General features: G+C 49.1%; 1 protein-coding gene across 1 annotated transcript; it reads right to left on the bottom strand.

Annotated features, from left to right (window-relative positions):
• Positions 1-28,063: 28,063 nt before the first annotated feature.
• On the bottom strand, positions 28,064-31,183 carry LOC308253797 (phosphofurin acidic cluster sorting protein 2-like; the record flags this gene model as incomplete). The annotated part of the gene is made up of 2 exons (XM_080679548.1): positions 30,131-31,183; positions 28,064-29,539 (listed from the first exon to the last, which is right to left on the bottom strand). Exons 1-2 carry the CDS (start codon positions 31,169-31,171, stop codon positions 28,064-28,066), a joined length of 2,517 nt encoding a protein of 838 aa, XP_080535674.1. The 5' UTR covers positions 31,172-31,183.
• Between the last annotated feature and the right edge of the window lie 40,906 nt (positions 31,184-72,089).

Genomic DNA, 72,089 nt, shown 5'->3' with positions numbered 1-72,089 from the left:
TCTCTATAATAGAAGTGTCAGAGATGAAAGAAAATTAGTAAAATGTATAAGAAAACCTTCCTCCTGTCAGTCTGGGGCACACCACGGGACCCAGAGTCAAGTCCCCGCCCACCCACATGAACCTCGAAATCATGAGAGACCCAGACCTGGCCACCCCCCTCATTGGGCTAGATCCAGACCCGGCCAGTCCCACCCTTGTCAAGCCCTGCCCGGCAGGGGGCATAGCCTCAGGTCCCCTGACCCGGTGCCAGGATGGGGTGGGGCTGATGTCCCCCAGCCCAGACCGGGGCAGGAGGCGTGCCTTGAGGTCCTCCATCAAGCCCTGCCAGGTGGGGGGGCACAACCTCAGTCCCCCGGCCCAGCACTGGATGGGGGGCCCAGCCTCAGGTCCCCCAGCCCAGCACTGGGAGGGGTCGCAGCCTCAGTTCCCCTGTCAAGCCCCGTTGGGCAGGGGCGCAGCCTGAGTTCCCCTGACCCAGCACTGGGGGTGCACCTTGAGGTCCCCTGTCAAGCACCACTGGGTGGGGGGCACGGCCTTAGGTCCCTTGTTAAGCCCAGGCAGGCAGGGGGGCGCGGCCTGAGGTCCCCTGTCAAGCCCCATTGGGCGGGGGGTGCGGTCTGAGGTCCCCCGGCCTGGTGCTGGGGAGGGGGGCATGGCCTGAAGTCTCCTGTCAAGCCCCACCTGGTGGGGGGCACGGCCTGAGGTCCCCTAGTCCAACACCAGGACGGGAAGGGCACCTTGAGGTCCCCCATCAAGCCCCGCTGGGCGGGGAGCATGGCCTCAGGTCCCCTGGCCTGGCACTGGGGCGGGGGTGTGACCTGAGGTTCCCCAGCCTGACGCCAGGGCAGGGGGCACAGCCTGAGGTTCCCTGTAAAGCCCCACGGGGGCGGGGGAGGGTGTAGCCTCAGGTCCCTGCTGATTGCTTGTTAAGGCTCCTTATGGGAACTTGGCCTCAGCTGTGGGTGCAGCCATCTTTGTGACTGAGTGATGGTCAATTAGCATATTCCCTCTTTATTATATAGGACAGTGGTCGGCAAACTCATTAATCAACAGAGCGAAATATCAACAGTAAAACGACTGAAATTTCTTTTGAGAGCCGAAAACCGACTTCTGCACATGGGCCACGAAGTTTCAATCGCACTGTATGTGCACGCCCGCATGTGGTATTTTGTGGAAGAGCCACACTCAAGGGGCCAAAGAGCCGCATGTGGCTCACAAGCCACAGTTTGCCAACCACTGAGATAGGATATGGTTTGCTTATCAAATCTTCCCCAATTCACCTGTTAATTGAGTGGGGTTTTTTTTTTCTTTTTAATGAAATCAGTGATGCTTACATATGCTTTTTCCAGAATACTTACATACATACATAGAATAAATGAACCAGATACTGAACCAAAAAGGAAAGTAATGATTTTAAAGAAAAATTCCAGGAGGAAACTAACCTTGAGACTGACCAAACGTTTGCTAATCATCTTTTCTTCATTACCTTCCACGAGAGCCTGAGAGATGGCTTCACAGGGTACCCACCTACTCAGAATGGCCCCAAACAGCCCAGACACATGCAGAGATGCCTCTAACACTTGGCTTGCTCTTACGTCTCTCTATAGATGGAGAACCAGCCCACAGTAATTTGAGAGTCCTCTTTTGGGGTACATATTCACCAAGTGGGAGAAACCTGACCCTGAGTCCCTCAAGAAAGAATTCAATCTTCTTTTGTTACCCCACCTACCTGGTCCCAATATAAAGTAGGTAATAGAGAAGTTTGGCACCATTAATTTTAAGACTATCTTGTGGCTAGGACCTGTTTTGCCATTCCCAATGGAGATGGACAGAGGTTTCATATACCTGAAAGCCTTTATTCCTCTCAGAGGTATGTGCTTTCTGAAAACTAGAAAAATGTACCCAGGGCAGAATGCTGCATCTGACAGCAGAATGTTGCATCTATATCTGTTTCCATGACTCCAAGATTATATTTCTGTATAAAAAATAGCTTTATGTGAGCTCCATAGTTTGGAGTCTATTCACATATCTGTGTATTTTAGTTATCCAGGCTGCAACTGTCATGCTTTGCAGTGGATAAATGAGAGCTATTTTTAAATCTATGTTTATGCAGGGGGAAAAAATGGCAGCGGAATAGACAGATGTGTTCCGAGCCTTGTTCCAGAGCAGAAAGAGAGAACAGCTGAGGGTCGCACAAGGAGTGTTTGTTGGCAAGTTAAGGGACAGCTAAACTCCAGGAGAAGGTGGGGAACTGCTAGATGGGGTTCCCCCAACTGGGCAGCCCCCACTGCAGCTGGGACCCCTCCCGGAGCTACTGGCTAGACGCAGAGTCTGCGCCATCTTGAAAGGTAAAGTAGAGCTTAACGGAAGCCTAAAACACAACTACGGCACCCATGGAACAGCGGTGAGCCCCAGAACACCAGTCCCCAATTGGCGCAAACATGCGGATTCAGAGGAGCTCTACACTCCACCAGAGAAAGGTCAGATTTCGCCTGGGGTAAGGTGAGGTCTCTGGTCCCAGCAGGAGAGAGGAACGCGCGTTTTGTGGCAGTTGGAGGACCAGGGAAGTCTATGCCTAGGAAAATCCGTGGCTGTTGGGGCTGGTGGGATCCGTGAATGTGGAAGGGGGTCCTCAGAGCTGCTAACAGAAGGAGTCTCTAAAAAGCAAGCCATTTTGATCTGACATGCAGGGACAGCCTAAGAATTTCAAAGGTGTGCCGGCTGCTTAGATTTGCGCGCAGACCCATTGTTCACACACTTGGGCTTTTTCCTCTTCAAATCCTTGCTTCTCATTACTAAGCCCACTACAGAGGATCACCCAGTTGGGGACACCCTGGGAGACTGCAGGGGAAAGTGTTTTTCTGGAACCTGGGGATCAGAGCAGGGAGGGACCATCAGAGAGCCAGCTCTGAGGCAGCCCACTTCCACAAACCGGTATTGAGTGCCACAGGGAAAGAAGGATGTAAATACAGGCTAGAGAGGCCAAAGAGATCTGGAAGTCAATCCAGAAACACTGCCACCCAGGGGCTGAATCACAAATTGACTCTTGTGTAATCAAAAATAAAGGAATAGGAGAAATTAAGACACACCGCCTGCTTAAAAATCAGGACTGGCTTACAACACTGAGGAGCAGTAGAATGCAGGGAAGTGCAATACTGTCCAGACTGAGAAACAGGCATGCCAAAAAGAACAATAGAGGAAGCGAATGACCTTCACTACTGCACATTTTATTTATTTTATTTTTTATTTTTATTTTTTTATTTTCATTTTTTGCATCTTTTACTCAAGAAAATATTTTCTTTTTTCCTCACTTGATGTTACCTTTTTAATTATTACATTTTTATATTCAATCAGTATCATTACTACTACTATTTTACCTTTTTTTAAAAAAAAATTATCATCTTATTTTCTCTTTATTTTACTTTGGGATTAGTGTTCTACATTATAGTTTCATTTTTCCTTTAGGATCGTTTTACTCTATCTCAGTTCTGCCTTTATGTAATCACTCTCTTCCTAACCTTTCCCCTTTTGGTGTCCTGTTTATCTTACCCCTTTCCTGCTTTAGATTTTCCCTATTCTTTCTGTTTACCCCGTTAAAATTTCACCCTACTTATATATCTAATCTCCAATCCCCTGCTCCAAGTCCATACATACCTCTCTCTTCACTGTCTTAACTATCCAAAAATTGTCTTTCTGTCCTTTTGTTGTTGTTTGCTTGAATGTTGATTGTATCGAATTTCTATGATTTTTTGTGGGATTGTTTTGCTTTTTCTTTTTTTTGTTCATTTGTTTTTTTGTTTCTTTGTTTCTGTTTGTTTTTTGCTTCTGTTTTCCCTTGCCTCACTTGATATTAGATGGTGTTGTAGTTTGTATTAATCCCCAGGTACTTGCTGCTGGCATTTGCTGGGATTAATGGTTGTTCTATTGCAGTTTTCTCCCCATATATATAGTTTGTTTCCCTTTCTCTCTTAGTCTCTTTCTTGTCTCTCTTACTTTTTTTTTCCTTTTCGCAATTCCATTTTGACACTCCTTTTTTTTTTCTTTCTTTCTTTTTCCTCTTCTTCTTTCTCCCCTATTCCCCAATTTGCCTATCTCTGGTGGTCAACTTTATTGGAGGTTATTAATATCGTGAATACATTTCTGTTCAGTGCCTTGTGTGTTGTACCTGGTTGTGTTGTATTTTGTGCCTTTAAATCAACGCAGGAGAGAGAGAACTACATAATCAGACACCCAGAGAAGAGAGACGATGGGGAGACAAAGAACAGCCCACATATGAAAGAAAAGCAAGCATCACCAGAAAAGGAAGTAAACGAAATGGAGGCAAGCAACCTTCCAGAGAAAGAATTCAGAGAAATGGTCATAAGGTGGCTGAAAGAATGGAAGACAAATTCGACAATATGAGTAAGAGCTAAGAGGAAATGAAGAAGAACCAAGAAGAAATGAAAAATGACACCGCTGCTGTAAAGAACTCAATAGAAAGCATCAAGAGTAGACTAGAAGAAGCAGAGGACCGCATAGGTGAGCTAGAAGACAAGATGGAAAAAAATACCCAAGTAGAGCAGCTTCTAGAAAAAAAATTAAAAAGCATGAGGAGAGCCTAAGGGAACTTTGGGACAACATGAAACAAAACAACATCCGCATAATAGGGGTTCCAGAAAGAAAGGAAACTGAGCAAGGAATAGAAAACCTGTTTGAAGAAATAATGACAGAAAACTTCCATGATATAGGGAAGAAAAAAACCCACACAAATCCATGGAGCACACAGAGTTGCAAGCAAAATGAACCCCAAAAGACCAATGCCAAGGCACATTATAATTAAATTGGCAAACACCAATGACAAAATAAGAATCTAAAAAGCGGCAAGAGAGAGACAGAAAGTTACATACAAAGGAACCCCCATCAGACTAGCAAATGATTTCTCAACAGAAACTCATCAGGCCAGAAGGGAATGGAAAGAAATATACAAAGTCATGCAAAGGAAGGGTCTGAATCCAAGAATACTGTACCCAGCAAGGCTATCAAACAAAATTGAAGGTGAAATCAGGAGCTTCACAGACAAAAAAAGACTAAGGGAATTTATTACCACCAAACCAGCAATGCAAAAAATGCTAAAGGGTCTGCTGTAAAAAAAAGTGAAATAGGAAGCAAAGAAGGAACACAGAAGTAAAAAATAAAAACTGCAACAAATAAGTACCTATCAATAATACCTTTAAATGTAAATGGATTAAATGCCCCAATCAAAAGACATAGGGTAACGGATTGTATAAGAAAACAAGACCCATATAACTTCTATCTACAAGAAACCCACCTCAGAAGAAAAGACTCACACAGACAGAGGGTGAAGGGATGGAAAAAGGTCTTCCAGTCAAATAGAAATGAAAAAAAAGCTGGGGTAGCAATACTTATATCTGACAAATTAGATCTGAAAGTGAAGGACATAGCAAGAGATAAGGAATGCCACTTCATAATACTAAAAGGAGCAATCCAACAAGAAGAAATAACTCTGGTAAACATATATGCACCCAATACAGGAGCACCCAAATACATAAAAAAACTCCTGGAGGATATCAAGGGAGAGATTGGCAGCAATACAATCATAGTAGGAGACTTTAATACCCCACTATCACCATTGGACAAGTCCTCTAAACAAAAATCAGCAAAGAAACATCAATCCTAAATGACTCACTAGACCAGATGGAATTGACATCTTCAGAACAGTTCACCCCAAAGCCACAGAATATACATTCTTCTCAAGTGCACATGGGTCATTTTCAAAGATAAACCATATGTTGGGACATAGGCAAAGTCTCTTCAAATTCAAGATAGAAATCATATCAAGCATCTTCTCAGACCACAGTGGCATAAAACTGGAAATCAACTACAATAAAAACAATCCAAATAAATCAAACACATGGAGGACTAAACAGCATGCTATTAAACAATGACTGGGTTACCAGAGAGATCAAGGAAGAAATAAAAAACATCATGGCAACAAATGACAATGAAAACACAAAAATCCAAAATCTATGGGACACAGCGAAAGCAGTCTTGAGAGGGAAGTTCATAGCTCTACAGCCTACTGCAAAAAACAAGTAATGATGGTAATAAATTACCTAACCCTACAACTCAAAGAGTTAGAAAAAGAGCAACAAGAAAAGCCCAGTGTAAGCAGAAGGAAGAAAATAATAAAAATCTGAGCAGAGAAAAACGACATAGAGACCAAAGAAACAATACGAAAGATCAACAAAACCAAGAGCTGGTTCTTTGAAAGGATAAACAAGATTAATAAGCCTCTAGCCAGGCTCACCAAGAAGCAAAGAGAGAGGACCCAAATAAACAAAATCAGAAATGAAAGAGGTGAAATAACAACAGATCCCACCGAAATACAAAGGACTGTTAAAAAATACTATGAATGACTCTATTCCAACAAACTAGACAACCTGGAGGAAATGGACATATTCCTAGAAAAATATAACCTTCCAAAACTCAATCAGGAAGAATCTAAACAGCTCAATATGCCAGTAACTATGGAAGAAATTGAAGCAGTCATCAAAGAGCTTCCGGCAAACAAAAGCCCAGGGCCAGACGGCTTCACAGGAGACTTTTACCAAACATTCAAGGAAGAACTAAAACCTATCCTCTTCAGACTATTCCAAAAAATTCAAGAGGAAGGAACACTTCCAAGCTCCTTCTATGAAGCCAGCATCACCCTAATACCAAAAGCAGATAAAGGCAACACAATGAAAGAGAATTACAGGCCAATATCCCTCATGAACGTAGATGGCAAAATCCTCAACAAAATTCTAGCAAATCGGATCCAGCAGTACATCAGAAAGATCATACACCATGACCAAGTAGGATTTATACCAGGGATGCAAGGATGGTACAATATCTGCAAATCAATAAACGTGATACATCACATAAACAAATTGAGAGAAAAATCACATAGTCATATCAATTGATGCAGAAAAAGCATTTGACAAAATCCAACACCCTTTCTTGATAAAAACTCTCAACAAGGTGGGAATAGAAGGATCATACCTCAGCATAATAAAAGCCATATATGATAAACCCATAGTTAACATCATACTCAATGGCAAAAACTAAAACCATTTCCCCTAAGAAAAGGAACCAGACAGGGATGCCCACTCTCACCACTCCTGTTTGACATAGTACTGGAAGTATTAGCCATTGCAATTAGACAAGAAGAAGAAATAAAAGGCATCCAAATTGGAAAAGAAGTAAAGCTGCCCTTATTTGCAGATGACATGATATTATACATAAAAAACCCAAAAGACTCCATCAAAAAACTAACAGACTTAATAAATGAATTCGGCAATGTAGCAGGATACAAAATTAATGCCAAGAAATCTATAGCATTTCTATACACCAATAGTGAACTTACAGAAAGAGAGACTAAAAAAGCAATCCCATTTACCATCGCACCAAAAAAATTAAGATACCTAGGAATAAACTTAACCAAGGAGGTAAAAGACCTATATGCGGAAAACTACAGGACACTGAAAAAAAGAGATACAGGAAGACGTAAACAGATGGAAGAACATATCCTGTTCATGGATTGGTAGAATCAACATCATTAAAATGTCCATACTACCCAGAGCAATCTATAGATTCAATGCACTCCCCATGAAAATACCAATGGCATATTTCACAGACCTAGAAAGAACTCTCCAAAAATTCATCTGGAATAAAAAAAGACCTCAAACAGCCAGAGCAATCCTGAGAAAGAAGAATAAAGTAGGAGGGATCTCAATGCCAGATTTCAAGCTGTATTACAAAGCCACTGTCCTCAAAACAGCCTGGTACTGGCACATATAGGTCAATGGAATAGAATAGAGAATCCAGATATTGACCCAAACCACTATGTGTAATTAATATTTGACAAAGGAGGCATGAACCTACAATGGAGTCAAGACAGTCTCTTCAATAAATGGTGTTGGGAAAATTGGACAGATACATGCAAAAAATGAAACTAGATCACCAAATTACACCATACACAAAAATAAACTCAAAATCCGTACAGGACTTAAACATAATACTGGAAACCATAAAAATACTAGAGGAATCCACAGGCAGCAGAATCTCAGACATATGCTGAAAGAACTTCTTCACTGATACTGCCCCTAGGGCAATGGAAGCCAAAGAGAAAATAAACAAATGGGACTACATCAAAATAAAAAGCTTTTGCACTGCAAAAGAAACCATCAACAAAACAACAAGAAACCCCACTGTATGGGAGAACATATTTGCAAATGTTATCACTGATAAATGTTTAATCTCCAACATCTACAGGCAGCTTATACAACTTAATAAAAGGAAGATAAATGATCCAATAAAAAAAAATGGGCAACAAACCTAAATAGAATCTTTTCGAAAGAAGACATAAGGAAGGCCAAGAGACACATGAAAACATGCTCAAAGTCACTAATTATCCGAGAGATGCAAATCAAAACGACAATGCGATACCATCTCACACCTGTCAGAATGGCTATCATCAACAAATCAACAAACAACAAGTGTTGGCGAGGATGTGGAGAAAAAGGAACCCTCGTGCACTGCTGGTGGGAATGCAGACCGGTGAAGCTACTGTGGAGAATAGTATGGAGTTTCCTCAAGAAACTTAAAATGGAACTCCCATTTGACTCAGTAATCCCACTCCTAGGAATATATCCTAAGAAACTAGAAACACCAACCAGAAAGGATATATGCACCCCTATGTTCATAGCAGCACAATTTACAATAGCTAAGATTTGCAAACAGCCTAGGTACCGGTCAGCAGATGACTGGATCAGAAAACTATGGTACATCTACTCAATGAAATACTATGCTGCCATAAAAAGAAGGAATTCTTACCATTTGTAGCAACCTGGATGGAATTAGAGAACATTATGCTAAGTGAAATAAGCCAGTCAATGAAAGAAAAATACCACATGATCTCACTGATTTGTGGATAATAAAAAACATTATAAACTGATGAACAAAAAGATAGATACAGAGGCAGTAAAGCATCAAACAGACTGTCAAATTACAGCGGGAAGGTTAAGGAGAGATGGGGGATATAAGAGATCAACTGAAGGGCTTATATGCATGCATATAAGAATAACCAACCGAAGCAAAACATTGGGGGGTGAGGGCATGTATGGGAGTGGGTGGGTGGGTGGGGCACTGGTAAGATATGTACACATATAATACCTTAATAAAAAAATTGCAAAAAAATAAAAATAAAAATAAATGAAATTTAAAAACGTATCTTTATAAAAGTGAATAAAATGTGCTAGGCACTAAAAAAGCATCTGATCAAAAATACAACAGCCATATCTGATTATTGAAGTACTATTGTCAATGCACAAACAGATAGTTGCTAAATATCTTTCACTTAAAATCCTCTAAAAGGCCTCATGGCACTTGGAATAAATTTTACAGCCTGAACAAGACTCTGCAGGCTCGGGACCCCATTGGCCTGCACAACTTCCTGTCTCATACTCTCCTCTTTCCTCCAGCCACACGGGCCCTATTTCATCCCTTCAACCCAGTGAGCCCTTCTCCACCTCAGGCCTTGGCACACACACCTCTCTGTCTGCAGGCTCTTTCCTCAGGACTTCATAGGACTGACTTTTTTCTCCTTTACATCTAACCCCAAAAAAACATCAACATGTGGAAAGTGTTCCCTATCTCTATATCATGAAAGTAAATAGAGTCTATTTATATTCTCTCATTTTTTATTTTTCAATCCACCTGCATTAATTTTCAAAAGGAAAAAGACACAATAAAATATATTAATCTTAAATACATTTAAAATGTCTTTGGTAAGATCTGAAATATTGATCTAAAGTTTTCCCCTCAATAATTGACCAGCTGTCCCAGTGCTATTTATTGCCAAAGGGCCCGCATAATGATCCACTCAGTCCCACGTGTGCTCAGCCCTGTTCCTGATGTCGCTGCCCAGCTCCCGTGGCCTGCTCACTCCAGCACCCATTCCGCACTGCTTGAGAAGCCTGTCTGTTTGACAGAGCAAGTCCCCTTCTTATATTCTTTTCTACTGTTTCCTGATTTCTTTGCATATTTATTTTTAGATAAAATTTAGGATAGTTTTTGTTACCCAAAATCCTTATGATTTTTACTTCAAAAAATTTCAGATTAATTCAGGAGAATATGTGCCTTTGCGATATTTTATCTTTCTATCCAGAAATTAGCAAGTCCATGCATTTATGATTAAATGGAGAAATAGAGCATTAGAAGGCCCTGGGCAATTCCTCTTAACATCTTACTGCTTTAGATTGTTTCGTTGATGTTACACTTTGTATTTCCACCTGAGGATTGTTTACATACATGTGTATTTATAATAGTAATGGGCCATGTATATTGAGTGCCCACCACATACCAACGCTTTGTGTTAAGAACTTTATTACTCAATTTTATCCTTGCAACTCATTTTTCACTTGAAAAGAACAAGCCTTAAAGAACTCAGCTAACATGCCTTAGGTTTCAATGCAAGTGGCAGTGCCATTCTTCTCACTAATTTTTTTTTTAGTTAATCCTCACCCAAAAATTAGTTTCCATTCACTTTTAGAGAGAGTGGAAGGGAAAGAGAGGGACACAGAGAGAGAAACATAGATGTGAGAAAGAGACATCGATTGGTTGCCTACTGCGCTTGCTCCTACCAGGGCCAAGGATCTAGCCTCCAATTGAGGTATGTACCCTTGACTAGAATCAAACCCAAGACCCTTCAGTCCACTGGCTGCCAACTATTAATAGCTAACAGCTCTCTTTCTCTCATTCGCTGGCTGCTCTAATTTAATTGAGAACATCAGAAGTATTTTCTAGTCACTAGTATAAAGAATCTTATTAAACTCACTGAAATCACATGTCCACATACAACCATCATCACTGTGGTCTGACCAGTTAGATGTGCTGATACCTCAACTCCAGGGCCCTGACCCACACACCCCAGAACCACCTGGATGTGGAAATTGGCAGCTGTTAGAAAGAGGGAAATGGAAGTCATGTCCACCACAGGCCATTGTCAAATAAAATATTGACTTGTGGTTTCCACTCTGACATATAAGAGCTTGGAAGTCCTTACTCTCATCCTTACAATAAAAAAAAAAAAAAAAAAAAAAAAGATGCCCGGGGCGGTTTGGCTTAGTGGATAGAGGGTCGGCCTGCAGACTAAAGAGTCCCAAGTTCGATTCTGGTCAAGGGCACATGCCCAGGTTGTGGGCTCAATCCCCAGTGTGTGTGTGGGGGGGAGCGGCATGCAAGAGGCAGCAAATCAATGATTCCCTCTCATCATTGATGTTTCTATCTCACTCACCCTCTCCCTTCCTCTCTGAAATTAATAAAAAGTATTTAAAAAGAGATGAACAATCCAAAAAACAGAAACTCTTTCAATCCATCTGAAATTAACTATGACTGTGAAATTAACCTTTGCTGTTGCAAACCACGGAGATTTAGAGCTTCTTTAGCACAATACAACCTAGCCTATCTTCCTGTTAAGATGGAAAACGTCTTTTCCCTTCAAAGTGAGAAGACAGATTTGACCACACCAAAATGTAATGCATCTATTTGGCAAATCGCATCAAATTGAGACAAATGGCAAACTAGAGAAATCATTTGCAAGTTACATGGCAAAAAGCTGATATCCATAACAGTTCAGATTACCTAACAATCCAATGGAAAAGAGGGCAAAGGGTCTCAAACTGAAATTCCAAAACAAGGACTAGGCCAAAAAATATGTAAAAGATATCCAACTGCAGTTTAAACCAGAGTGAAAAATTCAGATGAAAATATTGCTCTTTCTCACCCTGGACAGGGTGACTCATCAGTTGGTTGGGGAGTCATCCCATACACCAAAAGGTTGCAGGTTTGATTCCCGGTCAGGACACATACCTAGGTTGTAGGTTCTGAAAATGTTCTGGAACTAGAACTAGAAAGTGTTTGTGATGTTATGGAACACTTGCGAAAAATTGTGAATGTACTTGATTTGGAATTTACACTTTGAAGGTTCATAGAGCTAAAATTTATATAATTTAAGTTAAATTTATTTTTAATAGTATTTCATTAAATTTTATTCAAAATACATTTGATTTTACTCAATAGCATAAGAAAAACCAAATTCAAAGTATATGTAAGATAAACACAAACATTTTGAAAGCTGTTATTTTGCGGAGGGGAAGCCCTCTCTGCCATGGCAGCTGACACAGGCTGCCGCCCAGGACCTGGGACCACAGGCCTCCCAGGAGCTGAGGCGAGTGGCTCACAGGCTGCAGGTGGTTCCACATCTGGAAGTTCAGTGACAGCTGTGCCTGGAGCCTGCTCTGGCTCTGGAGAGGGCACCAGAGTTGACGTTTTCTCTTTAGGTGTTTCTTCATCTTGCTCTGGAGCTGCTTCTGTAGATCCAGGAAGAGAACATGTTACCACCATGACTGCCTTTTGTGTATCTTCCAAGGAAGGGAACCTCCCATCTCCATCACTGAAGTCCCAGTTCAAGCCCCCACCCCAGGAAGTCCTCCAGACTGCAGGCCATGGGCACTGACCTGAGCGGCTCTGTACTCCTGCCTAACCCCAGCCTTTGGGAGCTCTTCTCTGTGTGGCCCAGCCGCATGCCCTGCCCCTCACACACACCACCCACTCCTCCTCCTCCTGTGTCTCCGCCTCAGTGGGCTCAGGTGCTCCAGCTGTGAGGGAGATACTGGGCCTGGTCTGGCAGGTCTGGGACTGGAAAGTTGATCTCTATGGAGGCCAAAAGCATGATAAGGCTGGGAAATTATGGAGGCCGATAAAAATCTTGAGGGTACTGGTCCAGCCAGATGCCCAGGTGCAGGAGATGGCCCTGGGGAGAGAGAGAGGTGGACAGCAGGGTCGGAGGCCTGGCCTTTCATTCCACACAGCCCTCCCAGAGCACCACTCAGAGAGCCTGGGGTCCTGTGCCTGCTGCTCCTGCCCATCCAGAAGCCAGACCTACTCCTTGTCCACCTTCAACCTGGCAGTCCTGGCAGAGATGTGTCTGGTCACCCAGGAGGGGCTGGCAGAAAGCGCTCCTAACTGACAGATCTGGATCAATGAGGGAACCACTTGTCCCCGTTCTTCAGGGGAACCTGAGATGCTCTCTCAGTGTCCCTGTCCCCTCTCCCTACCCTCCCCCCCCCAAATGTCAACTCCATGAGGACAGGGAAGGCTGGTGTCCACTCTGTTCATGTCACTCATTGGCACACAGTAGGTGCTCCAGGAATAGCTGACCAATGAGCGAACAAGGAAAATCCATCTACACCTGGCTTCCCAGAGACGTCCTAACACCTCAGACTTCGGCTCCTGCACCTACATGCGGCCTAATTCACTAGCTGCCTGTGGGGTTCTTCTCCTCCATTGACATTTACCTGGTAACTCCCATGGGTAGAGAGCAACAGCCAAGCTGCCACTGAGGAGGTTCTACCAGATTAGTGAGCAAGGTCCCTGGATAGGGGTACAGGCAGGGCTGGAATTAGAACCAGAAGGCTATGAATTCTCTGAGGGGCTCACTCTGTCCACTGACCGCCCCACTCGCCCACACCACCCATATCCACATGCACAGCTCTCTGGCTTGTTCTTTTTCTAGGAGAAGCCCTCAGACCTCCACCCTCTTGCAGAAACCCCACCATGAGTAGGATACAGGGTTCTGCCAGCACCTTGAATTCACAGTCCCCATACTCCCCTCCTGGCTCTGACCCAAAACTGACTCACATTTTCTGCTGGAACAGAGGTCCACCGTCCTCTGCACAATACAGGAAGATGCAGCCACAGGTAGAGGAGGCCAGGAGGACGTCACATCGGCTTTCCTGTGGACACTACAAGCCTGTGCAGCCTACTGTGACTGAATCGTTCCAGACTAGAAGGAAGCTCGGCAGTGCAGACTTGGATCTGCTCTGTGCACTGTATATGGTCATTGCCTAGAGATGTGTCTGTACCTGGCAGGGCTTCTCATATATTTGCTGAATGAGTGAGCCCAAACCAGCCCAATCTCAGATAGCTGGGTGATCCTGGGCCCCACTGCTCACCCCTGGGGTTTCTGATCTGGCTTCACCCAGGACAGGGACCCATAATGGAAGTTCCAATCTCTTTATCTAATGAGAAAAGTGCTTAGCCCTGGGCCCTGAAGAGAATCACAAATTTGGCCAAGACTTTGTTAATGGGAAGTGAAAATGACCAATTGCTTCAAACAGAGCCCCTCCAACAGACCTCTCCACTGTCCAGACACCCAGAAGCACCCCACTGACACCGTACAATAACCCTATTGGGCCTCATTACTCTCCATGTTCCGAGGAACAGACACTCAGAGACATGCGGTGACCTGAAGATTCACAGCAAACAGGTGGCCAATGACCACTGTGCTGTGCAGGGGCAGGGACTCACCTGGTACATGGCTGGTCCCTCACCTGTTGTAGCAAATGCTCTATAATAAAACGGAAAGGTGGGGACAAATGTGGGGTCCCTGCCCAGGAAGGTGGGCACCGGTATTTGAGCCCAGGTGGTCAGTACCACACTGGTCCTTTGCTTTTTCTCATGTGTTTTGCCTCGTGAGGGGGGAGTTTATTGGACACCACGAGAGGGTGGGACTGGGGCCACTGGGCTGGTGACAGCTGGGCCCAGGGCTGGCTGACCGGCCTCCGTGTTCTGTCAGTTGCCCCCATGGGAGGGCAGCGCTGAGTCGGGCACACAGTGAGGCTGACTCCCCGGGAAGCAGAGTCCTGGCTTCCAGGAGGGGCAGGTCTTGAAGGTGAGAACCTTTCTCAATGGCGGTTTCTGGGTCCTGAGGGCCATCACCTTCAATGATTGTTCAGCTCAACACTGTCTGCCTGACCCCCCACTCACCAGAGCGTTCTGGGTAATAAGCAGAGCAGCTGGGGCTCCCTGTGGGCTCCTCCACGTTACTTTCCAGGTTGTGAGCTCATTCACACTGAAAAGGGTTCCACTTTGTGTTTCCAGAGTCTGTCTCGGTGTTAAACTGAAATGTGAACAGAAAAGCCTCTAGTCCTTCCAGGGCTTGGCCAGGGCAGGGGAAGGGCAGGGGGCGGGCAGGCTCGAAGGTGGGATTGGAGCGTCTGAAGATGCAGGTGGGCAAGTGCTTGACTTGGGAGCTTCACGTTGTTCCACTCAACGCTGTCAAAGAGGACCCGCAGTGCGTCCTGAGGGTGCTTGGCCCTGCAGATCAGGCGGCTGATGCCCTCCCGGCACTGGCTCTGGTACTCCACGTCCTTGTCCTTGGTTTTCCTGGGCAAACACATCACCTTCTTGTTGTTCTCCTTGTCCACAGTCATGGACCTGGAGGGCGTGGCTGCAGCCTCACCATTGCTGGGCAGCCTGCTGACCAGCAGAGACTGGAAGGTGCACTTGAGGGTGTTGCTGGCGGTAGCCTGGTCTTTGTTCTCAGAGTCTCTCTTTCTGTCTGTGGGCTGCGCTGCCATCCAGTAATCCACCTGTAACCCCATCAGATCAGCACCAGCCCCGAAGGATGTGAGAGGCCTCCTTGTTTGTTGCAGAACTGTATGGCCGAGTCAGGGAAAGGGGGAGAACAACAGCACGCTAGAGCCCAAGCGGGCCACATAATCTCAGTGTTCTGATGCGACCCAGAATTGTCCCACAATTCCAAGTTCCACCACCCCCACGCAGGGAATGATGGTCAAGGACTCCTCATTGTGGCTCTTCTGTTTGTAGGTGAGTGTGGCCTCCACAATGGGCAGTTGGTGGACACAATTGGCCCCTGCGATGTACTGTGTGATTCTCAACACCATGCCCAGCCTGTCGTGCACAGCCCTCTGGGCCTTCTTGTAGAACAGGTCCTGCCAGGCCAGGTCCTGGAAGAAGCTCTTGTAACAGTAATGCACGGAGCCCAGGTACCTGGCCACGGGGTGGAAACCCAGGAGGATGACCAGGAAGCGCATGTAGCCCAGCCAGGGGGGAGCAGGTTGTAGGACAGCAGCTCTAGGAAGAGCCACAGCAAAGCGCTGATGTACTGCTGTGCCCCTGCCACCACGATCTTCACAGGCTTTGGGGGCTGGGAATTGAGGTGACAGTACCTCTGAATCCACGAGATGATGGTGCTGAAGGCTGCCTGGACCTCAGCTTTGGAGCAGGTGCACCCCTGGGCAGCATGTGTTCCTGCAAGACTCAGACATAAACTGCACCTGCCAGTCGGAAGCATTGAGGAGGAGTATGTTCTGGGGCAGCTGGTGTCAGAGATGATGATGTGGTTCAGCTGGTCGTACACCGTCTCCCTGGGGAACTGCAGCTGGCTCAGTGGGTCACGGCAGTGCTTGTTGTCCAGGCTGTGGGCCCGCTTGTTCTTGGTTGTGCCACCTGCCACTCCTTCGGGAATGTGCTCCAGCCCCAGCAGCCGCCTGCTTCTCCTAGGTCCTAGGATCTGGTGGAGGGGATGAGGAGAGGCTCGGTTATGGTGATGTGCCCACTGGTTGCTTGAGGCTTGTCTTCTCTGTCACCTGGGTTGGACCTGGAGGCTCCTTCTGGCGCTGGCACTGTGGATACTCTAGCTCTCCATCTGAGAGCTGGGCTGGGACAGGTCTTCCAAGTATAGCCTGAGCCAGGGCTTCAGGGTCCTGAGGACACGCTCATGGGCCACTGTCATGGTTCCCTAGTGAGTCATACAGCAGATCCAGGTCCTCCACCTCAGGGACCTGCTCCGAAGACTCCTGCTCTGAGTCCAGGACCTCCTTCCACACTTGCACCCTGCACAGCCACGCCCCAACTTTCTTGTTGGCATCTTGTTGCCTGGTCATGAATGGCGATCTTACTACCCCTTGGCGCTTCTTTTTGGGCTCCTCAAAGTCGAAGTCCTCCTCCTCTTGGTCCTGCCCATTCCCAGAATCATGGTTGGCCTGCTGTTCCGAGAAGATTTCATACTCCATCTCCAGATAATGAACTCTAGACTTGGCCTTGAGGCCGGCCATCTGGGTGCTGTCCTCGGGGTCGATGGGCTGGCTGGACAGGGAGGAGATGCTGATCTCAGCCACATGGGCAGATGCCCCCGTGATGGTGCTATGGAGGCTCAGCATCTGGCCACCCTCGAGGGGTCGCTGCATCACCTCAAACATGTCGATGGTGCCCACGGTGAGCGTCTGGTAACCCAGGATGGTCTGGTTTTTAAGGCGCTGCTTCTGCTGCAGTATGATCTGTAAGTTGTTGCCTTCTCTCTTGAGGGAGTGAGGGTACTGCAGGGAGAAGGTCAGCGCCAGGTCGGTCTTCACATGACCACTAGGGGGCAGCAGAATCTCGTCAGACCTGAAGATGTTTTTGGAATCCTGCATTTTAACAGTGATCACCACAGCACTGAGCTCCTTCTCCAGCTCCTTGTAGATCAGCAGCTTGGTTAAGGTGAGGCTACACAGCCTGGACACGCAGGCGGGGCTGGAGCATTCCACCTCCCAGGTGGAAAACAAGTTCATGGGCACCTGTGTGTTGAGTGCGGCGGGCATGCTGTCCAGGCCCGCAGTCGCCCACATAACAGTATGATTTCTATCCTGTGTTGGGAGAGGGGGCACATTGCCATCAGAGGCAGCTCATAAACTATCTGGTGGGTTGGGGGCTGCAGCTCAGACTGAACCCCAAGCACTCAGTGATTGGTGGCAAGAGGTGGGACAGGAGTGATCGCAGGGACCACATGCTAACCTGGCAGCCTTGCAAACTAGAGACCTAAAGTGACCACAAAGGATGGTCTGAATAAGTGTTGTGTGTGGTGTTTTTTTGTTTTTTTTTTAACTAAAAGCAGCTTTTGGTGGATAGTGGTGTCCTAGGTTGTCATCTTCCTTGAAAAAAGGTCTGTCTTTATCTTAATTGAGCCTGTCTATTGTCTTTTTGCATCTATAAGAACATATTTTTGTAATGTCAAAGTCATTTTCCTTTATTCAGACCCCTCAAAGCACAGGCACTGCTCTGCTCTCTGCAGAGACCACACATCCCCTCATTGTTATTGAGTTCATCGTTGACTGTTAACATCCTACACACGCCTGAGTGAAAGAAATACGTGTCTACCAATTTACCTTTTCTCCAGTCCCAGAGATTTCCCTGCTGTGATTTCTCCTGCTTCCCTATCTATCACCAATGGATTTCATGGGACCCACACAAGTCTCCACTTTTGATTGTAATGTACAAAACAAGGTGCAAAGCTGCCATTCTCCAGAGCATTATTATCTCATTCGGTTGAGATTTTGCTTCACCGCAATTGTCTACACTTTGGCTCAAATAAACTCAGAAAAATTCTGCACAGGTTTCCATGTTTTCTACATGGACAAGAGAAAAGGTTCTCGGCAGGCAACGTAGACTTGGAGGTGAGTGATGATGAGGCACATTGGTATCTTCATCATTTCTTAGCAGAAGATGGACAGCACCTCCCTGTGTTAACAAGGTCACCCTGGGATTTCTGACAGAATATCCCATTCTAAGATGGGAACACAGAGGCTTTTCCTGGGGTGGGAGGGTCTGGGTATTAGGACAACTGGGGTGTTCAGGGCAGCACAGTTGACATGACAACAGGAGGGGATCACGTCCAGGTCCCACAGCAGTGAAAAGTTGGATCGCCAGCCCTGATAACAGGTCTCCCTCCTGGTATGTTGTGCAGCCCAGGGAGGCCCCAGCTCCTGACCTGGATGGACCACGGGGATTTGGTTCTCGGGGCTGCAAAGGGCAAAGCAACAGACTTGGTACCTTGATCCCCATGTCCTTTTGGGAAAAGCATCCCTACTAATCACGATGATGTGTAAGAGTGGGAGAAGGTGTGTAAGGATTGTCGGGACAACATGGACACGTGGAGATGGGCATTAAAAGGGAAAGTCTATAGAAAAATGCAAAAATACTCTTGACTGAGCATGACGTGAAATGGAGCAAAGTCTCCCTTCTCATATTCCTAACACTTTGTGGGCAGTGACTTTGCATCTCTTCTGAAAGGGGCTGGACAGTGAGAGTGGGTTGTGGGGAGGATACGGGCCCCAGATTCCTTTGGAAATTGGACTCTAGGAGGGACCTAGGGGAGTAGCAGGGCAGCTTCTGGAACCCAGGGCTCTCTTCAACTACATGGAATCCTGGAGTCTGGGTCAACCCAGCACCTGCACTCACCCTGCGGCCATGCTGCACACTGGAGGAGATATGGGGCACCTGTGCCTCCTGCAGGGGCATGGAGTTGAGGACCCCATGTGACGGCTCCGGTCCGTTCTCCTGTGTGGAGCTCTGTAAAGACAGTTCCCAGTCACCAGGGGAAAGCCTCAGAGCCCTAATTTGCTGGTTCTGTGACCCCTGTGACCCTCCACTCCAGACACACATACACAGTGTGATGTGCTGAGACCTCCACTGTGGAGGAAAAGGCATGACAGCGTGCGGGCCTAGGATTCCCATTGGCACAGATAAGGGACCCCTCTGGAACCACATCTCCAACTGCCTGCCCTGCCCTGGGGTGTGATCACAGCAGGACCTCTAGGTGATCCACTGCCCCAAAAGCTGTTCCTGCCCCAGGGATCTCCCTTCAGTTCCCTCGTCCCACCACATGAAGAGGAGGGGATGTGGGCTTCACAGAGATGGCGCACAGAGGTGGCCTGGCCTGAATGGGTCTGACCCAGGCCACCTTGTGTTACCTGAGGCCATATTCTAGAAAATGGCCAGATACGTCGGGGATGAGGGTTGAACCAACGTCTGCACCGTCTGGAAAAGCTCTCACTGCGGGGTCTCCGGAAGCAAGAGCACCAATCACTGGGAACACAGCAAGAGAACATCTTGCACTGGCAAATGCCTCTTGGCAAGTGAGCTGCCTGTGGGGCTGATGTGGGTGCCTGGTTACGGGGGTGCCAAGTTCTATTGGATAGTGACCTCAGTTCCTGGGATTGTCTTCCCTGAGACCCCTCATCTCATGACAGCTATGCAAATAGTCCTGTGGGCCGCTGTCTGCAGACCCCTCTTCTCCATGAAGCACCTTATCAGTACACACCCCTAGGGGTACCAACACACCCCTCTCCCCAGCCCTCTAGAAGCTCTGGGTGCAGCCAGGGTTCCAGAGTTGAGGAAACCGACCTGGGCTAAGACTTAACCCCTCATTCTTACCTCTTCTTGATCCTGGGTAAGTCATTGTGCCTGTCAGGGCCCGTCTCTCTCCTGCCTGCACAATGGGTTATACAGCAAGTGCTTCTTTATTTTTAATTTTATTTTATTGTTTAAAGTATTGCACATAGTAGTACATACATCTCCTTCTATTTCCCCATTGACCTTCCCCCAGAGCAAGTGCTTCTTAGGGATGTTCAGGCTCATGTGGGGAGTAGCTGTAAAGTAGAAGAACGACTGTCACATGTAGGTAGTGCTTCCAACCTCTTTTTCCTTCCTGTTGTCACCTCCACTGTGTCTGCTTTTCCTCTAATCCCACCCAAGGTCATCTCATCTAGACTATGTGTGTGTGTGTGTGTGTGTGTGTGTGTGTGTGTGTGTGTGCGCGCGCGCTCACACACACATGCCGGTGCTCCCTTTCTGGATCCCAGAACAAAACAGCCCCCACATAGGGAGGAACAGGAAGGAGCTGCCCAGTATGTCAGGATTTCTAATTTCCAGACCACCTCTATGGGGAAGGTGGTAGCCTTGGCCTGGAAGGTCTGAACATTCCTGAACTCTGAACTCTGAATGTCATGTACCCTGGCCAATCCCTGCCTAACTACGGGCTTCTGTTTCCCAATTATCCAAAAAGGATGTGATTCAGGACTACGTAAGCATGAGCTCAGGATAAGGGGGCCCGACTTTGTCCACTGTGGGTGGATTGTGGACTGAGGTGCACCTTCATGATTCCAGATCTGGGTGCCTTTTCAGACAAATACTGTCTAGGCTGCCAAATGCCCACCATCTTCCCCATGCCATCTCCATGTCTGTACACGATTCCACCAGCACAGCCTTTCCCAGAGCCCCTGAGGAAACCTAGGTGCACTAAAGACCCCACCTTGAGGACACACAGCTGGGTTTATCTCACACTCTGCATTCTCATCCTCTGTTATCCTGGGCAAGGCATGAACCCCTCGGGTCACCGGTTCTCTCCTCAGTGACTCTCCATGGTCTTCACCTTTCTCATGTGGTGTGAATGTGTGCCCTTCCCTTAAGTCTGTGTGTCATTAGTGACTCCATAGAAGACAGCAAAGGAATCCAACACAACCTCCATGATTTGGTTCTAAAAAGCTCGTGTCCGGCCCAGTCAGGGTGGTTGAGCATCATCCTCTGCACTGAAAGACTGCTGTTCGGTTCCTGGTCAGGGCACATACCTAGGTTATGGGTTTGAGCCCCAATCAGGGTGCATACAGGAGGCAACCAATTGATGCACCTCTCTCACATTGATGTTGCGCGCTCTCTCTCTCTCTCTCTCTCTCTCTCTCTCTCGTCAATTTTTTGAAAAAAAAATTAATTTATCCATTTTAAAGCAAATCCATTTCATTTATTTTTTTAATGTTTATTTTTGAAAGTGTTACATATGTCCCCTTTTTTCCCCATTGACCACTTCTAGCTGATCCCTGACACCCCGACCCAGGCCTTCACCACCCTACTATCTGTGTCCCTGAGTTATGCATATATGCACACAGGTTCTTTGGTTGATCTCTTCCCACCCTGAAAAGTTTTTTAAAAGTTGGTGCCTACGCACTTGCTCACTCTGATCTGTTCTTTCTCTCTCTCTCTCTCTCTCTCTCTCTCTCTCTCTCTCTCTCTCTCCACAGGAAAAGCCTCTGTGCTGTGAGTTGCTATCTGGAGAAACACACATGGCCTAGCACTGAAAGAGACCAACAGATAGAGAGGAAGTCAGGCCTTCCATCCAAACTGAATCCCAAAGACCCCCCGAGTGAGCTCAGACCCTCAGTGACACGGATCCTGCCTCAGTTGAGACCACAGTAGTCCCAGCTGAGCCATGAAGGATTCCTCGTCACAGACTTGTGAGCTAATAAGTGTGTGTTGGTTAAGTCTCTAGTGTGGGGGAACTCTCAGCAATAGATCACTAGCACGGTCGTCCCACACCAGGCCCAGGCCCTGCCCTCCTATCTCCCTCATTTTTCTCCTTCCAGGTCCCTCCAGCCCCCACCCTCTCATTTCTAACACCCTCTGCCTCCAGTTTTGAGGATGGCTATGAAACTTAGGAAAGGACCCTGGAAAGTAGAGCCAAACTGAAAAGTGTAATTTAAAATAGGAAACAGCATCTGTTGAGACCACAGTTCTGAGCTTCCACGGTGAGGAGACGCTCCACGCAAGGCGGGTGGCTGCTCCTCCAGGCCCATTGCCAGTGCGCACAAGTGCACTGACCATCACCACAGACCTCTAAGGTAGACCTGCCCCTTGATTTCCAGACCTCCATTTAATTTCACAAAGCTTTCATCGGCTGCCATTGTGAAATCAGGATGAAGAGGGTAGACAAGTACTTACTCTTCTTTCTGGTTTAGGAATTGCATCCTAAAGAGAGTCTGTACAATGTTCCCGTGATGGGCTCACGTTCTCAGTGCTTATGGACCTCAGGGTCAACATTAGGACTCCTCACACTCCATTAGAATTTCCTTTCTATCTGTGTCAACCAACAGGGCTGAACTCCTTGAGAGCAAGGACCCTGCCTGTGGCCCAAAGTTAATACCCATTTGTCCTGAGACATTGTAGCTTGTGCCATGCGGGGTGCTGTACAAGGCTGTTAGTCTCCTCACCAGGGTGGTTCAGAGCATCGAAAAGGATTGATTTAAAAGGAGAAGCCAGGCTGTTTCCACAACCTTGTTCAGCCTTGGGCCATGAGAAGGAATGGCCGCTGGGCTCTGGTGAGACAGAATAGCCTCAGGAAAAAGCCCAGCAGAACCAGAGCTCAGGGGGTGAGGGCGGAGAGAGGCTCTGACCCCAGAGGAGACTTGGAAGCGGTGCCTGTGGAGGAGATGATTGTGGACCCCAGGCCCTGGGACATTCCCTGTCCCCTCTTCAGTGCTATGGGCCAACAAAGGAGATGCTAAGAATGCTGTTCAGTGAGAGTGGGGGAGGGTGGAGTTTCTGTCCAGGTGCAGGTGGCAGTCAGTGTTCAGGAACTGCTTGCTGCTGGTTAAACCCTACCGCATTCTGCAACGTGGACACCAGAGGGCGTGTAAGGCCATGCTTTGTCCATGTACTGGTGGGAAATGAAGTTAAATGAAATGTGGGTTCCCAGGGGCAGCCCTGACATAACGGGTCCCTGCCCCAATGCTCATCCTTTGATTTCCCCCAAAGTCCCATTGTCCTGGGCTCAAGAACGTTACATCCTTAGAGCAGGTGGCTCCTGAGACACTAATTATTCCCAACCTATGTCTCATAGTAACACCATGGAGGCCCAGAAGAAACAGACTTGCTCAAGGCTCTGAAGGTTTATAGAGTTAAATTTCATTTAATGTAAATTAAATTTATGTTTAGGAGTATTTCATTACATTTTCTTTCATTAGACTGTAGGTTACCGAATCGTATAAGAAAAATACAGTGAAGTTATAAACATGTATATGATGAACACAAATTTTTTAAACTTCATATAAAGGATGAGGGAAAGCCCTCTCTGCCGTGGCAGCTGACACACGCTGTGGCCCAGGATCTAGGACCACAGGTCTCAAAGGAGCTGAGGTGAGTTGCTCAAATGATGCAGGTGGTTCCACATCAGAAGTTCAGTGACAGCTGTGCCTGGAGCCTGCTCTGGCTCTGGAGAGGGCACCAGAGTTGGCGTTTCCTCTTCAGGTGTTTCTTGATCTTGCTCTGGAGCTGCTTCTGTACATGCAAGAGGAGAACATGTTACACCATGACTGCCTTTTGTGCACCTTCGAAGGAAGGAAACCTCCCATCTCCATCACTGAAGTCCCAGTTCAAGACCCTCTGTGCTCCTGAAAAACCCATCCTCTGGGATCTCTTTCCTGTGTGATCCAGCCACATGCCCTACCCACTCACCCACACAACCCAAATCCACATACACAGCTCTCTCTGCCTCCTTCCATTTTTTCTAGGAGAAGCCCTCAGACCTCTGCCATCTTGCAGAAATCCCACAAGGCATGGGACCCAGGGTGTTGCCAGCTTCTCCAAGTCACAGTCCCCATATTCCCCTTAAGGCTCTGATTCAAAGCCCACTCACTTTTTCTGCTGGTCTAGAGATATACTTTCTGCTTCACAATACGTGTAGTAGATGCAGCGATACTTTGAGGAAGAAGTCACATTGACTGTCCTGTGGACGCTACCTGCCTGTGCAGCCTAGTGTGACTGAGTCAATCCTGCCTAGAAAGAAGCACTGGAGTGCAGTCCTGGGGGCAGGGCATTTGCTGAATGAATGAGCCCAAATGAGCCCCATCTCAGGTAGTTGGGTGAGCATGGGGTCCCCCTGCTCACCCCTCGATTTCTAATCTGGCTTCACCCAGGACAGGGACCCCTAATGGAATCTCCAATGTCTTTATCAAAAGAGAAAATAGCTTAGCCTAAAGCCTGAAGAGAATCACAAATAAGGCAGAAGCTTCTTTAAGAAGAAGAGAAAATGGCCAATTAGAACAACCACAGCCCCTCCAGCCAACTCTCCAGTGTCCAGGCTCCCAGCGGGCCTTTTCCCAGGGGGTCCCCCCTCCCACCGAGTCCCTACAATAACCCAATGAGGTTGGGCCTAGGCTCTCCCCATGTTCACAGAAACAAACGCTCAGAGAGATGCAGTGACCTGAATTCTCACAGCAAGCACGTGGCTGAGTGACCACTGTGCTGTGGAGGGGCAGGGCTCACCTGGTCCTTGGTTGGTCCCACACACCTTGGTTAGTAGCAAATGTTCTGTATTAACACAGAAGGGTGGGTGGGGACCAAGTATTTGACCAGTTTGTCTAATCCGTGTTCCTGGGCAGTCTGCACCATACAGTTCCTTTTTCTTTCTTTTTTTTTTCCCCCTGTGAGGGTCAAGCTTATTTGGAACCCAGAGTGAGTGGTGCTGGTGCCACTTGGCTGGTTGGCAGCTGAGGCCCAGGGCTGAGCTGACTGAACTCCATATTGGGCTCAGAATGCCCACCCTGGGAGGCCAGCCCTTGGCCTCTAGCCACCCAGCTCTGAGTCTGGGCACGGGGGAAGCCTGCTCCCTGGGAGGCAGAGTCCTGACTCCAGGAAGAGCAGTTGGAGAAGGTGAGGACAATTCTCCCTGGGTGAGTCAGGGTCCAGAAAAACAGACTTGCTCAAAGCTCTGAGGGTTTATAGGGTTAAATTTTATAGAATCTAAATTAAGGCTATGTTTACGAGTATTTCATTACATGTTCTCAACAATACACTCTGTTACTAAATATCATAAAGAATACAGTAAAATTATAAGCACATGTAACATGAACACAAAATGTTTAACACTGCATCTAAATGGGGGTGGGGTGCCCTCTCTGCCATGGCAGCTGACACCCGCTACGGCCCGGGATCTGACACCACAGGCCTCGCAGGAGCTGGGTGAGTTGCTCAAATGCTGCAGGTGGTTCTTCTGCCTCTTGAAGTTCAGTGAAAGCTGGGCCTGGATCCGGCTCTGGCTCTGGAGAGGCCACTAGGGTGGCGTTGCCTCTGGAGGGTTTTCCTGATTTTGCTCTGGAGCTGGTTCTGCAGATCCAAGAAGAGGACATGTTACCACCCTCACTGCCTTTTGTGTGCCTTCCAAAGGCACACTCACCCACACCACCCCCGGAGGCCTCCTCCTCCTCCTGTCTCGGCCTCAGTGGGCTCAGGTGCTCCCGCCATGACTGGAGGTACTGGGCCTCGTTTGGCAGGTCAGAGACTGGAATGTTGGTTCTATGGAGGCCAACAGCATCATCAGGCTGGGAAATTCTGGAGGTGCTGGTCCAGCCAGATGCCCAGGGTGCAGGAGATGGCCCTGGAGAGAGAGAGAGGTGCACAGCAGAGTCTGAGGCCTGGCCTTTCCTTCCATACAGCCCTCCCAGAGCACCACTCAGAGAGCCTGGGGTCCTGTGTCTGTGGCTCCTGCCCATTCAGAAGCCAGACCTACTCCTTGTCCACCTTCATTCTGGCAGTCCTGGCAAAGATGCGCCTGGTCGCCCAGGAGGGCCTGGCAGAAAGCCCTCCTAACTGACAGCTCTTGATTAATAATGGAACCACCTGTCCCCTTCTTCCGAAAAACCTAACATGCTCTCTCAGTGTCCATGCTCTCTCCCATGACCCTCCCATTAGGACTGAGAGGGCTGGTGTCCTCCCTGTTCATGTCACTTATAGACAAGCAGTAGGTGTTTCAGGAATAGCTGACCAATGAGCAAGCAAACAAACTCTGTCTCCATCCCTAGCTTCCCAGGAACTTCCTATCACCTCAAACTTTGGCTCCTGCACCTACATGCTGCCTAATTCACTAGCTTCACCTCCCACTGAAACTCAACTCCCACAGGGTGGAGTATACTTTTCAAGCTGCCACTGAGGAGGTTCTATCAAATTAGTGATCATGGTCCCTGATTAGGGGTGCAGGCAGACTTGGATTAGGAGCGGACGGGTATGAATTTTCTGAGAAGCTGACTCTGCCACTGAACTCCACTGCTCACCCACACCACCCATATCCACATGCACAGCTCTCTTTGACTCCGTCCCTTTGTTCTAGGAGAAGCCCTCAGACCTCTGCCCTCTTGCAGAAACCCCACCATGTGTGGGATCCAGGGTTCTGCCAGCACGTAGAATTCACAGTCCCCACACTCCCCTCCTGGCTCTGATCCAAAACTGACTCACGTTTTCTGCTGGAACAAAGGTCTCCCATCCTCTTCACAGTACTGGAAGATGCAGCCATAGGTAGAGGAGGCCAGGAGGATGTCACATCAACTGTCCTGTGGACACTATGAGCCTGTGCAGCCTAGTATGACTGAATCGCTCTGGACTAGGAGGTCTGAAGTGCAGGCTTGGGGTCTTCTCTGTGCACTGGATATGGTCAGTGCCTAGAGACGTGTCTGTACCTGCCAGGGCTTCTCACATATTTGCTAAATGAGTGAGCCCAAACTAGCCCCATCACAGATAGCTGGGTTAGCCTGGGCCCCACTGCTCACCCGTGGGGTTTCTGCTCTGGCTTTACCCAATAACAGAATCTACAGGCTCGTTGTGACATGAGAAAAGAGCTTAGCCTAAGGCCCCAAGAAGAATCATATATGAGGAAGAAAAAGGACCAATTAGCACAGACCTATCCACTGTCCAGGCTCCCAGAGAAGGCTTTAGGGGAACACCCTACAGGGTCCCTACAAAAACCCTGTGAGGTTGCTCCTTGGTTCACCTCCTGTTCTTAGAAACAAACACTCAGAGGGATGCAGTGATCTGAGAGTTCACAGCCAGCAAGTGGCCAAATGACCGTTCTGCTGTGGAGAGGCTCGTTGCTCACCTTGTCAATAGCTGGTCCAACACCTGTTGGGTAGCTGCGAATGTTCTGTGATAACATGAAGAGGTAGGGACGAAGGTGGGTCGCTGCCCAAGAAGGAGGGCACTGGTTTGTCCAGCCCGTGTGCCTGTGGGTCTGCACATGCAGCTCTTTTTTGTTATTTCGCCCTGTGAGGCGGGAGTTCATTGGGAACCATAAGTGGATGGTTCTGGGGCCACTTGGCTAGTTGGCAGCCTGGGTCCAAGGCTGGGCTGGCCGGCCTCCATATTATGCTCCGGATGCCCCAAAGGGAGGCCAGCCCTTTGCCTCTGGTGGCCCAGCTCTGAGTCTGAACACAGGCTGCAGCCAGCTCCCAGGGTTAAGCAGAGCCCTGGTTTCCAGGGAGGGCACGTCTCCAAGGCCAGAACCCTTTTCACTGAAAGTGTTGCGGATCCTGAGGCTAAAACACACCTTCCATGATACTCCAGCTCAACGGTGCCCACCTGACCTCCCAGCTGCCGAAATGTTCTGGTTATTAAACAGAGAATTTGGGGGTCCCAGTGGGGACAACCCCCTTAGGTTCCAGGCTGTGAGCACATTCTAACTTAAAACAGTTTCTCTGTGTTTCCAGAGTCTGTGTCTGTAGTAAACTGAACTGTTAACAGAAAGGCAGCTGGGCCCTTCTGGGCTTGGCCCAGGCAGGGTGAAGGGCAGGGGGAGGGGCAGGGCTAGAAGGTGGAATTGGAGTGTCCGAAAATGCAGATGGGGAAGTGCTTGACGTGGGAAGGCCACTGGGCTGCCAGCTGGAAGAACGTCACGTCGTTCCACTCCACGCCATCAATGAGGACCCGCTGCCTGTTCTCCTGGTTCTTGGCTGAGCAGACCAAGCGGCCGATGCCCTGGATGCACTGGCTTTTGGACCCCAAGTCCTTGCCTTTGTCTTTCTTGGGCAAAAACAACACCTTCTTTTTCTTCTCCTTGGTGACCACAGTCATGGACATTGTGGGCGTGCCTGCATCCTCGCCACTGCTGGGCAGCCTGCTGACCTGGAGAGACCGGAAGGTGCACTGGAGTGTGTTTTTGGTGGTAGGAAGGTCTTCCTTCTCCCTGTTTCTCTTCCTGTTTGTGGGCTGGGCTGCCATCCAGTAATCCACCTGCAGCTCCATCAGCTCAGCACTGACACCCTGGCTGGGGGAAGATAGGCCTCCACTCACCGATGAGGAGGAGGTTGGGTTGTGTGAGGCCTCCCTGGCGGTGGACAAAAGCACGTTGGAGCATGAGGGGACCGCATCATCTGTGTCTCCTGACGTGGCTGAAATTGGTTGCACTCTTCCAACTTTCACTGCCCCCACAAAGGGAATGAACTTCTGTGAGGACAACTTGCCTGGGCTCTTCGGCTTAGAGATGAGCATGGCCTCTGCGATGGGCAGCTGATGGACACAGTTGGCCCCTGTGATGTACTCTGTGATTCTTGACACTATGTTCTGCACAGCACTCTGGGCCTCCAGGTTGTTGAACATGTCCAGCCAGGCCAGGTCCTGGAAGAGGCTGTTGTAGCGGTAATCCACGGAGCTCAGGTAGCTGGCCACAGGGTGGGAACCCAGCAGGATGATCAGGAAGTGCAGGTAGCCCAGCCAGTCAGGGCTCTGGTGGGACAGATGCTCCACAAAGACCCGCAGCACTGTGCTGAAGTAGTGCTGAGCCCCCGCCACCGCGATCTTCACTGGCATCGGGGCCTCAGTATGGCAGTTGCGGTATCTTTGTATCCAGGAGATGATGGAACTGAAGGCCTCCTGGACATCCACCATGGAGCAGGTGCACACTACGGGTAGCGTGTGCTGCTGTAGGACGTCCGACAGGAACTGCCCCTGCCTGTCAGAGGTGCTGATGAGGATGATATTCTTGGGCAGACAGTCATTGGAGATGAGGATATGGTTCAGTTGATCGTACACAGTCTTCCTGGGGACCTGCAATTGGCTCTGTGGGACTGGGCAGCGCTCCTTGATCAGGCTGTTGGACGACTCATTCAGGGACCTGCTCCAGCCCCGGCAGGCAGGCTGCTTCCCCTTGGAGCTGCTGGAGGGGATGACCAGAGACTCGGTCTTGGTGGTGCGCCTGCTGGGTGGCAGCTTCTTAGGGAGCATGTCCTGGGCAGAGGTCTCTGCCTCCGGGCTGTCCTCAGGCTGTGCCGACTGCTCCCCAGGGTTGGGCATGCTGTGGGCCACCCATTCGGAGCCACTGTCGCTTGACAGGCTTTCAAAGGATGACCTGGGCTTGGGCTTTGGGGTGCCTTGGACTCTGTCATCCTCCTCCATATCTGGGCCGCTTGACAGGCTATCAGAGTATGTCATGAGCTCAGGCATGGGAGGGGTTAGGAGACGGTCATCATCCTCCATGTCTGAGCTACTGTCGCTGGGGTTCACCAGCCTGTAAAACAGACGAGCCAGGTCCTTGTCCACATCGGGGACTTGCTCCTCAGGGTCCTGCTCTGAGTCCAGGACCTCCTCCGTCATTTGAAACCTGCACAGCCACTCTGTGACTTTCTGCTGGTAGTTCTGTTGCCTGGTCATGGACCTCCTTCTTCCTATCGGCTTCTCCAGGCCCAAGTCATCCTTGTCCAGGTCATGCCTGTGGGCGGCATTGTAGCTGACCTCCAGCTCAGAGAAGACGATCTCAGAGTCTCCCTCGGAGAAGTTATCTGTGGACTCCGCCTTGTTGCTAGCTGGCATGGCACTGTCCAGGTGGTTGACGGGGTGGCTCGATAGGGAGAAGATCCGGGTCTTGTCCACCATGGTGGTGGGGGTGCTGTAGGCCATCAAGTCAGAGACACTGCCACTGAATAGCTTGCTACCCGGGCCCTGGGCCTTCTCAGGCATGTCGGCCAGGCGAGGAGGCTCCTTCTGCCTCTGGGCACCGTGTATGCTCCTCATCTCGGTCTGCCAGCTGGAGTGTGCCAGGCCTTCAAAGTATTGTCTGGTCTTGGTCTTGGTGTTGCTGAGGATGCTACCATCGTCCTCTATGTCTGGGTCACTGTCACTGGGATTCTCAAGGTTGTCAAACAGGAGGTCCAGGTCCTCCTGCACCTCGGGGACATGCTCTGTAGGGTCCTGATCTGAGTCTAGGACCTCTTCCGACATGTTGGACCCGGGAAGCAGAGCCAGGACTTTCTGCTGCAAGTTTCCTTGCATGCATTGCTGCTGCTTCTTGGACTGCCCCAGGTCGAAGTCATCTTCTTCCAGGTCCTGCCTGTGTGGCGCCTTGTAGCTGTCCTCCGGCTCAGAGAAGCTCTCAGATTTCCCCTCGGTGTAGCTATCTGTGGACTTGTCCTTGGGCCTGGCCTGCATGGTGCCAGCCTCGTAATAAACGGGCTGACTGGACAGGGAGGAGATCCAGATCTCAGCCACCTTGATGGAGGACTCCTGGATGCAGCTGCTGAGGCTCAGCACCTGGCCACCCTCGGGGGGTCGCTGCATCACTTCGGCCATGTGGATGGCACCTGTGGCCAAAGTCTTGTAGCCCAGGATGATCTGGTTGTTATGGCACTTCCTCTGCTGCAGCATGATCTGTAGCTTGTTGCCTTCTCTCTTGAGGAAGTGGGGGTACTGCAGGGTGAAGGTCAGCACCAGGTCAGTCTCTACTGGTCCACTAGTAGGCAGCACAATCTCGTGGGATCTCAAGATGCCCTTGGAGCCCTGCATCTGCACTGCTATCACCATGGAGATGAGCTCCTTCTCCAGCTCCTTCAAGACCACCAGCTTCTTTAAAGTCAGGCTGCACAACCTGGGCACGCAGCTGGGGCTGGAGCAGTCCACCTCCCAGGTAGAGAAGAGGTTCATGGGCACTGGGCTGTTGAGCACAGTGGGCGAGCGGGCCAGGCCTGCAGGTGATGAGGAAGCTGCAGCTGCTTGCAGCATACAGGTACTTAATGGTTTCTCCCCCTGTGGTGGGACAAAGGAGGGACATGATTGGTGGCAAGAGATGGGACACAAGTGATCGAAGGAGAGAGTGCATGAAAAATGGTCACACGCTCGCCTGTGACTAGCACAGGTAAGGCCTGCATGGTGGCCTTTCAAACTCAGAGACCTAAATTAACCACAAAGTTGGCCTAAAATCAGTACTTGTTATCTAAAAGCAGTTTATGGTGTGTGGTCATGTGCGAGGCCAGCGTCTTCCCTGACAAAGGTCAATCTTTACCTTAACTGAGCCTGTCTATTGTCTTTTGGCATCCAGGATAACACACCTTTGGAATGTCAAAGGAATTTCCCTTTTTCTGGACACCTCCAAGCACAGGCACTTCTCTGTGCTCTGCAGACACCACAAATCTGCTCATTGCTATTGAGTTCATTGCTGACTGCTAACTAGCCTCTAGGCACCTGTATAAGAGAGGCATGTGTCTATCGTTTTAGTTTTTATCTAATCCCAGAGATTTCCCTGCTTTGTTTTCTCCTGCCTCTCTAAGCAATGGATTCCATGTAACCCACATACATCTCCACTTTTGATTGTAATGTGTAAAAGCAGGTGCAATACTGCCATTCTCTGGAGCACTACCTCAAAATAGTGAGATTTTGTTTTCTGGCCATTCTTGACAGTTGGGCTCCAATAAACTCAGAGAAACTCTGCACAGGGTTGAATGCGGCTTACATTGATATTTACTTGCTTCCTGTGGCAGGATTCCAAAGAAGCTGACACAGGACCGCCCTGCAGACCCAGACCCGGTGCTCGGACCTAACAAAGGGCCCATTGTGCCCACCGGTTCCCTGCCTGTCAGGTGAATTTGGCTAAGTTGTCTATTATATCCAAGATCTTTTGCTTGTGGTAGAGGGTCTGACTTTATTTGAGCTGTATTTTTAAATCCTCAAGGTGGAATTAAGGTTAAGGGTTGACAGAACCCAGTCTAAGGAGAGACAAGAGGAAACATGGGTAGCTGATTTTTAATTATGGATTTTCATTTGGAATTGCTTTCTGAGAATCTGAGCAGAAAACCTTCACTGTATAAGTGACAGTTGAATTTGCTCAGCTTCAAAGATAACAGGACACATCCTCCTTCTGACCCGAATCTCAGTTGTTCTTAAGCAATTAAGGACGTGTATGCATGCATATTAGCATAACCAATGGACACAGATGCTGGGGCGGTGGGGGCTTTTCCAGGGTGGGAATGGCTTGGGGAGGGAGGGGAGGAGGTGGTCAATGGAGGTTGGGGGAGGAGCCATATGTAAAACTTTAGACAATAAAAATAAAAAATAAAAAGAATCTTTGCAAGGTGTCAGAGGTCATTCCTCATGCCAAGCAGGAGCCCCATAGGGAAATTCCAACTCAACTGTAATTCAACTGACTGGCTCTTCTGGGGGAGAGCCCATAGGGTTTGGTCCATCAGCATTCCTAGCCCTTCCTGTTGTTTTATTTTTTTTTAATTTATTTATTTGCCCTCATTCTAGTATATTTTTGCCATTGGTTTTTAGAGAGACTGGACTGGGAGGGGGAGATACAGAGAGAGAAAATGAGAGAGACATATAGATTGGTTGCCTCCCACACACACCCCAACAAGGGTGAGGGATCAAGCTGCAACCAAGGTACATGCCTTTGACCTGCAATCAAACCCAGGACCTCTAAGGGCCTGCATTCTACCCACTGAGCCAAAGTGGCTAGAGGCCTTCTGGTAGCTTTGATAGCTGGGAGAGAAGCTGAGGCACATAAGGGGGTTGAATGAGACTTGAGGGGTGTGAGCATCATGGAGCAATAAGCAGCATGCTTCGACCCACTACATAACATCCTTAGAAAATTTGCTCAGATTCTGCAGATATAAAATAACAACAAAAACAATGAAAACAAACACACCTGTAATTAACATGGGAAGTTGTGCCTCCAAGGCAGGAAACTCCCAGACTCCAGCCCTCATTAACCCCTGATAGGAAGCCTTGACTTTCAAGTGCTTTACAGAAATGGAAGACTTAAAAGAAAGTATCAACTGAAAAATGGCCAAGATGCAGTTGTCTTTGGGTGCCTAAATTAATTTTTTGCAGAAAAAAAAAACAAAAAAAAAAACACTAGAAAAATGTCAGCCCTAAAATGAAACTGATTGAATGAACAGGAAGCATATCCTAATTTGGAAATTCAAAGCTTCTAAAGAGAAACACAGAAAATCTTTTAAAAAATAAATTAATGAGAAATTGTAGAGACTATCTCTTAACTCTCCTGAAGCTAATAAATGCTATCACCCCATTCTCCCCTTCTTTAGCACGTCCACTACATCTTTTGCTCTCTGAGCTTCCTTGTCCAGAAGTGTTCTTCCCCTCCCTTCTTCCTTCCCCTTCTGTCCCCTCCACTACCCCTCCCTACTGACTTAAGGGAAAATGAGAATAGGAATTCAACCAGTTCCCTTTGGAGAAAAGCTGCTCTCAGCCAGAGAGGAACCAGGAATCATTCTCAATTTTCTCTATGGCCCTGACTGATTCACAAAGAAATTTCACTGATAGAAAATGCAATCTTGGCTATTCTAACCTATTCCAATTAATATACTCCTGGTTTCTGGGAGCCCAACTAAAGCATGGTAGCAACCATGCTTGGGTAAAAAATGCTGTTTAATATTTTAACCCTGCTGTTTGGCTTCTGTACTTATTTGCTTGCTAAAACAATAGAAAAGTTATTTTGATTTTCTGAACTTATGTATGCTATCCCAATCGATTTAATACTCCATTGATGGTGGTTTGTATATCCCATTGATTGTGATCTCACTGGTTATTAAAGCACATTCTTCTGGGGACCAGGACAGCTCAATTACCCTAAATTGTCTCAGTAGCTACAAATAATGCATTCTGGTTGACTCAGTGGTCCCGGAATGTGGACAGCACAATTATTCTAAATTGCCTCAGTGGCCCCAGATAATGTGTTTCTGTTGATTCGGTGATCCTTAGACCCAAAACTATAGATAACTAACTTACTCAATTTCGCTTCTGTAACTGCTTTGTGCAAACCAGGTTCCTCATTGCAAACCCAAAGATGTAATCGACACCTTTGTGATATATTTGCCAATATAAGCCAGATGTGGCAAGCTTTTCAGGGCTGCGAGATCTGGAGCTTTTGCCCCTCGTATGCCGCCGGCCTTTAATAAATGACTCCATAAGTTGACTTTTTGAGGCGTCTTTGTGAGATTCGGGGTACAATGCAACACAGCAACAGAATTACTTAATGAGGTTGTAAGGAAACTCCTGTAGAGAAGTCTGCCCACTTTAAGGATGATAGGAAAATGAAATAGGATTAAGAAAAAGTAAATAAACAAAAACAAGCATAGGGTTGCTCCAAGAGTGTTTCCCCTTCTCACTGATATTTTGGGAGAATTTGAAATTATCATAAAAAGGGAAGCCACTAAGGCCCCTGTAGATACTAGGGCTCCTTTACTTATTCTTAACCGCACCCAACTAATTACTTTCTCCATCAGACTAAACCTCCTGTACAAATGTCTGCTTTTTAATCAAAACCTGTTTCCTTCCGACTAGGAAATGTCACGGAAATATATATATATATGGTTTGCTAATCAAATCTGCCCCAATTCACTTAATACCTGAGGTTTCTTTTTCTTTTTCTTTTTTTTATGAAATGAGTGATCCCACATATGCTTTTTCCAGAATAGTTATACATATTTAGAATAAATGAAGCAGATACTGAACCAAAAGGGAAAATAATGATTTTAAAGGAACCTCCCAAGAGGAAACTGATCTTGAGACTGACCAAATATTTGATAATCACCTTTTTTTCATTATTAACTTCCACGAGAGCCTGAGAGATGGCTTAACAGGGTACTCACCCTACTCAGAATGGCCCCAAACAGCCCAGAAATGTGCAGAGATGCCTCTAACACTTGGCTTGCTCATATGTCTTTCTGTAGATGGGGAACCAGCCCACAATGACTTGAGGTACAAACTATGTACCTCTTTTGGGTACATATTTACCAAACGGGAGAAACTTAATCCTGACCCCTCAAGAGAAGTCCAGTCTTCTTTTGTTACACTACCTGGTCGCAATATAAATTGGGTGCATGAATTTGTCAGTCCCTTGCCAACATTTGGGTGGCAACCCAGACCCTGAGTATTGAAAATGACTATCCTAGTTTTACAAATGAAGTCTTCATGGGGCCAGAGGTTTGGTTCCAGAAACAATTCAAAGCCCACCATGTCCTTTGACCTTGCCAAACCTCCCCTATTCATTTCAGAGGCTTGTAGAAAATTGGCTTTATGCAACCAAAGTCCCAGAACATTTGAAATTGAAATACCTGAGTTCACCAAGACCTCTTGTCTAGGCCATTTTTAAAAATACAAATCTCTGGAAGATATGTCTTATCCCAATAGAAAAAACTACCTTACCCACCTACACAAATCACTTTAGCTTATTTCAACTATTTCTTTCTAACTTAGTTTTAATGAAAGTTATGGAATATCTAGATAGATTGAAATAACATGAAATACTGAAACATTGGTTGCTAGGCAAATCTTAAGTTCACCTGCTTTTGGGTTTTTCATTACAGAAGGTCTGTAAAATGCATTTGGAGCTGTTGATGTAATGTTTTGTGCTTTGTTGAAGGTGTGTTTCTTGAACATGAGAGTGTGATTAAAATATGTTCATCAATGTCAATCTAAGGAATGCTGGTTGTCCACTTTTGTGCTTATCATTGCAAATTAAGACTCCTAAGAGTTAAAAGTTTGAGTTAAGTTGGAAGAAATTATATAGTTATGATAATAGAAGGCTTGAGGTATAGGGAGTCATATTTGAAGGAAAAGGACAAATGTAAGTTTCTATAAGGATAGTTATTTCTGAATGGGTAAGGTTTGTGAAAGTTGACGAAAGGTTTGTAAAAGGGGTACAGTACAGGCTATAAAATTTTGTGAAAGTTTAACTTTATAAGAAAATTCTTGCATTCTCTCTGTAAAAATTAGTAATTCAAATTATGTGTATGGTCTTTATGTGATATGTGTTCATCTATGTGATATGTGTGGTGAATTTTCAGCCTCCAGATGGCATTACTAGCATATAATCTTTTATTGGCCTAAAAAGATTAAATACTTATGTAAATTAAGGTGAATTCTGTAGTCTGGACAAAATATTTAATATTAAAACTGTTTTTAGTGTGATTAAAGTCTTTTAGAGTTATTACCGTAAGTCTGTGTTTGCTTTACTTCGAGTTACAAAAAGTCCAGGCTATAAGCTTTTGTATATGTATATTTGCAACCTTCCCAGAGTTTCCATTTTAAGAGACTTTTTAAACAAAAGAATGACTTTGAGTTAATTCCAACGGGCCCTGGAATACCTCAAGGATTTATTCTCTATCCTTATTAAAGCAATGTTTTTAAACTAAATTAGGCCTATTTTATATACTTGAAATTACATGGGAAGCTTTGCTAAATTAAAAAATAAAAATGTGCTATTTGTGTACATATGCTTTTATTAAAATGGATGTTCTAAAGATTTCAACCTGCACTCTGAGGGATCTACCAAGATTCAAAGAAAAGTTCAAATGGGATACTCTCAGGTGTAAACAGTTGACTGTCAGTGACACCAGTCCAGCCAAGAGGGATGGTTGCCTGTGAGGGTGTCTGGCAGTGAGACTCCAAATATTTGTGGCGCAAACATTGGAAGTTTATGAATTATACCCAATGCTCAATACAAGAAGCCATGGACAATGTTTTAAAATCTTACATATTATTTTTTCTTTCTATATTGAAATTATGTGTTGAATCTAAATATACGTACATATATATATATATATATATATATATATTACATTATTCTCTCTCACTTTACAGTAATTATTATTTTCAAAAAATCATTGTCTTAAAATGATATAGCTTACTAAACTAGCAGAGTTTTTTTTATCAATTGCATTATAATCAAATCTATAACCATGCCACTTTGTTTTGTCATTCATAGATAGTTATTGTTTTACTCTAATGCATTTTCAAATATGTTACATCTTTAGAAAAATCCATGAAAAGGATTCTGATTTACTCAAAATTACAGGTTTCTAAGCAGGTCATATCTTTGAACTGAATGAAAATGTATAGAACTCTAAGGAATAGCTGAATTCATAAAAATACTGGCAAATAATCAGGATAAACAAAAAAAATGGGTATTGGACTAAATGAAGTGAATATAATTATTGTTTATATGACTCTGTTTAAAATACTGCTTATTTTTAAATCTTTTTGTTTTCCAAATATAAGAAAAACTAAAAGCAGACATTCTACATTACTATCAATGACTCATTGAGAAGGTTATAGGGACTGATAAATTTGTGACATTCATTTCACAGTACTCCCAAGAGACAAAGACTTCAAACACCAAAACTTACAACCAGGAGATTTTTGTTTATTGAAACACATTAATTAAAGACTCTCTCCAACGTGTTAAAAAGGATGTGACCTTATCAGATGCCCTACCACAAATGGACATCTATCTCTGACACTGGCCTCCATCCACCATGGAGATTGAAGACTTTTCAAGGATGAGAAACCACTGGCCATGGGGGCTGAAAGCTATCCCAAGAAGTCGCCAAGGCCTGGATGCTCACAAATTACTGCTGCTCAAACCTTGTTCTTTTATCACTTCATTGTTATTGATTAAATATACATCAAATGATTTTATATTGTTATTACCCTCTTCATGGTTTCCTAAAGGAAACAATATCTATCTCCCCAGGCCTCTCCCTTATTACATATGAAAAGTTGAATTTGGATACCTGCAAATTTTTCCCACCTACTAGACAATGACATTCTGATGATCAGTTATGATAATGAAAAAGTAGAGAGTCTTAATTCATCTGGCCAAACATATCATAAGTACAAGGGACAGTGGATGGAGGAGGAAAACATACCATTAGCTTAATAAACAATTATGATAATGCATGCAAAGGGTTTTTTGGTTGGCTGAGATGCTTATTCCCCTCAGTCTAGCACTAGACATTTTCTATTCCTAAATGGTATTACTGCTTTATTGCTGTTGTTTTTGTTCCTGGTATGTAAATGTTATACTAGATGCAAAACACCAAAACTTAAGATAAGCAGCAAAAGGACTGTGCCCATGGTAGCTCAAAATTTAAAATTGATACAGAATATTTCTTTTAAATATTTTATTGATATTTTACAGAGAGGAAGGGAGAGGGATAGAGAGCTAGAAACATCGATGAGAGAGAAACATTGATCAGCTGCCTCCTGCACACCTCCCACTGGGGATGTGCCCGCAACCAAGGTACATGCCCTTGTCTGGAATCGAACCTGGGACCCTTACAGTCCTCAGGCCAATGCTCTATCCACTGAGCCAAACCGGTTTCGGCGATACAGAATATTTTTTAACAAAGGCATATAGGATCTCATGGCCTCCCATTCACCTGCCTTTTTATTTTGAATAATAATTGCACCTTGAATACCATTTAAGGTTATAGTCTTGCCTCATCCCCAATGGTCCATTGTTCAGCAAGACAAAACACTAACACTGATCATCAATGCATAATTTGAATTGATTTTGAACAAAAGGAGGATGTATGGACGAAAAAAGGGGCCACATGCTAACCTGACTAGATCAGAAAAGTCCTGCGTGGAGGTCCTGCAAACTCAGAGACCTTAAGTAACTACAAAGGATGGTCTGAAATTAAAATACTAACTAAAAGGAGCTCATGGTGGGCAGTCATGTCCTAGTCTGGCATCTTCCCTGACAAAGGTCAATCTTTACCTTAACTGAGCCTGTGTACTGCCTTTTTACATCTATGATAACATATCTTTGGATTATCAAAGGAATCTTCCTTATTTTGGACAACTCAAGCACAGGCACCACTCTGTGCTCTGCGGAGATCACGGATCCCTTCGTTGTTATTCAGTTCATTGTTGACTTGAAACTATCCTACATCCACCTATGGAAGTATGTGCCTATCATTTTACCGTTGATCCAATCACAGAAGTTTCCACACCTTGCACTCTCCTCTCTGCCTAATCTATCACCCATGGATTTCATGTAACCCACATAAGTCTGCACTTTGCTTGTAACTTATAAAATAAGGTGCAAAATTGCCATTCTCTGGAGCATTCTCTCAACCCATTGAGATTTTGCTCCCTGGCAATTGTCGACACTTTGGTTCAAATAAACACACAAAACTTTTTCACAGCTTTGAATGTCTTTCACATTGATAAGAGAAAAGGTTCTTGGCAGGAAAATAGAATTAGAGGTGAGGAATATGAAACACATTAGTATCTTAGGTCATTTTCCTAGCATAGGACAGACAGCACATGCTGTATTAACAGTGTCACCCATGTGATTTCTGACAAAACATCCCAATGTAAGATGAGACACAGAGGCTTTTCCTGGGCTGGAGGGTCTGGATATTAGGACGTGTAGTGTGTTCAGGGTCGCACCGTTGTCATGGCAACAGAAGGGGATAAGGTCCAGGTCCCATAGCAATGAAGACATGGATCGCCGTGATAAGCAGTCCCCGTCCTGGTACTATGTGCAGCCCAGGGAGGCCCCAGCTCCTGACTGGAGGAGATGGGGACCCAGATTCCTTTGGAAACTGGATGCTAGGAGGGATCTCAGGGGAGTAGCAGGGAACCTTCTGGAATCCAAGTCCCGTTGACTCCCTGGGGTTCTGGCGTTTGGGTCAACTGGGCACCTACACTCACCCTGTTGCCGGTCTGCACGCTGGAAGAAGGATGGGGCACCTGTGCCTCCTGCAGGGGCATGGAGTTGAGGACCCCATCTGTCAGCTCCTCTCTGTTCTCCTGTGTGGAGCTCTGTAAAGACAGTTCCCAGTCACCAGGGGGAAAGCCTCAGAGCCCTGTTTTGCTGGTTCTGTGACCCTCCACTCCAGACACACACACAGTGTGATCTGCTGAGACCTCCACTGGCGAGGAAAAGGCGTGACAGCTCGAGGGCTAGGACTTCCATTGGCACAGATAAGGGACCCCTCTGGAACCACATTCCAACTGCCTGCCCTGCCCTGCCCTGGGGTGTGATCACAGCAGGACCTCTAGGTGATCAGCCGCCCTAAAAAATGTTCCTGCCCCAGGGTTCTCCCTTCAGGTCCCTCTTCCCACCACATGAAGGGGAGGGGCATGCGGGCTACTCAGGGATGGAGCACAAAGGAGGCTGGTCTGGCGTGAATGGGTCTGACCCAGGCCACCTTCTCTTACCTGACGGGATCTTCTTGAAAACGGCCAGAGATGTCGGGCACGAGTGTGGAACCGTCTACAGAGTCTGGAACAACTCTCACTGCAGGGTCTCCGGGAACCAGAGCCCTGATAACTGGAAACACAACAAGAGAACATCTTGAACTGTCAACTGGCTCTTGCCAAGTGAGTGGCGGTTGGGCAGTTGCTAGAAAGTGGATGCCTGGTTACGGGGGTTCCAAGTTCTATTAGGAAGTGACCTCATTTCCTGGGATTGCCACCCCCCCGACACCCATCACCTAATAACAACTATAGATAGTCCTGTGGGCTGCTGACTGCTCACTCACCTTCTCCATGGAATACCAACAGTGTACACAGTGACACCAACACACCCCTCTCCATAGCCATTAAGGTCTGGCTGCAGCCAGGGTCCCAGATTTGAGGAGACAGACCTGGGCTCAGACTCAACCCCTCATTCTTACCTCTTCTTGATCCTGGATAAGTCATTGTACCTGTCAGAGCCTGTCTCTCCCCTGCCTGCCCAATGGGTTATTGCAGCATGTGCTTCTTAGCGATGTTCAGGCTCATGAGGGGGAGTAGCTATCAAGTAGGAGGAGGACTGTCACAAGGCAGAAGTGCCTCCAACCTCCTTTTTCTTCCTATTGACACCTCCTCGGTGTCTGCTTTTCTTCTAATTTCACCCAAAATCATTTGCGCGCGCGCGCGCACACACACACACACACACACACACACACACACACACACAAGTGCTAGTGCTAGGTTGTATTGTGTTAAAGGAGGCCTGAATCTCAGTGGTTTGCAGCAGCAAAGGTTAATTTCCAGCCATGTGATTTCAATGATCTGATGGATCTAAAAAGAGTTCCTGTTGTTTTGGATTGTTCATCTTTTTTCTTCTTGTAAGGATGAGAGTAAGGACTTCCAAGCTCTTATATGTCGGAGTGGAAACCAGAAATCAATGTTTTATTTGACAATGGCCTGTGGTGGACATGACTTCCATTTCCTTCTTTCTAACAGCTGCCAATTCCCACATCCAGGTGGTTCTGGGGAGTGTGTCTCAGGGCCCCAGAGTGGAGGTATCTGCACATCGAACTGACCTGGCCACAGTGAGGATGGCTATATGTGGACATGTGACTTCAGTGAGTTTAATAAAATTCTTTTTGTTAGTCACAAAAAAAAATCTGTTTTCATATGTCTCATGGCCTTATGAAAACATGCTCAAAGTCATTGATCACCTGAGAGATGCAAATCAAAACAATGAGGGCCCTAGCCCCATGTTCGGCAAACTGCGGCTTGCAAGCCACATGCGGCTCTTTGGCCCCTTGAGTGGGGCTCTTCAACAAAATACCACGGCCTGGGTTAGTCTATTTTGAAGAAGTGGCATTAGAAGAAGTTTAAGTTTAAAAAATTTGGCTCTCAAAAGAAATTTCAATCGTTGTACTGTTGATATTTGGCTCTGTTTCTTTTTTTTGGGGGGGGGGTGTTGCATTTTTATTTTATTTTATTTTATTTTTAATTTCTTTATTGATTAAGATATCACATATTTGTCCTCACCCCCCCTCCCCACACATGCCCCCAACCCCCTGCTGTCTGTACCCACCGGTCATGCCCATATGCATGCCTCTGTTGACTAATGAGTTTGCCGACCACTGCCCTAGCCGGTTTGGCTCAGTGGATAGAGTGTTGGCCTATGGATTGAAAGGTCCCAGGTTCAATTCTGGTCAAGGGCACATGCCCAGGTTTGGGGATCGATCCCCATTAGGGGTCATGCAGGAGGCAACCAATCAATGATTCTTTCATCATTGATGTTTCTATCTCTCTCTGAAATCAATAAAAATATATTTTTTTAAAAACACAATGAGATACCATCTCACATCTGTCAGAATGGCTATCACCAACAAATCAAGAAAGGACAAATGCTGGTGAGGATGTGGAGATAAAGGAACCCTCGTGCACTGCTGGTGGGAATGCAGATTGGTGCAGCCACTGTGGAAAACAGTATGGAGTTTCTTTAAAATATTAAAAATGAAACTCCCATTTTACCCAGTAATTCCACTTCTAGGAATATATCCCAAGAAATCAGAAACACCAATCAGAAAGGATATATGCAACCCTATGTTCATACCAGCACAATAGCTAAGATTTGGAAACAGCCTAAATGCCCATCAGCCTAAGTGATCATCAGCAGATGAGTAGAAAGAACTGTGGTACATCTACACAATGGAATACTATGCTGCTGTAAAAAAGAAAGAACTCCTACCATTCACAACAGCTTGGAAGACATGGAGAGCATTATGCTAAGTGAAATAAGCCAGTTGGAGAAAGATAAATATCACATGATCACACTCACTTTTCGAATATAATGAACAACATAAACTGATGAACAAAAATAGATTCAGAGACAGAGAAGCATCAAACAGACCCTCAAACCTCAGTGGGAAGGCAGGGGAGAGTCAGGGGTAGAGTAAGAGATCAACCAAAGGACTTGTATGAATGCATATAAGCAGAACCAATGGACAGGGACACTGAGGTGGTGGGGGCATTTGCTGGGGGGTGGAAGTGGCTGGGGAGGGACTCATGGGGGGAAAATGAAACATATGTTATGCTTTAAACCATAATAAAATAATACAAAAATTCCTCTTAGTTAAAAAAAAAAAAGTGTCCCCTGACCCCTAGAAACAGAGGAACAGGCAGGAGCTGTCCAGTATGTCAGGATTTCTAATGTCCAGACCAACTCTGTCGGAAAGGTGGGAGCCTTGGCCTGGAAGGTCTGAACATTCCTGAACTCTGGACTCTGAATGTCATGAACATTAGGTAATATCTGCCACTCTGTGGACACCAGTTTCCCAATTTTCCATTGAGGGTTGGGTTCAGAACTGCATAAGCCTGAGCTCAGAACAAAGGGGCCCAGCTCCCTCCACCCTGGGTGGGTATAGGACAGAGGTGCATGTATGCAGTTCCAACTTTGGGCTCCGCTTCAGACAAATACTGGCCAAATGCTCATCTTGCCTGCTGAAATTGGACTCTAGGAGGGACCTAGGGGCCTAGCAGAGCAGCTTCTGGAACCCAGGGCTCTTTTCAACTACATGGGATCCTGGAGTCTGGGTCACCTCAGCACCTGCACTCACCCCGCAGCCGTGCTGCACACTGGAGGATGGATGGGGCACCTGTGCCTCCTGCAGGGGCATGGAGTTGAGGACCCCATCTGTTGGCTCCTCTCTGTTCTCCTGTGTGGAGCTCTGTAAAGACAGTTCCCAGTCACCAGGGGAAAGCCTCAGAGCCCTGTTTTGCTGGTTCTGTGACCCCTGTGACCCTCCACTCCAGACACACACAGTGTGATCCGTTCAGACTGCCACTGCGGAGGAAAAGCAGTGACAGCCTGAGGGCCTAGGACTCCCATTGGCGCAGATAAGGGACCCCTCTGGAAGCCCATCTCCAAGGGCCTGCCCTGCCCTGCCCTGGGGTGTGATCACAGCAGAGCCTCTAGGTGATCCACTGCCCCAAAAGCTGTTCCTGCCCCAGGGTTCTCCCTTCAGGTTCCTCTTCCCAATACATGAAGAGGAGGGGATGTGGGTTGCACAGGGATGGTGCACAGAGGTGGCCTGGCCTGAATGGGTCTGACCCAGCCCACCTTGTGTTACCTGAGGCCATATTTTTAAAAATGGCCAGCAACGTCGGGGACGAGGGTTGAACCAACGTCTGCACCATCTGGAAAAGCTCTCACTGCGGGGTCTCCGGAAGCAAGAGCACCAATCACTGGGAACACAGCAAGAGAACATCTTGCACTGGCAAATGCCTCTTGGCAAGTGAGCTGCCTGTGGGGCTAGATGTGGGGGCCTGGTTACAGGGTTTCCAAGTTCTATTGGATAGTGACCTCAATACCTGGGATTGTCTTGCCTGAGTCCCCTCATCTCATGACAGCTATGCAAATAGTCCTGTGGGCGCTGTCTGTGGACCTCTCTTCCCCGTGAAGCACCTGATCTGTACACAGTGGCACCAACACACCCCTAGCTCCCTAGAAACTCTGGGTGCAGCCAGGATCCCAGAGTTGAGGAAACTGACCTGGGCTCAGACTCAACCCCTCATTCTTACCTCTTCTGGATCCTGGATAAGTCATTGTGCCTGTCAGGGCCCGTCTCTTTCCTGCCTGCACAATGGGTTATGCAGCAAGTGCTTCTGAGGGCTGTTCAGGCTCATGTGGGGGTAGCTGTAAAGTAGGAGGAGGACTGTCACATGTAGGTAGTGCCTCAACCTCTTTTTCCTTCCAGTTGTCACCTCTTCTGAGTCTGCTTTTCTTCTAATCCCACCCAAGGTCATCACATCTAGAGTGTGTGTGTGTGTGTGTGTTTGTGCGCGCACGCGTGCATGCCAGTGCTCCCTTTCTGGATCCCAGAACAAAACGGCCCCACATAGGGAGGAACAGGTAGGAGCTGCCCAGTACGTCAGGATTTCTAATTTCCAGACCAACTCTGTGGGGGAGGTGGGAGCCTTGGCCTGGAAGGTCTGAACATTCCTGAACTCTGGACTCTGAATGTCATGTACCCTGGCCTATCCCTGCCTGACTATGGGCTTCTGTTTCCCAATTATCCAAAAAGGATGTGATTCAGGACTGCGTAAGCATGAGCTCAGCATAAGGGGGCCCAGCCCCAGCTTTCTCCACTGTGGGTGGGTTGTGGACAGAGGTGCACCTTTGTGATTCCAGATCTGGGCGCCTTTTCAGACAAATACTGTCTAGGCTGCCAAATGCTCACCGTCTCCCCCAGGCCATTTCCATGTCTGTACACGATTCCACCAGCACAGCCTTTTCCAGAGCCCCTGATGGAACCTGGGTGCACCTAGGACCCCAACTTTGAGGACACACAGCTGGGTTTATCTCAGCCTCTGCATTTTGACCGTCTGTGATCCTGGGCAAGGCATGGACCTCTCAGGTCACCAGTTCTCTCCTCAGTGACTCCCCATGGTCTTCACCTTCCTCATGTGGTGTGAATGTGTGCCCCCCCCTTAAGTGTGGGTGTCAGTAGTGACTCCATAGAAGATGGCAAAGGGATCCAACATGACCTCCATGATTTGGTTCTAAAAGTCAGTGCCTAGCCCAGCCAGAGTGGTTGAGCATCATTCTGGGCACTGAAAGTTTGCTGTTCGGTTCCTGGTCAGGGCACATACCTAGGATGTGGGTTTGATCCCTAGTCGGGGTGCATACAGGAGGCAACCAATTGATACTTCTCTCTCACATTGATGTTCCTCTCTCTCTCTCTCTCTCTCTCCCCTCCCTCTCCCCCCCCTCCCCGCTCTGCCTCAAGTCAATTTTTTGAAAAAGAAATTTAATTTAACAATTTTAAAGCAAATTCATTTTATTTATTTTTTAATCTTTATTGTTGAAAGTGTTACATATGTCCCCTTTTCCCCCCATTGGTCTCTTCTAGCCAATCCCTGCCCCCCACCCCAGGCCTTCACCACCCTATTGTCTGTGTCCCTGGGTTATGCTATATGCATTCAAGTTCTTTGGTTGATCTCTTCCCACCCTGAAAAGTTTTTTTAAAAGTCAGTGCCACAGCCAAAACCGGTTTGACTCAGTGGATAGAGCGTCAGCCTACGGACTGAAAGGTCCCAGGTTCAATTCCGGTCAAAGCATGTAACTTGGTTGCGGGCACATCCCCAGTAGGAGGTGTGCAAGAGACAGCTGATCGATGTTTCTCTCTCATCAATGTTTCTGACTATCTATCCCTCTTCCTTCCTCTCTGTAAAAAATCAATAAAATATATTTTTTTAAAAAATAAAAATAAAAATAAAGTAAAAGTCAGTGCCTACCACTTGCTCACTCTGATCTGTTCTCTTCCCCACACACACACAGGAATAAGCCTCTGTGCTGTGAGCTGCTATCTGGAGAGACCCACATGGCCTAGCACTGAATGAGACCAACAGATAGAGAGGAAGTCAGGCCTTCCATCCAAACTGAATCCCAGAGTGCACCCGAGTGAGCTCAGACCCTCAGTGACACGGATCCTGCCTCAGGTGACACCACAGTAGTCCCAGCTGAGCCATGTGGGATTCCTCGTCAGAGATGTGTGAGCTAATAAGTGTGTGTTGGTTAAGTCTCTAGTGTGGGGGAACTCTCAGCAATAGATCACTAGCACGGTCGTCCCACACCAGGCCCTGGGCCTGCCCTCCTATCTCCCTCATTTTTCTCCTCCCAGTTCCCTCCAGTCCCCACCCCCTCATTTCTAACACCCTCTGCCTCCAGTTTTGAGGATGGCTGTGAAACTTAGGAAAGGACCCTGGAAAGTAGAGCCAAACTGAAAAGTGTAATTTAAAATAGGAAACAGCATCTGTTGAGACCACAGTTCTGAGCTTCCAAGGTGAGGAGACGCTCCACGCAAGGCGGGTGGCTGCCCCTCCAGGCCCATTGCCAGTGCGCACAAGTGCACTGACCATCACCATGGACCTCTAAGGTAGACCTGCCCCTTGATTTCCAGACCTCCATTTAATTCCACAAAGTTTTCATCAGCTGCCATTGTGAAATCAGGATGAAGAGGGTAGACAAGTACTTATTCATCTTTCTGGTTTAGGAATTGCATCCTAAAGAGAGTCTGTACAGTGTTCCCGCGATGGGCTCACGTTCTCAGTGCTTATGGTCCTCAGGGTCAATGGTAGGACTCCTCACACTCCATTAGAATTTCCTTTCTATCCGTGTCAACCAACAGGGCTGAACTCCTTGAAAGCAGGGACCCTGCATGTGGTCCAAAGTTAACACCCATTTGTCCTGAGACAGTGTAGCTTGTGCCATGGCTGGGCGCCATACGAGGCTGTTAGTCCATCCTCACCCGGTGGTTCAGAGCATCGAAGAGGATTGATGTAAAGGGAGAAGCCAGGCTGATCCACAACCTCGTTCAGCCTTGGGGCCTGAGAAAGAATGGCTGCTGGGCTCTGGTGAGACGGAGAGCCTCAGGAAAAAGCTCAGCTGAACCAGGGCTCAGGGGCTGAGGGCGGAGAGAGGCTCTGACCCCAGAGGAGATTTGGAAGCGGTGCCTGTGGAGGAGATGAGTGTGGACCCTGGGCCCTGGGACATTCCCTGTCCCCTCTTCAGTGCTATGCGCCAACAGAGGAGATGCTCAGAATGCTGTTCAGTGCGAGTGGAGGAGGGTGGAGTTTCTGTCCAGGTGCAGGTGGCAGTCAGTGTTCAGGAACTGCTTGCTGCTGGTTAAACCCTACAGCATTCTGCAACGTGGAAGCCAGGGGGTACTTAAGACCATGCTTTGCCCATGTGCTGATGGGAGATGAAGTCAAATGAAATGTGGATTCCTAAGGACATTCGTGACATAAAGGGTCCCTGCCCCAATGCGCATCAGTCATTTCCACCCAGAGTCCCATTGTCCTCGGTCTCAAGAATGTCACATCCTTAAAGCAGATGGCTCTTCGGGGACAATCTATTCCTAACCTATAACTTACGGTAACACAACCAAGGCCCAGAGAAAAACTGACTTGTTCAATATTATGAAGGTTGTTTGGTGACAGTGCTGACCACAAGGAAGGTCCCCTGATTCTCAGTGAACACTCATGCTGGTTCCAGCCTTTGCAAATTGCTAACCTGTCTTCCATTGATTTCCTCAACTTTAGATGAGTACTATTACCTCACTACATTTGATGGGCACTTTTACACCCTTTATCTCATGTGATTGAGTTGAGTATCCTGTGGGGAATGATTCTTATTCCTCTTTGACACTCTGCTAAACCAAGACAAGATGAGTCTCTCCCCTGAGTCACACAGAGAGTTATGGTGGAGCTGCGACTGGAGCTCAGAACTCTTGACCCTGGGACAAGTTGTTAAGTTCTATTCCCATTTTTTAGATTTATTGATTGATTTTTAGAGGGGGAGAGAGACAGAGAGAGAGAGAGAGAGTGAGAGAGAGAGAGAGAGAGTCATCAATCAATTGTTCCACTTATTTGTGCACTCGTTGGTTGATTCCTGTATGTGCCCTGACTGGGGATCAAACCTGCAAACTTGGTGTATCGGGATGATGCTCTAACCAATGGAGCTACTAGGCCAGGGCCTCTAATCACATCTTCTTGTGATTTGTCTTTTCATTCATCCGATGAGTACTCAATGAGAGTCTGTCGTGTGCCAGAACCCTGCTCCTCGGGCAGTTCCTTGCCCGGTTGTGGGGAGGGCAGTACATCAATATTATCAGAACAATACAGGCGTTGAAAATAGTGATGCAAAGCTGTCATGGGATTCTGCAAGAAGCAATAAAAACCATTCGGGAGATTCATAGGGCCTCACAGAACAGGTGCCTGTAGAATGGGGTCCTGAAAGGTGAGCTCAGTTCTGCAGGTGGAAAGAGTGCAAAGGGAACAGAGTGTGTGGGGGGGGGGGGGGAGGAGGGGGAGCAGAACATCCCAAAAGAGCCGCTGGGTTTGATCCACACCCAGATTATTCCCCACACCTTGCCACCATCCTCGCCCAGGAAAGGATTGTCAGATCCTAGAGAATATGTGTTGGAACTAAGTGTAAGATAATATCTCATGGTTGCTCCAAACAGGATTCAGCACAGTGTAATCTTCAGTGCTCTGCTTCCATTTGCCTCAATATTATGGGATAAAATAATTGCAAATTTTCATTCAGAGCTTCCTTTTATTTCCCATGGTCCTCAGTTTCAGAGTCAATTGCTGAATCTCAAATGAAGCCTTTGATTTCTTTGCTTTGTGTTTTTATTCTTAAAATAAAAAATACTTTTCCTTGTCCTACTGAACTATTAAAAACTAGCCCAGCTGGTGTGGCTCAGTGGTTGAGCATCAACCTATGAACCAGGAGATCACGGTTCGATTCCTGGTCTGATTCCCAGTCGGAGTACATGACCAGGTTGCAGGCTCAATTCCCAGTGTAGGGCATGCAAGAGGCAGCTGATCAATGATTCTCTCTCATCATTGATGTTTCTATCTCTCTATCCCTCTCCCTTCCTCTCTGAAATCAATAAAACGATTTAAAATTTAAAAAGCTACATGAACGCAGTCCAAGTGAGCCAACCAGGTTCTGTGGGAATCATGTAGCAGAGGACGGGACCCCTGCCTCGTGCAATCCAACAAAGCAGCCTTCAGATGTGGAGAGGAGCAGCCGCTGGCATCCCTGCTGCTCCACGTACATCTAGTTGATAACCTCTGTGCTGCTTTTGCTCTGTGATGTGAAGTCACCATATTTTGCTCCCCACTGTTAACCCTCCATTCATATTACCGCCAAGTCCCAACCACCACAAATGCTTTGTTCTACACAAAACAAACATAATTATCTGGTCCCTATGGCTCTGTGAACATTTCCTTGGAGCCTGTACTCTAGAGTAGAATGTCTGGGACACGATTTACCTGTGTTCTTAGCTGGACGGATACATCCTCACCAGCAGTACCAAGAGTTCCTGAAACTCTGAGTACTGCCAATAGGCCTGCTCTGGCTATGGTACATTTCTGCAGGAGACCGATTATTTCAATAAAACATAGAGAAAAGCTGGATCCAGCTTCGTAAATAGTTTCTGTGTGGCCATAAGAAAGCAACCACGTCAGCCAGGAATGGCAGATCCAGGACCCCCAAGAGAAAGGAAACTCAGTGAGTGAGCACGGCCCCTGCACTGCTTTTCCTCTCGAGACATCAGCCATGGTTTGTTGTTGTTGTTGTTGTTGTTGTTGTTGTTGCTGCTGCTGCTGCTGCTGTTGTTCATGTTTGTGTTTTGGCATCTCTCCATGTTAATGCAGAGGCAGGTTGGGCCATCTCCCATCACACTTTAGCTCTGACATTCTTCTTTGGGGGAAAATACAGATGACAGTTGAGCATTGACCTATGAACCAGGAGGTCACGGTTTGATTCTGGTCGGGGCACGTGCCTGGGTTGTGGGCTCAGTTCCCAGGAGGAGGCAGCCAATCAATGATTCTCTCTCATCATTGATGTTTCTATCTCTCTCTCCCTCTCCCTTCCTCTCTGAAATCAATAAAAATATATTTAAATAAATAAATAAAAGGTATCTTATAAATTGTAACTATATCCATTGAATAACTCCTCCTTGCCCTGCTCCTCCCAGACCCTGATGACCATGAATCTTTCTGTCTCTATGAAGGATACTAATCTAAGAACCTCGTTAATAGGATTCATGGGGTTTGGGTACTTACTTATGCTCTCTATCCCTCATGCAGCCAACCTGAGTTTTAACCAAGGACGTTGGTGGCCCACTAGCAGCGACGTCCTCACTCCCCTGGAAAAGGAGGGTAACCCGGTGCTCTCTTCCCCCAATTCCAGGGCTGGGCTTGAGGATGGGAAGAGTTGACCCCTAGAGGGACGCCAGACGCCTGCTGCATCCCACCCCTCTCGGCTGTCTTCACAGACCACTGCGTGGTGGGCGATGCTGAACTGCAGAGTGGGCAGGACTCATCATGCTCCACTTCATACTAAGATGGGGCTTCCCAGAGGACATCAACGCACACCAGGATTAGGGCTCACCTGTGCCCTTTGTCCTTCCAGAGGGTGAGATCACAGCAGAGGCTTGCACACCGCCCCTCTGTGCTGGGTTCCAGCTCAGAGGCTGTGTCTTTGAAGAGGGTGACAGGGGCTAATCAAGCCACCACTCCCTGATGGGCATCTTCTCCACTTGCTTTTGTTTTCTCCCCACATTGTCTGAGTACCTTTTAGTTCTTTTTTTTATTTAAATATATTTGTATTGATTTCAGAGAGGAAGACGAGAGGAAGAGAGAGATCGAAGCATCATTGATGAGAGTGAATCATTAATCGCTGCCTCCTGCACACCAGACACAGGGAATCAAGCCTGCAACCCAGGCATGTGCCTGACCGGGAATCGAACCGTGACCTCCTGATTCATAGGTCAATGCTCAACCACTGAGCCACGCCGGCCAGGCTACCTTTTAGTTCTCGGTAAAATACAAAGAAAATAAAGAGAGAGCCTTATCATAAAAGTTCAGATGGCGGCTATGAAAAGAGAGAGGGTGGCAGTAGCCGGAGAGACGTCCATAATGTTCTGTTCATTGACCCGGGCGACAGTCCCAGGCGCAGAGGTAATTCATTGGACAGCACATTGTGCTTTTCCTATATTTCCCCATGTTTGATCTATACCAAACACAAATAACAAGTAGCAGCTACACCAATACAACTATCTGCATTTGCAATAGTGTGTAAAAGTAAGCAGAAAAATAAACTGCTTTTGGGTGGGGAACTGAATGGGAATGGAGATATGAGGAAAATAAAAGGATGAATAAAGTAAGAGAAGGACTTCAACATCAACAGATCAATGATGTTTAGATTCCTGGAGTTGAGGATTAGAAATAGCTCAGACTCTGAAACTGAGGCCAAGATTGTACAAAAGGAAAACCTTCAATATAAAAATTAATAACTTATTGTAAGCATTTTGACATGCAAAATCCAAAAGCTACACCAGGGCTTACATGGAAATGAAATCTCCATTTCCTCCTCAACATGAGGATAACAGCTCCATCGCATAAGGCTGTGAAGGTCAAGGAGGATGTTAGATGGCAGGTACCTTGATTCCTGGCACATTTAAGGGTTCATTGACGGTGGGAGGAGTTCCTGCCAGCTGTCAGAACAAACCTGCAGGACAACTAGGGATGAGTCAACAGAGCATGCTGCCTTCAGAGTCCCACCCTCTTTATGTCCAGAAACCCAGTTTCTTTTCCAAATTTCCTGTCCTGTTATGATGCATCCCAGTGCACTCCGTCCCTGCCTCCCAGCCCCATTCAATTTTGGGACAGGAGACAATTCTAGGTGTTGTCGCTTGGGGGTTGCATGGGATTTTACCAGGAAATGCTGAACACACGCCTAGGTGTGTCCCACCCACCTGAGTGAGACAGTGGTCCAGGCTGAGCTTTATAAAGGGACCAGTCTTTGCCCAGATGCACTGCACACTCATCCTTCCCCTCAGCACTGCCTCCTCGGCTCCAGGAAGTCTGCACCAGGTGGGGTTCTCAGGGCCCAGCATGTCTGCTGTCTGCAGGAGCAGGGGAAGCAGTGATGGGAGAGGATTCAGGAGCCTGGGCCCAGTCTCCGCTCTGCCTCCCATGGGGCTGAGGCTTCACAATGAGGTCCTCTTCTGCAGCAAGATGAAGGGACCAGACCTTCCCCATTGCTCTGTTGGCTCCCTGTGACAACCCTTGTGGAACATCCCCAGTTGTAACTGAGGACATGACCCTCCCTCTCCTCCTTGTCTTCTCTCTCTCTGGACTCAGCGAACTGTCAGGCCCCAGATTGCTGTAGACCCACTGTGCACCCAACCTCAAGGTAGAGTGGCTATCCCTGCCAAATCCTTGAAGATTCTCCTAACCCCAGGCCTGGGACCCCCACTCTCCTTGCCCTGGTGACGAGACCTGCCCTTACCTGGGTCAGGGACTGATCCACAAAGATCCCCAACCTCCTCTCCGCCTGAGGAAATGGTGGTGACCTCCTAGGCACAAGCCTCAGCTCTGCACTTGGCCCAGTTGACAGGGGCCTTGGCTAGCTCCACTTAGCCAATAACAATAGGGAACTTTCTCCCAGATCAGTAGAAGATGGTGGCTTGTGGGCACCCGTGTGAGCCATGGGCACTTCCTGGGTGCTTTGGTAATTCTGTGATGTGAGGGCAGCACTGTCCCATTTCTCTGGCTTTAGATCCAGAGTATTGGGGAAATTACCAGCTTTAGGCTACAGGATGTTCTCTTTATTTAAATGTGGTCTAGACTTTTAGTTCCAGAGAGCAGGGAGACACAAAGGACAAATAATCCCCAATAACAGACAACCCAAGGATCCCAGCTCCCTTCCACCCAACAGCCTAAGATCCGGAGCAGGTGTTTCTCTTCTCATAAACCTGAGCCTGGCTCCTAGTCCCTCTTTCTCTCGCCCATGGGTGGCCCCATAAGGTTTCCACCGGGGCCCAGGACAGGGCTGTGTTTCTCTGCTCACACTCACCATCCTACCCACGCTCATGCCTGGGACCTTCCCCAGCCCACTTCACACAGCTCTTGCTGTATGGTCTGGTCAGCCCCCAGGGGACCTTGTTCAAGCCCAGTAGGGTCAGACCAGATCGTTCAGATGTTATTTTGTCCAGAGACCCAACCCTGACATTGATGCTGGAGATTAACTCGGTGCTACTGGAAGCGTGGGGGGTGTCTAAATGCTCTGTTGGGCTCGGCGCCCCACCTCGGGCTTCATTCCTTCTCCGTGTGGTTGACCCCTCACCTCTCTGCTTCTGCCTCCTGTGGTCCTATCCTCCATGCATTTCTGTTTTCTCCTCCATTTCCTCTGGACCCTGACCTGCACGGGCCCCATCCCAGCCTTGGTCCCAACCTGTACCTCGTGAGCATCTCATCCCACCTCCTAGGGGAACACAGTTCCTCCTGCTCTACCTGAACCTCGTTTCACTGGCTCCTCAGCCCCCACCCCTTTGTCTAACTATCAGATTTCACCCAGTGAACTCCAAGGTTACTGACCAACTGGGCTCAGGAAGAGGTTGCTGCCCAGAGAAGCAGCGGGCCCCAGGTGCTGCTGGCTGCCGGGCACCGCAGGAGCCGGACACTGAATGAGCTGCAGGAACCTAGGATTGGATGCGCTGCCCAGGCTGCAGGAGCCAGACCTGAGCCCCACGCATGTGCCTGTGTCCCAGAGTTTGCCCAGCAAGCACAGAACCAGAAACAGAACCCTTCTCCTGCAACGTGCCTCTTGCGCCCTCTACTGGCAAAGATGAACATGGTGCCCGTTGACAAGGGAAACATGACTCTTGCGCCCTCTACTGGCAAAGATGAACATGGTGCCAGTTGACAAGGGAAACATGACTGGATCCATTTCACAGTCTAGGCCTGAAGGGAAAACTTGGTGCTGAGACCAGCTCAGCTGCTCTTCAGGGCGAGAATAAAGGTAAACAAAAAATTATCACAAACCCGTAAGGAAAAGACCAACCACCCAATAGAAAGAAAAGAAATACGGAGAAGCACAGAGAAAAGCTGAAAGCAGAGGCAGATAGGACCTTTGCTGTCCTTCCCGGGGCTCAGCTGCACCCCTGCCCTTTGATTCTAGAAGACACCCCTGTCTCTTTTGAATGAATGCCTCCTTTTCTGTCAGCTTAAACTAGCTGGAGCTGGCTTGAAGCCCTGCCACAAAGTCAGCCTAATCAATACAAGCTGGCAACAAGTCACTGAATTAAAATCTTAGATAATTTTATCATCGCTGAGTCCTTGTAATAGTTTGTAACTGTTGGTATCTCTGGAATTTTAACCTTTGCAGTTTGGGGAAACTTTCCTCCCTAGGGGAAAATTCTATAATAAAGAAGTTAAAATTTTTTTTCATTATATTCATTATTGCACTCTAAGTAGCTGGATGACATCTGGGCCTCCTTGTCCATTTTCCCTGGACGTTTTCTGAGAGCCCTTACTAGTGACAAATTCTTGTAAAACCTGCCGATTGATATTTTAGAGCAAAGGTATAAAGACTTCCTTGTCAGTTTTATATTTAAATTCCTTAAATATAATATCTTGCAGGAGATTACTAAGATTCATCTGACGCAATAATTTGAGCAAGTTCTCTACCCTCTTTCTCATAAACACGCCTTTCCATAGTACAGTCTTGCTGCATCTATCCCGTCTTCATGTGTATGTTTTCCTGTGGACCCATTTATGTTGCAGTTCTTTTTATTCCCTCTTTCATAGGGGCTGTGTCATGTTATTCATCCATTCGATGGAGTCAATTCATCAACCACATTCTTCGCCTGCTGGAGTTACGAGATTCACTCACCTTTAACACCATTAGTGCCACGCACACTTCACCCTGGGTGTCTTCAGCTTTTCCCAGTAGCGATTTCATTCCTAGACGGCAGGTAGGTTTCCGCAGTCTCACATCCCATCTCTCATCTGATCATTTGTTTTGGTTTGAAGAAAGGGGCTCTAGCTGTTTTCAATGTTAAGTTTCCATTTAACTTTTGACTCTCTCGGTATCTGATTTTCCTTTTCACCAAATTCCTTCTGCTTCCTGCATGATGCTCATCTTTTCTCCCAATGTTCCTATTACAGGCTGCCCTGTAATGTCCTCCATGCAGCCATAGTCCATTCTCCCCTGAAACTACTCCTTACAAGCTTTATTTGATGCATATTTCTCTATTCTGTTCTCTCTGGCAACTCCCTTTCATTTTCCTGCAAGATCTTGTGCCTCGCTGGGACACAAGACATTTGTGTGACAATGATTATGACAGTCCCTTAGGTGGGGGGCCGGCATCTTTCAACTCCCCTGTACCCTCAATTCCCCCACCGCTTCCTCACTGGGCCTGAGACACTGTAACAGGAGAGAGGCTTACACAGAGCCTGCACACTGGATCAGTGGTTCCCAAAGGGAAAGGCCACAGCAGAACCCCTCCTGTGCTTGGTGAGATACAGGCCCCGGGGCCCACCCAGTCCAGTGAGTTCTAGTCTCTGGAATCTGCATGTTAACATCACTCCAGGGATTCCTATGTGCCCTGAGGCTGAGCTGCTAGAGAAGGCCTCCCTCCTCAGCTGGGAGCAGCATCCTGTTCTGAGTGGAGAGGGCTGCTCTGAAGCTGGGGATGACCTTCTACAAAGTTTCTCCAGGTGTTATCTCCAGGTATGTTTCCAGCAGGTATTATCTCTGCCTAAGGAAGTGGAAACCGCCCGGCCGGTGTGGCTCAGTGGTTGAGCATCGACCTATGAACCAGGAGGTCGTGGTTTAATTCCCAGTTAGGGCATATGCTCGGGTTGCAGGCTCGATTCCCAGTAGGGGTCGTGGAGGAGGCAGCAGATCAATGATTCTCTCACATCACTGATCTCTCTCTCTCTCTCTCTCTCTCTCTCTCTCTCTCTCTCTCTTCTCTCTCTCCCTCCCTCTCTGTTCCTCTCTGAAATCACGTCCCCTTCTGAGGATCACTGGCCTTAGGTGGCATGACTAGGTCTCAGAGTTCCTCTCTGGAACATGAGCTTGGCTCCCATAAGCAGTGCCTACCATGAGAACACCATTAAATATCTAAGGGCAGATGTTTGAATGGGCCATAGCAGTAAGCCACCCAATTCACATTTCAAATTCAGGGAACTGCTGGAGTCACAGGAACCAGCCATGGAGCCAGTCCACACTGTGGAGAGGCACCATTTCATCGGAACACCCTGCCTCATTCCAGACAGTGGAAGAGGAGCCCTGGCTCTGTGTGGGAAGGAGAACATTTGACATGTCTCTCTATTTCTACAAGATTGAGGGTCCTCCAAACACGCCCCCAATGGGTCATGGTGTGGTGATTGTCTTTACATTGCCAAGACCACCTGTCGCTGGAGGGTCTGGAGGAAGGAGGAAGGAGACTCCGGGTGAGGTGAAAGCGTGTTAGGGTGTGGCACCGCACAGCAGACATCGCTACCCGCTGGGGTGGTCGGGATGAGGGCACATCCTGAGGGCTGAGTGGCACCGAGGAGGCAGCGGGGCTTGCAGTTCACACCATTAGCCAAAGGTTGCAAGGCAGACCTCTCAGAACAGGGGCTGAGAAAGGGGACACGTGGTCCCGCCTGAGCCCCGTCTCTCATGGCAGAGGCCTTGTGACAAAGCAGCAGCACTGGGACGCCCGCCATGCAAAAGGACTGAGAGGCAGAGAGAACCAAGAGAAAGGGGGCCTCACCTCCCCCTAAACTAGTGAGGGTCTCTCTACTAAGGAGGGGATACTGTCAACCACCAAAACTGGGGCCGTGCCTACGGCGACCATGAGACTGTGCCTCTCAGGTGTCCAACTGCAGGGGCCATGGCTGACCAGTGGCCCCAGCTGCCACGCTCTGAGACCCATCGCTGCATTCACATCGCTGCCAGGCCCCCACAGGCTGCTCTCCCCCAGGGACTGGGCGTGGCGGGCAGAGTGATGAAGGCTCACTCTCGTGATATGAGGGACTCCACTGGTGGGAGACTTTGGCTAGGGCTTCCCCCGCCCCACCACCACTCCCCGCTCCCCCACCCCCCAGCACCCACCCAGCAAGCAGCCTTGCTGAATTTTTCTTAGAAATGGACTGATATCAAAGATGCCTCCATCCCGCCATGGTTCTCCCATCTCGCCTTCACCAGGGGCAAGCCTGCATCACAGCCTGAGGGCTCTCCAGCCTTCTCCAGCTCCTTCCCCATTTCCTCTCACAGGTTGTTCCTCTACATTCCTTATTCCCCTCCGGATGTCTGCTTCTCAGAGCACCCAGACTAGCATGGAGGTCTTTCAGAGGCAGTCCCCAAAGGAGAGGCCTCTTTGCCTCTCTCTTCCCCACCCCAACACTGGAGGAGAAGTGCAGAGGAAGGAGGGGCTTGGACATAGCGGGCTGGGGAAGCAGCTACCAGTCAAAAATCTGCACCCAATGAGTCAATGAGTTCAACAGGCAAGGAGGACTGTATTGAAGACTATTGCAATAGGGGAGCAAGATTGACCGCAGCTCCACATACAACAGGAACGAGTGGGGAGTTATAGCCAGCAGGCAGGGTGAGCGATTGGATGGAAAATTACTACGAGGAACTTGGTTATATATCAAAGGCTGGGGAAGGGCAACTTGGATATCAAAGGTGATGAGTGGGGAGGATTCTTGATAAACCAGTTTAATGGGATGCTTTGCTAAAACAGGGCTGGGCAGGCCGAGGACGGGCCAAAGATGACAACTAGCTGAAAGGGGGGCTCAGAGATGAGGTCAAGGAGGGGGTCTTTGCCACACACAGGACCCTGGGCCCAACAGGCTAACCTGCCCCAGAAGGTTGGTGGGGATGCTAGAACGGGATGTGAGCTGATGTTTAAAACAAACAGGACTGAGTGAACTGAAATGGCCCTGTTTTAATAACTGGCTGCTACTGCAAAGTGAGAGAATTGGACTGAGGTAGTGGTATTGGCGCCAGCTACCCAGGGGGCAAAGGCGGGTTGGCTGGCACACCGCTGGCAGGACCACAGGCACAGCAGGCACTTGGAGAGTGAGAAGGAAGACCCAGCCGAGCAGCTGCAGGAGCCTCTCCCCGTGGGGAGGCTGAGTGATGGCCCAGGATGTCTGATGACTGCTGTGAGCTGCTGGACACCGAGGTGGGGGAACAGGTGGCAAGAGTCTGAAGACCCAGCCCCTAACTTGGCAGAGTGCCCCATCTAGTGGAGGCACACCTGAACAGACCCGGGTGAGCTTGCTGAGAATCTGAAGGTTTAAAGGAACTGAACAGGCCCAGCTGAAGGCTTAGCGAGGGTGGGGGACGTCCGGCTCACAGGCCACACAAGGCCGGAGAAGTCATTTGGTCCAGCCCTTCCAGGCACTAGGGGTGAGTTAATTAAATGTTTGACCAGATACAGCAGGCCACTTTCTAAGCTGGTAGTTTTGTGTGGCCTGAGAATGATGTTGTAAATATCCACATGGCCCTCAGCAGAAAAGAAGTGCCCCTCCCCTGGTCAGAGGACCTGTAACTGGCCCAGCTGGAGTCATCCCTGCCCCCGACAGCCCTTCCCACACAGACAGGAAACAGTCACCCTCCACAGAGCTCCATGGAATCAGCGATCCCCCCACGTCTGGGAAGAACGCATGAACCCAGGAAGCAGACAACCCATGAGGTGCAGACGGGCCTGGATGTTAGTGTAGAAGATGCAGCTTCACTTGCAGCCATGGGGACTCCGCAGATGGAACCTAAAATCTGAGAAATAGGAAGCCTGAGACCACAGGCTCGGGGGAGGCCCCACGTGACGTGGGAGTGACCACGGGGCCCCACATGACATGGGAGTGACCACGGAGCCCCACATGATGTGGGAGTGACCACGGGGCCCCACGTGACGTGGGAGTGACCACAGCGGCCCAGGACACTGCAGACATGGTTCCCGGACTGCAGCTCCGAGCCGGGCAGAGGAGCCAGAGGGCTGGATGCACTTTACCGGGTCCATCCCGATGCGTCTGGAACCCCAGTCCAGAACACACCCTGCACCAAACTTGCATTCCAAACTGAAATTTGATCCTGGTTCTTTAACAACATGGAGACAATAACACACACTTTATTTGGCTGTTTGGATGACTAAGTGAGATAATACAGTCAGTTCTGCTGAAATACTTGTTTTGAAAATGGTAGTTTGGTCCAATGCCATTGATATATTAGAAGAAAATATAACACAAACTGCATGTTTGAATATGCAACCCTCCCATGAGAATATTAGGTGCACGCGGAAAACCGCACCCAGCTAAATCGAGCTGCATAGGAACACACAAAGCCCACATGGACACAGCTCCAACATCCACCAGCCTCAGGGCACACCACGGTTATGAGCTGCACCCCTCCACATCTGGTGTTACTGCTGTCCCGGGGTTTCAGAAACTCTTACTCCACCTCTCGGTAACTCACACGCGGCAACCCTTCCAACACAGGCCTTCACAATCAAACTTCAGGTCTGACTCAAAGTAAGAACACCGTGTTTATTGTAGAGTTTATATATTTCTTAATCCTCTAACGTGTAAAACTGTGCTACCTTTTCCACTCAGTAGTGAATGAATTTTTTTAATTAGCAATGCTGTTTTATTTGAATTACAATAGAATCTACTTGATAATTTTCAAAAATGCAATTTCCAACTCTAAAAGCAAGTTTTTTGTTTGTTGTTTTCATCTTCATTGTTGAAAGAATTACCTATGTCCCTCTTTTTCCCCCATGGACCCCCTCCAGCCCACCCCTGTCCCCCGCCCCAGACCTTCACAAACCATGAATTTTTTTTAATCCTCACCCAAGGATATGTCCATTGATTTTTAGAGAGAGAGGAAAAGAGAAAGTGAGAGAGCTGTGAGAGGAACATTGGTCAGTTGCCTCCCGTACGCACCCCGACCAGGGATCAAACCCACAACCGTGATAGGGAATGTGCCGTGACAGGGAATCGAACCGGCAACCTTTAGGTATACAGGAGGACGCTCCAACCAACTGAGCCATACGAACCAGGACTAGTGAATGAATTTTTATTTTTATGTGTCACTGACAGCGTTTGTAAGTGTTATGTCCTTCGCTCTGTTTTTCCCACTTGCACAACTTTGCACAGTGTTGTGATTTTTTTAGGAACTAATATGTTGTGTTACAGGAAAACTGGCTGAATATGTACAACACTTAACCTCGTGGTAACAGTCAATACATGCCAGCTGCTGTTCCAGTTATTACAATAACAATCATCATGGAACCTCTGGCGCTTGAATAACACTTGCCAGTTTTTTTCAAAGCTCTTTCCCAATTATAAACTCACTTCTCTCCTCATGCTTCCCTTGTAGATGGTTTTTCCAATTACACATAAAAGAAAATGCAAATCCAAGAGGTTAAAAAATTTGCCCAAGATCACACAACCAAGTCCCAATAAATAAAGGCCTGTTCCTTGCCTTCAGATTTCTTAAGGGAAAACACACACACACACACACACACACACACACACACACACAAACACACACACACACACACACACACACACACACACACACAAAACATCCAAACATTATAAAACAAAGTGTATCTATGTAAGAGTGTGGCCATGCAGGAGTCAAAGGGGATAGGAGGGAGGGCACTTAATCATGAAAGAATCCCTGAAGAAATAAACTGGGACTCTGGAGAGAAAGTGGGCAGAAGGAAGAAAACCCCAGGTTGAAGACAAATCGGTGAATGGCAGGGGTCTCAAACTCAGATGCCCACCTGGGCCAGGCCCAGCAATAGCAGGAAAGGGTGAGATCCTCCAGGTGTAACCGAGGGAACTACGGTGCACAGGCCCCACCTAGGGGCCTCTGTAAGCTCTGAGCAATCCCTGCCACTCCACAGGCGTGGATACCGCATCGGATTTGTAACAGAAGTGGGAAGTTTCTGTGATTTTCTAGGTTTTCAAAAAATGTTTGTTGTCAGTATTTTGTTTATTTTTTTTTTAATATATGTTTGTTGATTTCACAGAGGAAAGGAGTGGGAAAGAGAGAGACACATCAATGATGAGAGAGAATAATTGATTAGCTGCCTCCTGCATGCCCCACACTGAGGATGGAGCCCACAACTCAGGCACGCGTCCTGACCGGGAATCAAACGGTGACCTCCTGGTTCATAGGTTGACACTCAAACACTGAGCCATGACCGGCCAGGCTGTAGTCAGTTTTTTAAACATCAGCAACTCATTGGGAAAATTTAAAACACTTTTTAGGCTAAAGTAACACATCTGCAGGCCCCACATGGCCCGGGGGCTGCCAGTATTCAACCTCTGGTGAGTTAAAGGTGACGCTCGCTTGGGGGTGGGGCCCCAAGCAAAGAAGTCTGAACACTGATGGACACAAAATATGTTATTTATTGTCAATTTCTGCAAAGACACATTTAAGCAACAAAATATACATTTGTCAACCTTTTAGAATTTGTTTTATACATTAACAAATACAATGTGCTACCATAGCAATAAATTAAATGTACACTATTTACATGACATAGGCAGTCAGGGTCCACAAGTCACCCCCTCACGAAGAGGGAAGGAAGGGAAGTCACCACCACGGGGGGCCTCAGGGCCAAGCTGCACCCCTAGGGCCCTGCACCTGCCCAGAGGAAGCGCTCACACGGAACGGCATCCTTCCCCTGGCCGGGCTGTGGAAGGGGAGCGCATGACAGGGAGCGTTGGTGCACATGCGAAGGAGCAGTGAGGGGGGACTGACCCTTCCAAGCGGAAATGTCACAAGATCAAAGACAACAGCGTTGAAGTTCCAGCCTTCCCACCAAACACCCTCTCCCCGGGACTGGTAAGGCACAGAGCAGAGCCGCTGCCCCAGCACCTCTCCCTAGGCAGGGCTCCCGGTCCTTGGCCCTGCTGGGTGCTGTCTCCTTACTTCCCCAGGGGTCCATGGTCCAGCTAAAAGGGGGGACATGTGGGTTTGGGTTGGGTAAAGGGCTCCTGATGAAACAGATATCAGAACTTGTACTAGAGAATGCCCCAACCGCCCCTGGCAGGCTGCGGGACAGGCTTGGCAAACCCCACTGACCCACCCTTGCCCTTGAGGGAGGGGTAGCCAGAGGCTGGGAGGAGCCTCGGGGTCCTGAGCTGCCAGGTCCCTGCCAGACAGCTGCAGCCCTAAGATCTGCCTGAACCCCAACCATCCCCCCCACCACAGATCTGCCTCTGGCGCCTCAAGACTGAATGAAGAAGGTAGTGTTTGCATTGGCACCTTAAACCCTCAGGGCGAGAAACTGAAACAGGCCCCCTCCCATCCCGCCTGGTCACCTGCGTCTACATTTTCACTAACCACCGTGGTTTAAGGATCAGGGAGAATCAAAGGGTTTTCTCTTACACTTTTCTTAACTGAAAAAAAGGGAAACTGAGTGTCGGATAACTGCGTCTACGCCCTGGCCTCCTCCCCCCTTACACGCCGGAGTGGAAGGGCCAATGTCACTGAGGAACAAGCCACTGAAATCTCTTTTCCCGCCTCGTCTTCAGGGCCCAAAGCTGCATCAGAGCCCCAGGGCCTCTCTGAAAAGTCCCAGCGAATATCTCTCCCGATGAACAGCCCCACCAGCACCCTGGGCGGCTCACACCCCCCAGCCAGGGCCCAGACCCCAGCTCACCGGCTCCCACACCTCAGAGCCCCAGCACACGCAGCCACTTGCTGCGCCAGAAACGTAGGCGGTGCGAGGAAGGGCCCTGGGTTGCGTGTTCTCAGCCCAGCTTTGCCGCTGGCTGGTCATGTGGCCTCAAGCAAGTTATGCTCCCCTCTCGGGGGCTGAGGTTTCTCCTCTGGACAGTGGCCTGGCTGGATTCGATGCTAAAAGAAGCCCGGGAGGCGTGGACAGCAAGATGCTCCCAACAAGGCTGAACCACAGAATCATTTTCAGGAAACCCCGTGTTCCACTCATGACAGAAACCCCAGCTAAGACCCCGCAGAAGCTCTTCCTGCCTCCGTTTTTAAGCATCATCTGAGCAGAGGCACCTGGGTGCCTACAGAGCCCATGGGCAGTTTCTTCCGTGAGCCAGGCGGTTCCCGCAGCCAGAGGCGCAGTGGGAAACACTTCTCCTGTGTCGGGGGCCACACACAGAGCCCCTCGGGTACCAGCATGAGCACCATCGGACGGAACTAGTTACAAGGACCCGTGAGGCTTCAGCACATCTATGAGCCCCAAAACTGGGCGCAGCAATTAACGGAAAGACATCTGAGCCCAGAGCAGATGCAAGGAGACTGTCCAGGCACGCAAGCTGCCTGCCCCGTGGTCCCGAGGGCCGGGGACGACTGCGGGTCCTGCTTCTCCTCTCCTCTCCCCTCGCCCTGGCCATGTACATTCTGGAAGCTACAGGATGGACTTGCTAAAGATGGTGATGCAGACACAGAGGAAGGGACCTTTCAGATCCTTCCCAGGCATCCCCGTTAGCAGAGGGTAGACCCACTGCTCAGGCCTGCGATTCTTGGGGCAGACCTTTGCCTCTCGGTTTCCGGGACATGCCCAGCCAGCCTGGCCCCGGGCTCAGAGGCAGGAGCAAGGCCGTCCTGGGAGGCGAGGGCTGCAGGAGGGTGGGGGGCAAACGGTGGGGGAAGGTGGGTATGAGGTTCCGAAGCAGGACGGAGCGGGGACCACCTGGAAACCCCAGAGGACCCCCCCAGACCACGAACACAGCACCACCACCCAGCAGCTGCAAATACCAGCTCTCCAGAGAAGCAAGCCAGAGCCTGGGGTTGTTTTTAAAGAAATGCAGTTCGGCCGAAACCGGTTTGGCTCAGTGGATAGAGCGTCAGCCTGCGGACTGAGGAGTCCCGGGTTCGATTCCGGTCAAGGGCATGTACCTTGGTTGCGGGCACATCCCCAGTGGGAGGTGTGCAGGAGGCAGCTGATCGATGTTTCTCTCTCATCGATGTTTCTAGCTTTCTATCCCTCTCCTTTCCTCTCTGTAAAAATATCAATAAAATATATAAAAAAAAATTAAAAAAAAAAATAGAAATGCAGTTCGACCTTCCAAGTTCCTTCAGAAACCCAGCCAACAGGACGCCGCCAGGACCTGCAGGCCTCGTCACTGCAGCGGGTGCTGCTGCAGGAACGTTTAATCAACGCCACGCAGACATTTGTTGACCTTCTAACCGGAATAAATTCCACGGGGCTAGGACTTGAAGTAAACACGTTTCCCAGACAGTGTGAGGGGAGGGGCCCACCGGCCTGCAAACAGGACCCCACAGGGTCCACGTGAGTGGGGGACGAAGGACCGAGGTTTTGCTCTCATTGCAAAAGCAACGGGGAAACGGTCACAAAAGCAGGTGTAACATTTATATGCCTTACTCTGGAATAAGCCCAGATCCGATGCAAATAAAGCACTGGGCAGGAGACCCTTGTCATCTGCTCGTTAAAGCCCTGGCCGCCCGTGTCACAGAGGGCCCAGGTGCACTTGAAACTGCCGCACCTCCAAGGGTCTGCTCTTCAGACTCCGTTTTCCTGGAGGACACTCAGAATCCACCGAGGACTCAGGGTTGGGGAGCAGCCAAGGAGGGGGCTGTCCCACAGAGAGCACGCTGGCTCACCCCCGGGGAGGTGGCTCTGGCTGAGGGGCCCTGGCAGGCAGTGTCCCAACTGCATCAGCTGGGGCCCAGGCTGCAGGAATCCCACCGGTGTGACAGCTGCCTGTAGACCCACAGTGGAAAGGGGAAGAGGAGACTGGGGGGGGGGGGGGGTGGCAGAGATCGAGCCCGACAGCCCAAGGGCACAGCCCCCGGGCAGCACTAGGCCTCCCACAGATGCCAGAACGTAAGTGCAGAAAGAGGCCGCCCCTTCCCCTCGCCTGAGTCCTCCTCCCTCGCCAAGGCCTGACCGCACCTGAGTCCTCCCACCTCACCTCCCCGCTCTCACCAAGAGGTGGGTTGAAGTAACTCCCCAGGAACCTACGAACCTCCGCCACCCGCAGAGACAGGGATCCTGGCCTGGCCTGGGTCTCAGGGTCTCCAGCCAAGGCCCAGGCGCTCACTGCCTTGCTCCCTCCCAGCTCCTCCTCTCCTGGCACCCACCCCTTCGTGGGAAAAGCATCTGCTCAAAGGGAGAGACTGGCTCCGGCCTCTCCCACAGCAACCACACAGGAGCCTGTGTGAATGAGGCCACGAGGAAGAGTGTGGCGCCCGCTCCCACACGCCCAGCCCTGTTGCAGCTTCACCCAGCCATGCCCGGGCAGCAGGGACAGAGGCCCCGGCAGCTGTCAGCAGATGGGAAGAAGCTCCTAGCACAGAAGCAAACAGATGTTGGGAGCTCCAGAAATGTGGGAGCGACAGAGCCGACTTCTACCAGGACATCCTCAAGGAGCTACAGACTCGGCTGCTGGAAAAGTGCTCCCTCCAGCAGCACAAAATGCCTGCCTGTCAGGACCCGGCGCCGCCCCTCCCCAGGCGCAGCCCCCTCCGGGCCTCTGCTCCCCACCACACCAGGCTCTGCCTCTTGGCTCTCTGAGTCCCCAGTACCCAGACCCCTCTCACCCAACACTGGCTGCTGCAGACAAAAACAAGGTAACAAATGACCCAGACACACAGCACATGGGGGGTCAGGAGCAGGGGAGCCTGGAGGAATGAGGCCTTGTCCAGAGATGGGGAGGTGCTCGCAGGGTGTCTTGGCAAAAAAGTGGGCAGGGCTGTGCTGGTCGGGGCACTGGGACAGGTAGCTGGTCTGGTGGGCAGGTGGCCGGTGGAGCAACAGGCCTGTGACGGTCAGAGTAGTGAATGGCACCCCCAAACTGCTAGGATAGGAGCATCTCCAAGACAGAATCAGGGCTTCCCTGGAGGAGACAAGAAGGAGGGAGGCGATCAAACACGGGGTGAAGGAAGGGCAGACACGTGTGCCCATGGCCACAGCCCATGGATATGCTCAGACAGGAGGGGACCACACAGGGTGCCCGGCGTCAGACAGCCGAGCAGGTGGTCATCGACAGGAACCTGGTGAACAGGGTCTGCAGTGCAGGATGGGAGCTGAGCATGCCGGCACCCCCAACTCACCTGCTTTTTTACAGATCAGGTTTCTACAAATGGGCTCAGCTCTGCCCCTCCCCTTGGTTCCAACTGTGACTCTCAGCCCTGCAGCCCCGTAGCAGGGCGGAAATCAGAGGGTCTCTGCTAACTTCACCCGCACACGTTCAGGCCTTGGGGGGAGCTGGGCCCAGGCCAGATCTGCTGAAAACCACACACTCCTGCCCGCCCCCCAACTGGCTGTGGCTGCCAGCAGGGTCCTCCCTCGGGGCGCCGTGCAGTGTTTAGGGTGCTGAGGCATCTATGGACACTCGGGTAGGAGAGCTCAGCCCAGAGCCCTGGGAAAGGCCACTGATGGCAGAAAGGCAGGGGCAAACGGACACCTCTCCCTCCAGGAGAGGAAGCAGCTCTGGGCGACTGCCCCAGCCAGGCACCTCTGGAGCAAGGAGACCAACTCAGTGAGTCCGGCCCAGACCCACACAACCCTTCCCATCCACACCGAGGCCACCCGCCTTCCTCCCATCCTGGGCCCCATCACAGAGGCTTCAGAAGAGGCGACTACCCTCCCCAGCCGTCAGGGTCTCGGGACAGTGTCGGGTTAGCAGGCCCCATGGCCACAGCAGGACACACACTTGACCCACCTTTGACAGGCGAAGGTCTCCTCTTTCGCATTAGTGACCCTGTTTCAAGAAAAATCCACGGGAGAGTTTTATAAAACTAGGCAACATAACCCCTGCCGACTGCACCTTCTGTGCGCCCTGCTCTCCACTCTCCAGTGAGCTTGGAAGGGACCCAAGGCCCCGGGAGCCAACCATTCACAACTCACATCTGTGTGTGTCCCAGGGTGCGGCTCTAACACAGGACATGGGGCAGAGGTGGCTGGCGACCCCCAGGCTGCTGCACCACGTGGCACCAACAGCCTCACCCCCAGGTGGGACCAGAGGTTCCTCCCCCCGCTGTGACATGCCCAGGAAGGAAGGCTGGCTGGGAAGAGGTTGGAATGTGGGATGCGGGAGGCTCCTGCTGCCACCCCCACACCCATAGATCCTTACCGCACTGGAGCTCACATGGCTGAGCTTATCAAAGCGGAATTTCAGGTTTGACCTCGGGGAATTTCGGCCTTTGGCATCTAGGAAAAAGAAGAATGCCCATGAAGAGGGTGGGGCTGTGGCGGTCATGGGCTGCTGGGGAACTGGGCAGGGAGGCCAGAAGGGGCGCTCCCCTCCATGAGACACTCTAGCTAACACACCAATTCACAAGAGCCAACCCTTAAATTTTTACAAATGTTGTGAGCTGGTTGTTACACACACAGTCACAAGCTTAGCCCTGACCGGTGGCTCAGCGGTTAGAGCGGCAGCCTGAGCGATTCCTGGTCAAGGGCATGTACCTGGGTTGCAGGTTTGATCCCCAGCCCTAGTTTGGGGCATATGCAGGACGCAACCAATCAATGTATTTCTCTCACATCAATGTTCCTCTCCCTCTCTCTCTCTTCCTCCCTCCTTTCCACTCTCTCTAAAAAAAATCAATGGAAAAAATATCCTCCAGTGGGGATTAATAAAAAAAAAATTAATTATAAGCTTATAATTAAGTGATATTCGTCAAAGGTAATAGTCAAAAGTCATCGTTTCCTCGTTATTTCACTACATTTTACCACTCCCTATTCTTTTAAGGTTATTTACATCAGTCACATCGGTGGCTTGAGATCAGCAAATGCTACAAATCAACTTAATCTGCTGTTTTGTTGCTGAGACTTCAGAAACTAATGGAGAGAATATTAGCAATATAGATGCAATGTGAAAGTGTATGTGTCTATAGCACGGCGAATAACACGGAAAACTGAGTAAATATTCTTCCGGTATTTGAGGCATGGGAAGGCTGAGGAACATGTCCAATGTCACATCGCTCGTCAGTGGTGGACCCAGGGTCCTGTGCTTGCCCCCACCCCACCGTGCTGCCCTCCTGGAGGGCGGGACCAAGGCTCTGACTTCTGGGCACCCACAGAGCCCATCAGTGCCTACCAGGCACGTCTACCGACATGCCCCTCAGGTGCCAACCTTCACCCTCTCCCCAGAGCCGGCTCCTCCTACTCTGTCCAACTGCAGGGATCCCAGAACCCCGAAGGCCCAGACTCCTTGCTCTCCCTGAAGCCCCCGCTACTGAGCCCCGAAGATTTACCTCCTTGGCATCTCTTGAATCCAATGCTCCATCACCCCACAATCCACGGCCCATCACCCCTCACCACTCACTGTGACCCTCGCTGATCTTCCCCCCTGCACCTGCTCCAACCAGTCCTTCCTCCTGGGCCAGCTGCAGCCACAAAATGGTCTTTCTCAACACCAGATGGCGCTTCTCTACTTAAGAACCTTCAAAGACTTAAGACCTTCCCATGGCTTCCACTGCCTGCAGGACAGAGCCCAAATCCTCACCAGGGGCAGCCCTGGCCCTGTCCCCTAACCATGGTCTCCTCTTTCACCTGTCCCCTAGCACCCTGGCCCTGTCCCCTAACCATGGTCTCCTCTTTCACGTGTCCCCTAGCACCCTGGCCCTGTCCCCTAACCACTGACTCCTCTCTCACCTGTCCCCTGTCACCATTGTGAACTCCAGCCCCCCTGACCCACGTGTGGTTCCAGATCACGGCCTCTCATGTGCTGTTCCCTCCACCTGCAATGCTCTCCCCACCTGGTACCCTTGCATTTTGAGGACCATCGCTGTGATGGGGGGCCCTGAGTCGGAGATGGGGAGGAGCGAGAGGTCCGTGGAAAGAACCTCGGCTTTCGACTCACACAGTCCCAACTCCTCTCTGAGCTCGGTTCCCGTGAGTAACGAGAGGACAAGAACAGGCCCTGAAGGCTGATGCACAGACACAGTGAGGGAGCAGAGCTCAAGGCCTCACACTGGGGTTGGACCGAGACTGGCCAGTTACAGACACCTGGGGCTGGCGCCCCACAAACAGTGCTCAGGGCACAGCCCCCGCCCTGGCTGCGTGGTGCACACCACGTGGTACACACCGACCTGTCGGACTCCAGCTCATGATGATGGGGGTGGTGGCCGCCCCCAGGCTGGGGATCTCGCTGCTTGGGGACGAGCTGTAGACAAACACCTCCTGCTTGAAGGGCGAGGTTGTGGACGGCTGGCTGCTCTGGGGAGAGAGGCCGGGTGAGCGAGGTGGGCCCACCCTCAGCTGACCTGGGCAGCCCCTGCCTCCCACTGCCCACTTGGACACCCTCTTTCCTCCTGCTGCCTCCAGCCCTGGCTCCCCTCCAGCCCTGGCTCCCCTCCATCCCCAGGCAGTGCCCCTGACCACACCCATGCAGCGCTGAGCCCTCTCCTCTCCAGCCAAGAACTCCACGGCAGGGACACGCTCAGCCTGACCTCTGACCCTCTGCTGCTGCTGCTCCTCTGTCACCCCAGGGAGACCCTAAACCACCGCTGCCAGAGGGTGGAGATGGCTGGGTGGGCCACCTCTTGTTTCCATACTCCCCGCTCTCCCCGGAGCCTGGAGGGGGCTCTGCCCACAGGAGCGGTGGGCCCAGGTGCCTCCCCGCTGCCCAGGTTGGCCAGGCCGCACCTACCCCACTGTCACACTCCTCCATGGCCTCGCCCTCCCCGGCCGTGCTGCTGAAGCTGCTGGTGCTGGAGGTGGAACGGGAGATGTTGGCCCGGCCGTTCTCCTTCAACTTCATGAAGGGCCTGCAGAGGGGTGGGAAGGCGGCCCTGGTCACACGTGGGAGCCGAGGGCAGGGCAGGCCCCGCAGAGACTGAGTGGCTCCCCGTGGCCCTGCCTGCTGGCTTGTGCATTCCAAGGGGTCCACAAAGCGGGAGATGCCAGAGCAGAGGCCTATTCCAGGTCCCGCGGGGCTAGAGCCAGCTTCACTCTTACTTCTCCTTGCTGGGGCAGATCTCCGGAGAGCTGGGGTTGGACGAGGTCTCAGACTTTATCTCCTGAGAAGAGTGCCCACCGTCCACAGTCTTGGGGTTGCTGGATGCACTGTCACTGAGGAGATGAGGATGAAGAGGGGTGAGCTGGTTCCCAACTCCCACCTCACTCCAGGCCCGAGACTGCACCATGGGGTCCTGTGGGGTCACAGCATCCCCGACAGAGCACAGCCTCCGGGCCATCTATCCCACCATGCCCCCATCAGACAGCAGGGTTTTCTGCTTTGCCAGGGTCCCTCCCCTGCAGGCTCCTGGGTGAGAGTCCAGAGCTACCAGGCAGGAGTCCCAGCTTGAGGCCACCGAGCCCAAGTCCATCCCAGATGGCAGAGCTCTGGGTCAAGGGCTGGCCACAGAGGGAATGGAGTGAGGTCTGGGACATCCACCATCACAGCCAGCACTCACGCACCCCTCGGGGCCCCGGCAGGGCCACGGCTGCAGAACGCCAGGGGACACCCTTCACACAGACTACAAAATGGCTCCCCGGATACGTGTGCTGAGTGCTGGGAAGGGCTTCTGGGTAAACAGGCTACTCCCAGCCAGGGCCAAGGGTTTCCTTCTGCCGTTTAACAAAGGACACAAACACTGCCCATCAGTTGCTCAGTGTCCACTGCTGGGGCCCTGTCCCTAATGTACTTTTATTTTCATGACAGCTTCATGGACATACAATCCACATACAACTCACTCATTTAAATTGTGCAATTCAATGGTTTTTAGTATATTCACAACCATGGCTACCATCTAATTTTAGAACATTTCTACCCTCCCTCAAAGAAACCCCACTCACCCACAACCACTCCCATTCCTCCCTCCCCCCAGCCCCTGACAGAATCTACTTCCTGTCCCTATGGATTTGCCTATTCTGGACATTGCATGTGAATGGAGCCATACAGTACGGTGTGGTCTTTTTGTGAATGGCTTCTTTCACTCAGCTAGTGTTTTAAAGGCTCATCTATGTTGTAGCATGTGTCCATCATGCTTCACTCCTTTTTATTGCAAGGTAATACTTCACTTTTTGGGAGGGCATGTGGATCGTTTCCGCTTGGGGCTACTATGACAATGCTGCCACGGACATCCGTGTGCTGGTGCTTATGCAGACACGTGTGTTCTTTCCCTTGGGTGTGCACCTGGCGGGGAATTGCTGGGCCTTGTGGCAACGGCACGGTTAACCCTCTGAGGAGCTGCCAGGCCGTGGTCCAAAGCAGCCTCACCAGTTCACATTCCCACCAGCCATGCACGAGGTTCCAGTTTCCCTACGTCCTTGCCAACACTTCCTTCTTGTCTTCTGTATTAACCATCCTGGAGGCATGAGGTGCCCCGATGTACTTCTAACGAGGTCACCAGGGACCTCCTCACTGTCCACCCCACCAGAGGCTGGGGTCACTGTGCTCTGCTCGGCTGCCACTGCAGGCCTCTCTCCTGCAAGGTCTCCTGCCCTAGCTTCCGAGGGCCCCCCCTCCCCAGGCTCTCTTCCTCCTCGCTCCCCTTCCTTCCCTGTCATTTTCACTGGCTCTGCCTCCTTTCTCCACTTGCCCTTAAGTGCTGGTGTTCCCCAGGCATTCTCCACACCCTCTTGGGTGAGCATATTCATTGATTCATCTTAAGCACCACCTCCTCCCACCTCCCAGTGACTCCCACCTCTCCTTTAGTCACTGCCTCTCTCCCAAGCTCAAGACCAGCAATTCTGAGCACTCAGAGCCCTGGGTCTCCCTACTGAGTGGGCCACAAGGACTCACTCACACACACAGCTTCCAAACA

Source organism: Plecotus auritus (genome assembly GCF_963455305.1).
Source record: "Plecotus auritus genome assembly, chromosome: 7".
NCBI lineage: Eukaryota > Metazoa > Chordata > Mammalia > Chiroptera > Vespertilionidae > Plecotus > Plecotus auritus.
The sequence above is the reverse complement of the archived record's forward strand: the minus strand, read 5'-3'. Positions and strand labels throughout refer to the sequence as shown.